The 70346-nt window shown below is 40.7% G+C and overlaps 1 protein-coding gene, 1 long non-coding RNA gene, 1 other non-coding gene and 1 pseudogene across 3 annotated transcripts in view; 1 reads left to right on the top strand and 3 right to left on the bottom strand.

Moving 5' to 3' along the window:
* EPS15 (epidermal growth factor receptor pathway substrate 15) overlaps positions 1–3254 on the bottom strand; it is a 137864-nt gene extending 134610 nt beyond the window's left edge. Inside the window, exon 1 of the mRNA XM_034652457.1 lies at positions 3103–3254. Within this exon, the coding sequence (XP_034508348.1) occupies positions 3103–3150 (48 nt within the window). The 5' untranslated portion in view covers positions 3151–3254. The remainder of the gene's footprint in view (positions 1–3102) is intronic.
* LOC117799933 lies at positions 2391–8344 on the top strand. The gene is made up of 3 exons (XR_004623048.1): positions 2391–2481; positions 7735–7877; positions 8292–8344. It is a non-coding gene; the product is annotated as an uncharacterized LOC117799933 (long non-coding RNA).
* A 10862-nt stretch (positions 8345–19206) lies between these two features.
* Positions 19207–19315, bottom strand: LOC117801249. Its single transcript, XR_004623774.1, has one exon. It is a non-coding gene; the product is annotated as a U6 spliceosomal RNA (small nuclear RNA).
* A 13803-nt stretch (positions 19316–33118) lies between these two features.
* LOC105238622 lies at positions 33119–51287 on the bottom strand (annotated as a pseudogene).
* Positions 51288–70346: the final 19059 nt, after the last annotated feature.

Below are 70346 nucleotides of genomic sequence, written 5' to 3' on the forward strand. Positions count from 1 at the left end.
CAAACTGCCCTACTAGACTATAAGTTCCATGTTTTGTCTCCAAGAATTGTTATTTATTTTGTTCCTTAGTATATCCTCAGTACCTAGCACATAATTACTAGCACACAGTGAATGCTCAACAAATATTTGTTGTTGGGGCGCCTGGGTGGCACAGCGGTTAAGCGTCTGCCTTCTGCCTTCGGCTCAGGGCGTGATCCCGGCGTTATGGGATCGAGCCCCACATCAGGCTCTTCTGCAATGAGCCTGCTTCTTCCTCTCCCACTCCCCTTTGTGTTTCCTCTCTCGCTGGCTGTCTCTCTCTCTGTCGAATAAATAAATAAAATCTTTAAAAAAAAAAAAAACACAAATATTTGTTGAATGAATATTAAAATTAAGAAAACTGTGGCCTTGGAGATCTAACTCAATGCCATAGAGTTAGCTTTGGCAGATCTGGGACTGGAACTAAATTTCATTACTCCAGTATTATCCTCTCTAGAAGCTAGAATATGATAATTTAAATAATTTATCTTGGTGGCTGGGAGTTGGTGGGTTGGTTGTTAGGCAGGGAAAGAGGAAGGAAAGAGTAAATTAAAATATTTTTCACATTTTCCCCTCAAACTGTCAGTTTTACTTAACTGAAAAAGGCAAAAAACTATAAACAAGACAATCCCAGCATAGTGCCTAGCACATAATACGTACATAAACAATATTTCTTGAATGAAAGAACCTACTCCAAAACCATTATTACCTCATGACCAGAGGCAGAAACTAACTTCAGCATTTGTTTAATCTTTTAACTGTCATAAAGCCCTTTAAAATTTTCAGTCATCTGTAAGACAGTTTTTAATCACCGTCTTCCAGATGGTCACTGAGGAAGAGAAATGAATCAAAATATGTCCCTGCCCTGGAGGATTTCTCACTTGAGTATGCCTAAGTGTGTATATTTGGGGGTGGACAGTGGGGTGTAACACAAATAGATAATGAACGTGAAATCAGGTTACGTTGTTACCTTAGTTTATTTGCTTCAAGCAGTTAAAAATTTTTTTAAAAACCCACAAATTAGAAAAATTTTAAAATAACAAGGAGGCACATTAGGGTATATTAATACTTAGTTTCTTTTTCTTGTCCCTTAACATATATCTTATTGCCTCTTAATGTCTTAAAATCAAAATATTCTAAATTGACTTAATTTGAATTATCAATATAAATGAACCATCAGTGTATGTTCTCTCATATGTGAGACACTTAAGGATAATACTCCTGATTCAGTATTTACTGTGTACATGTTAGTATTTAAATACATAACCACAAGAACATATTTAAATTATTTAACTGTCTGTAAAACTGACAGAGCCTAAAGAAAATCTCCAGAGATGAATGACAGTAAACAGAAACTAAAAATATTACCCAGGGAGAGAATAAAGTATGCAAACAACTAAGAAACAAATCTGTAGAAGACTTCAAGAGAACAAAAACTTCAAGAGGGGAAAACTCCTGCCTGAATTGGCCAACACAGCCAAAGAGAAAGAGACTGCCAACAGGACCTTGTATAACGCAAGTCACTAACTAGACTCATAAAAAGTGAACACCCAAAAGTCAACGTTGCCACTCCTCAAATTTAAATCTCAGGAGGACCCTTCCAAAGAGATTCACCACAAAAACTAAACCACCACATTCCAAGGATTCTTCCCTGTTATCTGTTTGTCAAAATAGGATAAGCAACATCAAGAAAACTGGCAAACAAACAGACTTCCCTTATGGAACAGAGAATTCCTATAAACTGAAGTTATTTTACTTGAGGCATATGTTTATATGTGATTCCAGGTTCCTGGGGAGAACATTTCTCACTCAGTTTCTTTATTCCAGAGTGCTAGGTAAAATATCCCAAAGTCTTTTGCTCCAACACAGAAAACTCTATGGCCCAAATGTATAAGCAGTGACAAATCTAGGCCAAGGAGACTACAAGGTGGCAGGGAGATATAAAGCAGGAAGAAAGGCTGTGGTGGTGAGCCCCTACAGGGAAGTATATGGTCACCAGCTTTGGAGAGAACAAGCTGAGAAGTTTATGGTTGGGGTGAGTTTTGGTCAGAGGAGCAGTAAGGGACTGACAGGTGCAAGTCCTCATCATCCTGAATATCATGAGAAGATTACAATTGGCTTTCTTTACAGAGAGGAACGGGGCTCCCAGAGTGAATGATGTCGAAGCACAAGGTTTTCTGGGAAGCACAAGGAGTGGGCTCTGAAGGAAACAGAAAGGCAAGAGGAAAGACCCTAAGAACAGGTTGCCCCATAACGAGCGATCTCTACAGTCTTCCCAGCACCAAGACTGGTGGAACCATCACACCTGTTGAAGGATGTTTCCCTGTTATCCGTGTGGGCAGCGATTAAGAGCAAGCCCCCACCTAATAAGAGTGGAAGCAGAAAGAGACGGAATTGGGGTCTAACCCAGAAGAAAACCTAATCAGGAGGGGAAGAGGGTGAATTCAGGAAGAGGCTCGCAGGGTAAGTACTTGGGGAGTTTAAGACTTATTTGGAAGAGAGGCTGACTATCGGAAACTGCTGGGGAAGGGAGGGCTTTCGCTGGACTCCAGTGGGAAAAGGCCGGTTTAGAGAGGAAAGACTAGCTTAGAGAGGGTCTTGGGCGTCTGAGTCGGGAAGGTGACTTTTAACTACGAGAAGCGCTCTGCATAGCCCAGAGAGCCAAGCTCGTGCGGGGCGAGGGCTGACCTAGGGGTTAGGGTGATCCGCGCGAGCTCAACAGGAGCTCACCTGGAGTACTTCTGGCCTGGAAGGGGGAAACTTCCTCGCTGGGGCCAGGCGACGGCTGAACTGCGGGGACGGTCCACTCAGCAGTGGGACGAAGGGGCCGCGGGAGAGGGCGCGGGGTGGGGGGGAGGCCGTGGGGCGGGGTCACGGCTGCTGCGACGGAGCTGCGGGCTCGGGATGGCGCCCTCCCTCAGTCACACACACTCACACACACACACACACACGCTCTCGCTCTCACCATCGGCCACCCCTCCCGCGGCGAGAGAAACTGCCCGGGTCGGTGAACCACAGGACGGTGGGGGAGGGGGCCGGGCCGGGAACACCGGCCGACCGAGCGGGACGGGCAGGAGGCGTTACCTGTGTCAGGGAGAGCTGGGCCGCCGCAGCCATGGGTGTTTCCATCATGCACGGGAGGGGAAGGAAGGACGGGCGGACTGGGGCTTGGGGCGGGGAGGAGGCGGAGGGAGCGGTCAGAGGCGAGGCCCGGGCAGGCGGGCGGGCGTCTCCCCTAACTTCGACAACTTCCCTCCTCTCGCCCGCCCCGCCCCGCCCCGCCTGGCCCCGCCCGCGGGGCGCCAGCGCGGCGGCACCCAAATCCTGGCGCCGGATTTAGCACTGCCGGACAGGAGCCCCCCCCGCCCGCCCCGGGCCGCCTGCGAAAACCCGGCGCGGACATAAAAGTAAGGTGGACGGGCTGTGTAGGCGGAGGAGAGGACAGATTGTGCTGTAAACTTTAAGCAGGTCGCATACCTACTCTAAGCTTCTGCTTCTGAAAAATGGGGGTAATTCTACCCAAGGTCCAGGTTGCTTGTGAAAACTAAACGAGATCATGATAGAAATAACAGTACTTTTTATATGCTAGATTCTGTGCTAGACACTTTATTTTTCAATTGAAACTAAGGAACTAAGACAAATAAGTTGTATAAATGAAGAAACCGAAACACAAATAAGTATTTTACCTAAGGTCATACAGCTGATTAGAGAGCCAGGTTAGAATCCAGATCTCACTCCATAACCTTTCATTTAACCATCTGCTATTAGGACGTGATACTGAAAAAGAAGACTTTTAAGTCACTCCTTTAAAGAGCCAAAATCCAAGTGGGAGGGACGATAAATAACGTCCCTGCCGGCTTGCTGCCTGCCACACCTACATTGTTTAATAGAAGAGCACTAGGACCTGCTCAGGTGCCTGCAACACTCCTAACTCCTCCCATAGTCTACCTGGCGAACTTCTAGTTTCCGAAGACACGCTCAGGTATTTTCCCCTTTCCAAAGCATCTCCTGACCTCCTGACCTTCTGTCACTCCTGACCAAGTCCGAGTGACACACTCCTCTTTTGACATTTCTTCTGTACCCTATGAAGTCATCATCACTCTAATGACTCTTTACATCTCTCTACCCCTCTCAGTAGCAAGGACTATTTCTGATGTATTTCTATATCCTCAGACCCTAACACGTAGCAGGTACTCAATAAAAAGCTGCAGCTACTGCTTGTGTTAAACATAACACATCCTACACTATCTCATACTGCCATCTTCAGTTGGAATAAACAATAAGTTACTAGAAACCCTGATCTTTGAAGATTTGGCTTATATGCCACCTACTTTAAGAAGCCTTCTAGGAACTCCCACCCCACCTTTAAGTTGTTCTGATATGATCCTTATTATACTCTGCCTTGTTTTTAAGAGTTAATTAAGGGCGTTTTTGTACCCCACCCACTGTAAAATCCTTGAGGACGGGGGACAGACTCATTACAACACCCCACTCACAGTTTAGCCTACCGCAGAGTAGGCCTCAATAAATGTTTTTGCCCAGAATTGGTCTTCCTTTCTCAGTCATGGTGGCTTCCCACACCAACAAACCACAACTCTATCAGGCCCATGACCTTGTCACCATTATCATAGCAGTCCCCATTTAATATGCCAGAAGGGCCAGCTGAACAAGGGCCATGATGGAGTAAGCCTCACCTTTTGAGACCTTTGCCAAAATACACAAACCATCCCAGAAATGCCCCCAGAAACTCCTGACCCTACTCAGACCCCTTTTTACAAGGTCCAGCAACAAAGAGCCAGCCATGCAGGTCTGCTGACCAACCACTTATTCAACAGTCTCCTTGGGTCTCTTTTTGCTGTTATTCTTATCAACTCAAGGGAGAAGGGAGATGCTGTTTTAAATTACTCTACCGTGGTACATTTATCAGCTGTAACCACAGCTGATGTTTCTGTTTGACTTTTCTATTTTACATTATCACATTTGAGCTTCACAACTCTGGAAAGTATAAACCCACTCTATGGATGCAGTAAATGAACATTATAGGGGAAAAAAAAGATGATAGGGGTTAAGTGATTTGCACAGCTAATAATCAGAGCAGTATAGCATAGTGGAATAAACAGGGCTTGGACACCAGAAACATCCAGGTTACAATTCTGGCTCTCCCATTTACTAGCTGTACAACCTTAGAGTTGTTGTGAGGATGAATGAGATAACATATATGAAAATACTTAATGATAGAGGTAGTTGTAGATATAGAGGTAGGTTAAGAAATCTGAATGCCATGGAATAAATTACTGTGGGAAATACAAATTCACTTGCTATTCAAAGAGGTTCCTCCAAACAATATGAAGTAGAAGAAGATATTACTCTTGGGTGAATAGAGTAGAATTTCTGGTGTATAGAGTTTTCCAGAAAGGCAGTATGCAGGTAGCAAGGAGAATAGTGGAATCATGTGGCTTCAGACAAACCATTTAACCTATTTGAGCCTCAGCTTCTCATACGTAAAAATGAGAAGATTAGGGGCTCCTGGGTGGCACAGTCAGATAAGTGTCCCACTCCTAGTTTTAGCCCAGGTCGTGATCTCAGAGTCATGAGATCAAGCCCTGCATTGGGCACCACACTCAGTATGGAGTCTGCTTAAGACTCTCTCTCCCTCTGCCCCTCCTGTTTGTGCTAACTCTCTCTCTCTATCTCTAAAATAAATAAATCTTTTTTTAAAAATGAGCAGATAAGTGTGGAAAATATGGAGGAAACACAAGGAATTATTACTGTTACAATCACTGTGTGATTTATAGAAAATCAAACAGCACATTGTATTTTTTCGGAATTGCTTTTCACGGTTTATAAATGTTTTCACATACAGCATCTAGCACAACTCCTGAAGTCAAATAGGTACATGATAAAGGTTTGTTGAAGTGAATTAAATGCATAATGTCATGTGTAGTTATTATTTGCATCCTTATCTTATCCCCATTTCATAGATAAGAAAAACAAGGAACAAATATTTTGTAAATAATTTGTTTCAGTAAAGATCACTTACACAGGTTTGGGCCTTGGTTAAAATAATAATAATGATAATCAGAGCCCTCAGCAAGGGAAGACAAGCTAAAAATCATTACATGAGAGTTGCCCCAGACCCCTTTCCAGACTACCAAAAATTTGTACTGGCTTCCTTTTCCACTCATTGGTTCTGGTTTAAATTTAAAACTTGACATGTAATGGGTGATGGGAGTGATGGTCCAAACTCCTAAAAAGGCCTAGAACTTCTGGGACTGGATTTCTTTTTAAATGACACACAAATGACAGTTTGCAAATTCCTGTCCCAGATCTCATCAAAGCACTGGGTCATATCCCAAATCTATTTTAGGAGAGTAAAATGTAGCTAATGGAAGATATGTTGTGATCTAATTCATTGTAACAAGAATGAGTTTCATGGAGTAGACAAAAAGGACTTGCCTGTTTTTTCTAGGGCAACTTAATGTCTCTGGTTCTCTAAGCCTCATATTCCTCATGTGTACATTGGAGATAATAATACCTACCTTGTGGGGATGATATAAGGACTACAAATCATACATAAATGTCCTTTCAAAGAGCCTTGACTGGCACAGATGCCTAATTAGTGGTAGCTATAAGAATACCATTCTTCAAGATCACCACTTAAATCTACCTCTCAGACAACTCTGCAATTACTAAGAGAGTTTTGCGATACATTGGCCATAAGAAAGGAGTGCCTTGAACAGCTGACACATGTATCCCTGTTATAGGAAAGGTAGATGTTCCCTCGGTAATAAAGTTATGTCTGATGACTTAAATCTGGGTACTGACAACCAACAAATGCTGATTCATGTACATTTTTTCATTTAATCCTCACAACAACCTTATGGGGATTATTATTAATTTTATTTTACAGAAGAGGAATTTGTCCAAATTCATAGTGACAAAGCTAGAAATTATACATAGGTCGTCTGACTCAAAAGTGCCTTTTACTAGGGCAAGTTGCTGGTGTCCTGTAGACATTGATCAGCTCCACGAAGACTTGATAAAATGGTGCTTTTGACTATGGAAAGCTGAAGATGAGGCTCTGGAGTTATAATAGCCCTAAACCCAAGGTGATCCTGAAGAGGAGAACTTGGATCTTGAACAACTTTGTGATCAGCCTATCTTTCCATCTTTCTATCCTCCTCTAATTCCCACTCCTTCTCCCCAACCAACCCCTCAGGGACACCACAGCTACTTTTATTTCTTTGTATTCCAACTTTAGAGGTGACTGTTATATCAGCTCTGCATGAACACTGCATATCTGTGATGTCAGCATTTAGAAATACAGGATGCTTAATTGAAACTATGGAAAAAAAGAAAAAAACTGAGGAGCTCTCTGAATACACAAAGAACCGGTTTATTTGCATGAGACTTTGAGAAAGGCCTTCCATATAAATGGTGCTAAGCTACAGAAAAAAAAATTAAACTACAATTGTAATGATAATCTGGAACTCATGCTTCCAAGCTGTTCATTGCATAAATATAGCCCATTATTGTTCATGTTTGCCCAGGGCAGAAAGAATATGTGAGGCAGCACAATAATAACAATTGTGCTATACAAATAACTGTCTCTGTGCCAGGAACTGAAAAGAACAAGCAGTAAGAGATTTTTAAATGCCACATACACCCAGGGTGTGATAGGACATTTCAAAACTGTCTTCATCGCTAATTTTTCAGGGCAATGGAGTGTCCTGGGAAGAGTCTGAATTTAGAACTGGGAAGCCCCAGTCTGGTCCAATCTCGGCTCTGCTACTTCCTAATTTTGTGACCTTGGACAACTCAGTGAACTATACCAAGCCATCGTTTCCTATAAACTGAAGGTAAGGATAGCACCTACCTGATTGTGCTGTCATGGTGCTTAAGTGAGGTTTCATGTGAAAGCAGTGAGCCTAATACCTGGCACACAGCGGACACTAGATAAGTATTAGCTCCTTTTTCTTCTTATTAGAGAGTGTTTAGGGTTTAAGAAACCAGAAACAAAAATAGAAATAATTTTAAAGATCACCAGTTTTCCAAAACCTACCTTAATGGTTTTTCTAATAAAATTCATTCATCCATTGGTAATATTTATCGAGTACTAGAGAGTAAGGAAGATTATTACATTTATGTCCCCAAAGTTCCATTGGCTTCCAGTGAGCAAGCAAATGCAGTTTACACTTGTCTTATTTCCTTCCTTTTTCTTTTTTTTTCTTTCGTCTTCTCTTCTTTTCTTTTTCTTTCTTTCTCTTATAAAGGGTCCTGGAAACTATAAGAAACCAAAAGAACACCATGGGAAAGAAAATATTTGCACTCAAGACTGCAGGTCCTTTCATCTGCAGATTTCAAAGCATTGTCTCCATCGCTAATTACTAGCCCTGCTTAACATGTGGGAATGCTGAGACACCATCAAATTAAGAAGCTTGCCCTAAATCACAAGGCAAGTCAGCGGATGGGCTACAGACAGAACAAAGCTGTCCTGTTTGCCAGCCTTGGGCTCTAAAGTAGGACACATGAGAGTCAACAGAGGCTTCAAGAAATGCAGAGAAAAGTTTGGGGAATTCTGATTTTGTACCTTTGAATCATTGCAGTGACAAGAGCACGGACTTTAGAGTCAACTTTGACTTCAAATCTCAGCTCAGTTCCGTATGAAGTGTGTAACCTCAGTCAAACCATAAGTTAAATCTTAGTTTCCTTCTCTAAAATGGGGATATTAAGTCTTCCTTCTAAGGGTTTAGGGGAAGTTAAATGATGCAACTTTGGTGAAAATACCTAGCACAGTGTCCTGCACTTAGCAGGTTCACATAGCTGGAGAAAACTAAGACACTCCACGTGCACACATAATGACAAACAACTATTTCAGCCAAAGATTTCCTAAGCCAAAATCACAGTTGTGTCTCAGTTTAAAATGATGACTGTGTATTGAACATCTTATAACATGAATAGAGGATGCCTTGTTCAGTCTATCGCTTTTCTTCATTCATTCTGTGCTTTCTTTCATAGCCCAAGTCCAACCTATGAGCAAGTTTTATTGGCTCAACCTCCTGTATATATCTGAAATTGCAATTCTGTTTTCGAAATACATTCTAGATCTGATCTTTCCTCACTGTCCTCACTGCAACCATCACTTCTCTCCTGGACCACTGCTAAAACTCCTTAACTAATTTCCCCAGTTACATGTTTGCGCCTACATCTTTCAATTCTCCTTCTCATAGACAATGATCTTTTAAAGTAAAAAAACCCAGATCTTGTCATTTCCCTTTTTAAAACCCTCTGGGACTTCTCAAACTCCTGACCAACACCTCCCATGGGGCCAGGTCTTTCCAGGTAAAGCATGAGTCGGCAAAGCAGAGAAGAGCAAGTGTGTTCTGAGCATGCTGAAATGTTTTGTGGAATGGAGCATGGTGGGAATGGGAGAGGGAGGAACTAGCAGAGAAAGATTGAGGAGATATTAGGACATACTCAGAAGGAATCATGGCTGGGCCAAAAGAGGCTTAGGGAAATGTGTTTGTCTGGAGATTCTCAGACATGCAAAATCACTACTGTACAATTATTGTTTTGTGTTGATGACATTTTTAAATCTAATCACCTCGATTTTTTAAAAGGACAATCTGGAATATATTTTACCCCTTCAAAAGGAAGTCAGAAATCCTGACATGAGGACAGTGGTTAACAGGGTGGGCTGTAGAATCAGACAAATTTGAGATTGGATTGAAGTCCTCCATTTATAAGCTATAACACCATGGACGAGTTATTTAATCTTTGAGCCTCAGTTTTATGCAAACTACATCCGAGTGATAAAGGAAATTCAATGGACGATGCTTATAAAGCACATTACACAGTGTCTGGCACATGGGAACAAATGCTCGACAAATGGGGACTATCACATTATGGTTATGACAATGATAATTAAGGATTTAGTTATCTCTGTAACTGCCCCATGTTCTTTAGCTTTACTAGTAAACACTGTAACAGAGATCTGAAATAAATCTGTCAAATTTTGAAAGTCTAAGGAGACTGTCCTGATTCATAGCAATATTTGGCACTGAAAGCTACCAAGAAAAGGTACATATTTTACTATTAGCACTATCCATTCTATCCTACAGTTCAGAAAACCAAAGTATGTAAAAAGGGGAGTAGCATCATGTTTGCATTTAACTGTATATGAATGTATTATACACCCTCAGTGTTTGGTGTTTAAAGAAAGGGGTTTTTGTTGTTACTTTCAATATTATCTCTATACGCAAGCCAAGGATTTTAGCTGATACTTAACCAAAGAGGCAAGGATTTGATTTAAGCCTGAAGAAAGTAATTGACTGTGTTGAGCTTATGCAGATACAATGTGTCTGTATATTATACTGAATAAGTTCTAGAATTTTTCAGGAATAACTGACAATATACAATTTTGGCTTAGTAAGTGTCAAGCTTAACCTCAAGTAAGACACAGCTGTTCTTTTTGCAAAATTATACATTATAAGTAGGCAAAATGAAGGAAGTAAATGGTTAAAAGTATGGATTTATTGTCAAAAAGGCTTGGGTTCAAATTCTGAATCTCTGCCTAGGAACTTGGGCAAGTTGCTTAACTATTCTGCCCCTCATGGATGAACTGGGAATGGTACTCCCTAACCTCACTACATGTTTTGGGTAGTTTTGTTACATCAAAATGCAGTGGGGCCTAGAAAATCATCAACTTTGAAGACCTGGATTCAAGAAAACCAATTGTTTTTGAAAGGCTATATACATCTGAAATTATATAAAACAAATTATCCCTATAATTAAATGTCCCCCCAAAGGGCACTGTGAAAATTTTTTTTTTACTACTTTGCAGAGATCATGATTGGAACTTCAAGGGAACATTATCTCAAGCCCATAAGGGAACATTGAACAACATCCTGCAAACTCTTAGCCTGGTGCACTCACTTTCAGACCACTGATTAGAACTACCAATGACAGGTTTACTGAAGTATGGAACTTACAAAGAGCAGATAAATAGGATTCTTCCCATTTATTAATTTATTCAACAAGTTAAGGTTTTATTACATGCTGTGCCCAAGCACTCTGCAAGGCAGAGGAGTTACAAAAGTAAGACATATTCTCCACCTTCAAAGAGCACATAGCCTAGAGAGGGACCGACAAGCAAAATGGCAATTATAAATGCAATGTAATAAAGTTAAAAGAATAAGATCCCAGTGATGTTGAAATACACACTACGCTGTGGGACAAGGGAGGGGAGGCTTTCTAGTAGAAGCTGTATATAAGCTGATAACTGCAGCATGAGTAGAAATTGCCCTGGTGAAGCAAGGGATGGATGGAGAAGGGAGTGTATCAGGCAGAGGGAATAATGTGCACAGAGGCCCAGAAGCAAGAAAGAACAAAGAGCTGGGAAAAGTATTGTGATTCAGTTGGGTTGGGTTTTGTTAAGGATGCAAAGCTAAGGTGAGATGCATCATAAGCAAATAGGAAGTGAAATCTTTGTTCTAAGGGCAATGTGGAGTCGTTGAAAGAATCCAAGGGTGGGAAATAAAAATCCAAAATTGTGTTTTAGAAAGGTCATTCTTGGTGAGCCTGGGTGGCTCAGTCAGTTAAGCATCTACCTTCCACTTGGTCATGATCCCAGGGTCGTTGGATCAAGCCCTGCATTGAGCTCCACATCGGGCACCTCTGTTTCTCCCTTTTCTGTTCCCCCGCTTGTGTTTTTTTCCTCTCTCTCTCTGTCAAATAAACAAATAAATAAATCTTAAAAAAAAAAAAAAAGCAAGGTCACTCTCATCAACATTGTACTGGAGGCTCTAGCCATGGCAATTATGCAAGAAAAACAAATAAAAGGCATCCAACTAGGATAGGAAGATATAAACTACATTTATTTACAAATGAGATGATCTTGTATGTTTGGAAAATCCTAAAGAAACAACAACAAAAATTATTAGAATAAACAAGTTCAGCAAGATTGAAAGATTTAAGATCAATATCAGTTGTATTTCTGTATACTAGTAATGAATAATCTAAAAATGAATTAAGATGACAATTTTATTTACGATAGCATCAAAAAGAAAAAGTACTTAAGAATAAATTTAAAAGAAGACATTTTGGGCTCCTTGCTCAGCAGGGAGCTTTCTTCTCCCTCTGCTTGACACTTCCCTGCTTGTGCTCTCTCTTTCTCTCTCTGACAAATAAATAAATAAAGTCTTAAAAAATAATAAAAATAAAAATAAACAAATAAGACGTTTAAGACCTGTAACTGAAAACTCTAAATTATCATTGAAAAAAATTTAAGAACTAAATAAGGGGTGCCTGGGTGGCTCAGTCAGTTAAGCATCTGCCTTTGGCTCAGATCATGATCGCAGGGTTATCCCAGAGTCCTGGGATTGAGCCCCATTTGAGCTCCCTTCTCAGCGGGGAGCCTGCTTCTCCCTCTCCCTTTGCCCCTCCCCCTGCTTATGCTCTCTCTCTCAAATAAAGAAATAAAACGTATATTTTTTAAAAGATCTAAATAAATGGAAAGTCTTCATGTTCATGGATAAGAATTAGAAGACTGGAGGTTGTTGAGATGGCCGTACTTCCCAAATTGATCTACAGATTCAGTGCAATCCCTGTTAGAATCTCAGCTAACGTCTTTGTAGAAATTCACAAGCTTATTCTAAAATTCATTTGGAATTGCAAAAAACTCAGAATAGCCAATCTCAAAAATGAAGAACAAAGTTGAAAGATTCATACTTCCTGATTTCAAACTTACCACCACGGTAGAGTGACCAAGACGGTATGGTACTGGCATAAGGAAAGACATATAAATCAATGGAATGGCATTAAGGCTGCAAAAATAAGCCCATATATTTATAGCCAGTTAGTTTTCTATCTTTTTTTAAGTAGTCTCTACACCCAACGTGGGGTTCAAACTCATGACCCTGAAATCAAGAGTCTCACGCTCTACCGACTGAGCCAGTCAAGTGCCCCTTGATTTTCAACAAGAGTGCCAAGACAATTCGATGGGGGAAAGAGTCGTCTTTTCAACAAGTTGTACTGGGATGACTGGATATCCACATGCAAAAGAATGAAGTGTGGCCCCTACCTCATTCCATATACAAAAACCAACTCAAAATAGGTCATTGATATAAGTGTAAATCCATAAAGCTCTTAGAAGAAAGTAAGTTTCCTAACTCTAAAACTCTAAGAGGAAAACAAAGATGTAAATCTTTATGACTTTGGATTAGATCATTCTATAACACCAGAAGCATAAACAACAAAAGGAAAAATAGATCAATTGAACGCAAAAATTAAAAACTTTTGTGCTTCAAGGGGCACCATCAAGAAAGTGAAGATAATCCAAGGAATGAGAGGGTATATTTGCAAATCATATATCTGATAAATGAATTGTTCAGAATATATAAAAAATCCTCACAGCTCAACAATAAGAAGACATATAACCCAATTTTTAAAATGGCTAAATTATTTGAATAAACATTTCTCCAAAAAATATATACAAGTGGCCAAAAAGTTCACAAAATATGCTCTAACAGCTCAACATCATTAATTGTTAGGGAAATGCAAATCAAAACCACAATGAAATAGCACTTCACACCCACTAAAATGGTTACAATTTTTTAAATGGACAATAACAACTGCATATCTACATGCAAAAGAATGTCGTTGAGATTGTCACAATAATCCAGAATTGGCAAGGATGTGGAAAAATTGGACTCCTCACATATTGTGAGTGGAAATATAAAATGATACAGCCACTTTGGAAAACAATTTGGCAGTTCCTGAAAGAGTTAAACATAGAATTATCATATGCCCCAACAATTCTACTCGTAAGTATGTAGGCTAAAGAATTAAATATATATATCTGCATAAAAACTTGCATATGAATATTCATAGTAGCATTATTTATGATAACCAAAAATGTAAGAACAAATGTCCATCATTGGTGAATAGATAAATACATGTGGTATATCTACACAATGAAGTATTATTTGGCAATAAAAAGGAATGAAGTACTGGAGTGTCTGGGTGGCTCAGTTGGTTAAGCATCTGCCTTTGGCTCAGGTCATGATCTCAGGGTCCCCATATCAGGCTCCCTGCTCAGTGGGGAGTCTGCTTGTCCTTCTCCCTCTCCCTCTGCCCCTCCCCCCTACTCGTGCACACTCTCTCTCCTCTCTCAAATAAATAAATAAAGTCTTTCTAAAAAAATTTTTTTTAAAGGAATGAAGTGCTGATCCATGCTACGACATGGCTAACCCTGAAAACATTATGCTAAGTGAAAGAAGCCGGATGTAAAAGGCTTTTATGCCTCACATTATATGATTCAATTTATACGAAGTCTGTAGAATAGGCAAATCCATGGGGATGAAAATTAGATTAGCAGTTGTCAGAAGCCAAGGGGAAGGGAAATGCGAGTGAGTGCTAATGGCACAGGGTTTCTTCTTGGAGTGGTGAAAATGTTCTGCAAGTAGATAACGATGATGGCTGTGCAATTCTGTGAATATACTAAAAATCACTTAAATGTACATTTAAAAACAAAAAAAGAGATGTCACTCTGGCTCTGTGTAAAAGATGGAGCAGTAGGGTCAAGGATGCTTTAAAGAGATAACAGATAAGAACTGTTCGGGCCAAAACTACAGCACAGTGGTGATACACTTAAGAGGACTGATTCTAGAGATATAGAGAAGGTAGAATACCATAGTGGTTAAAGTTGTGGGCTTTAAAGAAAAATACATCTTGCATCCAACCTCAGCTCTCTACTTGCTAGCCATGTGATTCAAGTTAATTTCCTAAGCCTTTCTGAGCCTCAGTTCCCTCATTTATAAAACAGAAGTGATAAAAAATTGAATCTAGCTCATAAAGTTATCCTGAGGATTTTTTCATTAATTCAAAAATAATTGTTCAGTACCTACTATGGGCTAACCTCTGTTCTAGGTACTGAAGATATAGCAGTAAACAAAACAGACAAAACTCTGCCTTCATGTAGCTTACATAAATTATTTTTAAAAGTATAAATATATAATATATGTAAAATCATAAGTTGATAAGGAGAAAAACATATCAGGAGAGAAAGAAAGATAGATGAAAGAGTATGTAAGAAGGGGGAGGGGGTGAGATTTCAAGGGTGGTCAGAAAAGTCCACATGGATAAGGAAACATTAGAGAAAAGATTTAAAGTAAGAGACTGACGAAGACTATATCCAGTGTGGGGAGCAATCAAGGCAAAAGGAACAGCAGTGAAAGGCAGGGGTGCGCCTAGTGGGTTTGAGAAACATCAAGGACGCCAACATGGCTGGAGCAGAGTGAGAATAAGGGTGAATGATTAAGAAAGGAAGTCAGAGAGGTTATAGTATCCTATATCAAGTGTGGTCTTGTAGGCCATTGTAAAGACTTTGCCTTTTACACTGAATGAAATGGAAAGTTACTGGAGTTTTGAGCAGAGGAAGAACATCGTATGGCTTAGGTTTAAAAAAATTATTTGGTCTACTGTGGGAAAAATAGGTCGCAGATGCCCTCCAAGTGGTCATTATGTAGTACTAAAGATAAGGCAGAAATGGATGCTCAAGATAAGTATATGCAATGCCTGTAGGAACCAAAAGGAATTTTCAAGTAAATGTGAGGGTCAGATCAAGGAAAGCATCCAACGAAGGTGCTATTTGAGGTGAACCCCAAAATGGAGCAAGTGCAGAGCAGAGCTTGATATACCACAGCACTTGAACCATTGCAGCAAGTAGTGGTTGGAGCACAGAATGGGAGCTATGGCAGGACATGAGACTAGAGAACGGGCTGGGGCCAGCTTAGGAGATCTTTGAAATGCCAGCTACTGCGTGAGCATTTTTTGGTAGGTAGTAGTGAGGTTACGGGCTCTTCTGCATAATTGAGCCCACTTACTAGCCTGATAAGTCATATTGGTTTCTGTATTTTAATCAGCCTAAAGTTGCTTTCTTCTCCATTATGTACTTACATCATATTTAGAGTTTTGTGTTTCACTAGGGTTTTCTGGTAAGGTCACCTCCAGTCTACTGCACTGATACTGTTGATTTCTTTCCAAACAATGTACTGCCACGTGCCCATTCACTTTTTTTCCAACTTCATCTTCCAACTCCAACTGCATCCCTCAGTGTTGGTAGGAAAGTCTAACATGTCACCCCTTAGGGCCCTGCCAGAAAGGGGTGGGAAATAGGTTGGCTGTGATCAGAACTAACCTGTCCAGAGTGTTAGGACCAGTTGAAGTGGACAAGAGTTGAAGGTGAAGAGTCATATCCTCCCAGGGTAGAGAAAGACACAAGGGGCACAGTCTCATAACGGAGGTAACAATTTTTTCAGGAACTCAGTATCAATGCCAATGATGGGGTCGGTCGCCTTGCAGACTATATTTATGATGTCATTTGAAAGTATCCACACCTCTGTCTTTATAGACTAACCAGGTAAGTGTTGAGACCATTACCTTCTCTACTACGTTATTGTGGCTTTGGCCAAGTCCCTTCCCTTCTCTGGACCCAAGGTCCCGTCTATAAAGTAAGAGGGCTAAATTCATCCCTCTCTAGGGCAGCTTCCAACTCTGACATGCTCTAATCTTTCTGTTACCTTTTATTCTGTATTAAACTCATAACTTGTGCCAGGCATTTTTCTAAGCGTGAGACCCTCTTTCTCACCCCTTCTCTCCTCACCCCCAAACCCCTGTTATGAATTATGTTGGGCTTTTCTTGTTTAAAACATTTGGGGAAAGTGGTATGTTAGGAGGTTTATTTCACATAACGCATTTGAGAGAAAAATCACATAAAGGGCTTTGTTTTATTCCAGTAGCTGAGAAAGTAAAACCACCAGAATGACGTGTAACATCATTTTGTACTGCCCTCAAGTGGTGACCCAAATGGCTTCCTGGTTGCAGTTTAAGGAATAAAATATTTTCAGAGGAGCCTGAGGCCAGTGTATTTGATCTAATCTCTTATAAAGAATGGGCTGAGGCTCACCGTTGTTCTCATAGGTGTACAAATCAGTTCTAGTTTCTCCTATTCCTAACGAGCTATTTTATAACCTTGACTCCCTCTCCAGTCCTATTTCTCTGCTCCCCTTCACAGACAAATTTCTCAAGAGTTATCTGCATACTGTTTCTATTTCTGCATCTCCAATGGATTTTTAAGCTTTTTACTTCAAAATAATTTCAAACTTTCAGAAGAGTTGCAAGAATATTAAATATAATTCCTATATGCTCTTTACCCCAATGCATCAGACTTTATATTTTGCCACAATCTCTTTATCTGTGTGTGTGCGTATGTGTATGAATGCACGCATATATACAATTTTTTCCCAAACCATTTGATATGTAGTATTAACCCTAATATCCTAAATATTTGAATATTGAGTACTTGCTAAGACCAAGGATGTTCTCTTATATACCTGCATTCCTCCCCCCGCACCCAGTATGATGATCAAATTTAGGAAATTTAGCATTGATATAATCTTTATATTTAGCCCATATTCAAAGTTCACTTATTGGCCTGATACTGTCCTATTTAGTAGTTTTCCCTCTGATCCAGTGCCTGGTCCCTAATCATGCATTGCATTTCATTGTCATAAGCCTTTAGTCTCCTTTAATCTGGAAGAGTTCCCCAGTCTTTCATTGTTACTCAAGATATTGACATTTTTGAAAAGTATAGGTCAGTGTTTTGTAGAATTTCCCTCTGTTTGGTTTTGTTCCATGTTTTCTTATAATTCAGTTTTGTTGTTGTTGTTGTTGTTTTGTTTTGTTTTGTTTTGTTTTTTGAGGGAGCAGGCATACTACCCATGGGATGTTATGTCCTCGGTGCGTAAGATGAGGAAAAACATGGTGTCACTTGGTATCATTATTGATGGTGTTCACTTTGATCCGTTGGTTAAGGTGGCATCTGCAAGGTTTTTTCACTGTAAAGTTATCATTTTTTCCTATGTAAGTAAGGAGCAATCTTTGGAAAGTTACTTTGAGACTGGATAAATATCTTGTTCCTTCTCAAACTTGTGCTCAAAGTTTTCAGCATTCTCTGGTAATTGATCATTTCTACCACTTCTATGTCTTCAAATGCTGGTTATGCTAATGACTTCTAAATTCATATCTTCATCTCAGATCTTTCTTCTGGGCTCCAAACTTACAACCAACTGCCTGATTGATATCTCCTTGGATTTCGCTGACATCTTAAGTTTAACATGTCTAAAATAGAACTCTTAATCAAGGTCTGAATTAATTACTCTAATGGTTGCAAAATGGTGATTTTATAACTCCATTATTCCACCTCCATTTTTTTCATTGGCATTCTACTGTAAACAATATCTTTCCCTTTTCTCTTATTTAATTATATATTTATTATCATTAGTATAGACTCATAGATTCTTATTTTATTTAATAGGTTATAATCTGTTACTCTCATTATTCATTTCAATGTTCAACTTGTCCCAGATTTGGCCAGTGAGAGTCCCTTCATACTGGTTCCTGTATCCTTTTGACACACACCATCTTTTTTTTTTAAAGCACTTTTCTTGCTTTCTGGTATAATATGATGTTTCTGTTTCATTTTGTACTTTTCCTGTCTAGTCTTGGAAATCATCCATCTCTCCAAAGAGCTCCCCTTTTAGTGGGCATTGGTATTTAGAAACCAAGGTCTAGCACCAGATATGCTTACTGTTACTGGGGTGTCATTGCTTTTAGGCCCTTTAGGTAAACAGAGTCACAAGGAAAAATGGCAACTTAATATAGTTCAACGATTTTCAATCATGAATTCATTACTAGTATACTCTAATTCCAATTCAGCACCACAGGGTTCTTTCTCCTATTCCTTATTTGCATCTTCCTTTTCCCACAGTGAGAACTCTGATTCCCAGTAGCATCACTGTCTTTTTTCATTTGCTCAGTGTTATGATACACACAAAATAGTTTCAGAATTGCTACATGTCACTTAAAAAAAATCTATTAAATTGGGTTCAAGATTTGTTTGCAGTTTTGTTTTGTTTTTACACTAAAGGTATACATAAAAAATACTATGTTCAAAAGTAATTTGGATTCGTTTTTATTTTTCTTCAGAATATTTATATTACTTATTTATATACGGTTATGTTTGTTTTCTATTTATACCCAGTTTTAGGATCCCTTCCATTCTTGTAGATTCAATTTTCTTTTTGAATATGTAAAAGTTAACATTGTCCAAAAGTCAAATCTATATGAAGACATATGGAATGCTTCACGAATTTGTATGTCATCTATTTGTAGGAGTCATGCCAATTTTCTCTGTATTATTTTATTTTTAGTATATGTGTTGTCAAAGTAAGAACACCTCTGATTCATTTTCAGCTTAGATGATTCTTAGCACCTACACACACACATACACACACACACTTCACTGAAATTGTTCTTGTCAAGGTCATCAATGACTATTTTTTCTATCCTTATCTTATTTGACCTTTCCACTCTCAGCTGACCTCTCCAATTTTCTTGAAACACTCTAATCTCTTGGTTTTGATTCCACACTCTTCTGGTTTTACTCTCTTTTCACAGGCCTCTCTTCATTCTCCTTGTTTGTTCAACCACCCTAAAATGTGTTGCTCCTTGGGACTCTTCTTGGCTCCCTTTACTTCTCTCTGTATCCTCTCTTCCTAGATGGTCTCAACTACTTCTGTGTCTTCAAATGCTGATACCCGCAAACGAGGCTTTGAATGCTGATTATGCTAATGCATTCTAAATTCATATCTTCATCCCAGACCTCTCTTCTGGGCTCCAAACTTACAACCAACTGCCTGATTGATATCTCCTTGGATCTCACTGACATCTTATGTTTAACACGTCTAAAATAGAACTCCTAATTTCTCTGCCAAACGTGCTTCCTCCAAGCTCCTCCTTCTCAGTAAATGTCACCGCCCTCCCCCTGGTTGCGCTAGCTAGAAACCTAGAAGTCAGTCTTGATTCCTTTATTTTCCTCAACCACAATGTCCAATCCACCTGCAAAGTATGAATATTTTACCTCTAAAAATATGTCAAATTAGTCCATTTATCTCTGTCTCCACTACTACCACTTCACTCATCATCTCTTACGTAGGCTGTTCATCAGCCTCATAACTGGCTTCCCTTTTATCCCTCACACATTCTCTATACAGTAGCTACCATGACCTTTTTGAAAACAAAATAATAATACAAGCTTACATTTATTGGGTGTTTATTATGTGCTGCAAGCACTTTATACATATTTAATCTTCACAATGACCCTATGAGGTAAAACCCAATTCTACATCTAATTTTATAGGGAAGGAAACTGGGGCACAGAGAGATTAAGTCATTTGCCCAAGGCCACACAGCTAACAAATGGTAGAATGTAGGTTTGAACCTGGAGTGACTCTTTAGCCTTCAAGCTTACCCACACATTCTATCGGATCTTGTTACTCAGTCTCAAATAATTTCATGGCTTCTCACTGGGGCTCACTGGAACTAAATTCCCAACTCCATACATAGGCCTGTTGGGTCCTGGGACATGCCTCCTCCTTACCCCTCCAAACTCATCTCATGCTGTTCCCTTTCCTTCACTTTCCTTCAGCAGCCTGGCTTGTTTTGTTTTCTGCTTCTCAGCTTCCTAGAACATGATAAGCCCTTTCCTGCCAGTCAGCTGTACTTAACCTTTCTTCTCAAACTTTCTTCTCCCTGGCTCCTTCTCATTCTCTAGGTCTCACTTTAACGATCTGTTCTGAGAGAACTTCCCTTACCGTGCTATTTCGTAAGTGGCTCCCTTCCTCATAAGTTCTATCTCAGCTTCATATTTTTCTTTTTAGCCCTTAAAACCATTTCTAATTACTTGTTTGTTTACTTGTTTTGTCTCTCTTCCCCACTAAAATTAAGTGTAATGAAGGCAAAGGCTGTCTTAGTCATTTTTGTGTATTGCCTTGTTCAGAGAATTTCTTGAATAAATAAAACTATCGTTTTCTACTTCATAGCTTCTGCTTACTCATAATTTCTGCTTCCTCATCACTTTGGTTTGTCACAGCCCAGACACCATCTCCTCTCACACAGGCCTCTCCTCAACCTCATGGCCTCTCTCTCTGCATCCCTTTAGTCATAGTTTTTATTGTTGCTAATTGCCTCAATCGCCTCATATTTCCCAACTCAAATTCGTGAGAGAGAAATATTGATTTGTCCAACTTATTTTTTAGGAGGCAGACCACATTTGTAGGTCATTGACCAGCTTGTGTGCTGCTTGCCTTTGGGTCAGATTCCCAGTCCTGGTCCAAACAGTTGTGTGGGGCAGGGGTGGGGAAGGGGGAATGTTCTGCACAGTGCTGCCTTTTGGCAGGGCTTAGGATCAGGAGGCATGAGGATTGATATTTGAGCACAAGCGGCAGCCACAACAGCAGCCATGGCAAATTGTTAATCAGGCCTCACTTAAGGGTCAGGTTCCCCAATAGCTCTCTCAGGTCTCAGGTTATCTTGAGTTCTGTTTACTCTCTCTTTCTGAGAATAATAAACACAAATTAAAGCCCTCTTATTTACACAGCATTTCTAAAACTAAAAAGAGTGTGTGCATCCATGTGCATTTTTTACGTCCAGCAACTCTGTGAGGCAAAGAGTACTGTCTCTATTTTACAAATGAGGAAACTGAGGCTCAGTTTCCTTGCCCAGTCAGATACATACTAAATAAGAGCTGGCACCAAATCTCAGGTCTCTAGACTCCCATGCTTGAGCTCCTTTCACTGTATCTCGCTGCCTCATTTAAATGTTCGGTCGAATGTTCTAAAAAAGCTGGATAATGATTGAAGTTTCCTCTAAAATAGCACTATAAGTGGGCTCTATGGGCTCTGGGTTCCCAATACACTTGTCAAGTACCTAAGGATTTATAGAGCACCTACCATGTGCCAGGTACTCTGCTTTACAAACACTATCTCAGTTCAACCTCACGATACTTACGTGCGGAAGATATTCTAATCCCCACTGAAGAAACTGAGATTTAAGAGATTAGGTCACTGTTCCAAGTTCACGACCTTGTATATGGCACTGCTGGGATCCTAACTGAGATCTTTCTGACTCCAAAGCCCATCTTCCTTACATTTCACTAGACTGTCTCCCTTCTCCTTCTCAACTAGTCAAGTTACTTAATTTATGTGACCTTCCATTTCCTTGTCAGAAAACAGGGATATTAGTACCTACTTCATGGGATTATTGTAGGTTTCTGAGCAGTTACGTAGTAGAAGAGCCTAGTCCAGTAAACGTAGCAGGTATACACTTTCGGTCTAGTGTGAATCTAAATCTTCACATGTGAAAAAAATTAGAATTATCAACTTTGGTTGCCTATAACAGACAGGATCTCTTGTGAGACTCTATTTTGCTGGCAAGGATTCCTGGCCCAAATTCTGAAGACATAGGGACTTGAGGGAAACAACAGTTATTTTCCTTTTTTTTTTAAAGGTATTTATTTATTTATCAGAGAGAGTAAGAGAGAGCGTGAGCACAAGCAGGGAAGCGGCAGGTAGAGGGAGAAGCCGACTCCCTGCTGAGCAAGGAGCCAGATGCGGGACTCAAGCCCTGGATCCTGGAATCATGGCCTGAGCCGAAGGCAGACGCTTAACTGACTGAGTCAGTTATTCTCTAAAACAACAGAGCAATTCAATGTACTTCGGAGATGAGAAAGAACCTGCACTCAACCTAGCCATAATGTAGCAGAATGGAAATTAATAAGTGCTCAATAAAGAAATTTGAGTATGTGTCTCATAAGCTTAAGACTTTCTCTAAGGCCAGGGAATTTTACATATAATCCTATCCAATCCTACAACAACTTTAAGAGGTAGGTCTTCTTGTGACCTCCATTTTTCAGGCTCAGAGAGTTTAACTGATCTGCCCAAGGCCACACATCTAATTTGAAGCAGAGAAAGAACTGGAGCCCAATTTAGCGCTATTGCACCAAACTTTCAGCTGTCTACTCGCAAGTTAACCTGCTCTGAAACTTCAGGGCTCTTTGGATGGAAACTTACTCCCAGTCAGACACCATCCTGACATCTTGCCCATTCATTGTTCTCTGGAAAGGAAAAATCAGTTCTTCAGGCATTGGCACAAGTTAGGGAGAATGCTGGCTAGAATGGCACTTTCCCACATAGCAATACAGATAAATACCAACAATAAATACAGATACACAATACAAATACATACAGATACATACAGATAAACAAATGAAACCATGTGAGAAATGCAAGAGCAAGAATCACAACTAATCTTTGTATAGAACTTTCTGATTCACAAGAGATAGGATTCTTATCTATTAGCCAATTTGCTCTTCATATCACCCCTTTGAGATAGGTATTATCATTGCCATTTCACAGATGAAGAAAATGAGGCTTGAAGAGGTTGATTTAATATGAGAAAGTAGACAGACACTCTGGTCTCCCAGCCTCCATTCTTCCTTTTGTAATGATACCCTGTGTTTCCTTTAGAAATCAAATACCTTCCATCTCGGCAACGGTGATTGGATCAACATGAGCACAGGACGCATCAGATCTTTGAATGTCAAGCTTGGAACTTTTGTTTAGGCTTTTGTTCAAGTTGTTAAGATGGAGGAATTCTCTTAAGCCCATGGGTATGAGTCTGAAGTCAGTGGCTACTACCATAAGAAATATAATATTATGAATAAAACTAAACCTGCAGAAGAAAATTCAGCCTTGCCAATGAAAAGTAGAAATGGAAATAAAAAATAAAGAGGAATGCATAGTGAACGGATGGTAGGACTAAATCTTAATATATATTAATTACATTAAATGCAATAAGTTAATCTCACCAACTGAATTTTTAAAAATTACATCCAACAATAGGGGCGCCTGGGTGGCACAGCGGTTAAGCGTCTGCCTTCGGCTCAGGGCGTGATCCCGGCGTTATGGGATCGAGCCCCACATCAGGCTCCTCCACTATGAGCCTGCTTCTTCCTCTCCCACTCTCCCTGCTTGTGTTCCCTCTCTCACTGGCTGTCTCTATCTCTGTCGAATAAATAAATTTACAAAAAAAACTTAAAAAAAATTACATCCAACAATACGTAAAACATAAAAGGATAGAAAGATTAAAAATAAAAAGATGAAAAGAAATACAAGAGGAAAATATGAACTGAGTTGTGATCTTAATTCTGTCAAAAAGAAATTTTAGTCTCAAAAGATAAATAGTGATAAAAAGTAATTATATATTCATAAAAGAAACAACAGGCAAACACATAAATGCACTTAATTATANCTCTCAAAAGATAAATAGTGATAAAAAGTAATTATATATTCATAAAAGAAACAACAGGCAAACACATAAATGCACTTAATTATATAGTCTTAAGATACACAGAACTGCAGAGAGGAATAGATAGATGCATAATTGTAACTGAAGATTTTAATCTCTCCCTCTCAGAAACTGATACATCAAGGCTTGAATCCTGTAATTACCGTATTTTAACAATTCTATGCCTCATACGAGGCAGGACTCTGGGAGAATTAAAGACATAATAAATGTGAAAAAATTACTTTAAAAAATAGGAGACTGTTACAGTTTGTGACCAAGAAGGGAAAGGCAAAACTTTAAAGTCACAGACTATAACACAATCATATTGATGAATAATAAGGATTCCCATGTAACAAAATACACTGTAACTAGATGAAAGACAAAGTAACTATATGAGAGAATGGGAGAAGATATTTGAAATGCTTAGCATACAAAACTCTGGCAAGTAAATAAAACAGCAACCTCTGGAGAAAAATAAGCAAAAGACGTGAACAGAGAAGAACTTCAAAAATCCAAAGGTATGTGAAGAGATGCTCAAAAAAAATCAGAGAAATGTTCATTGAAACAGCAATGTGCTATTGTTTTATACCTATTACACTATAAAAATTAGAATGACAATGCTTGCTGTGCTGTTGTGGGGAAGCTGGAACCCTTACGCATGGTGGCAGGAGTACAGGCTGCTATAACCATTGTGGAAAGCAATCTGATAGAAATTATGAGAATTATGAACTCACATACTCTATGAATCCACAGTTCCTCTCCTGGAATTTATCTCAAAGAAATTCTTATGCAGACTTACAAAAGATTAAAATACTGATCAAAGTGTTATTTATGATGGGGAGGACTTAAAGACAACCTGTTTGGTGGTCTATCACTGGAGAATAGATGACTAAAATGTAGTAAATTTTATATCATGAAGTATTACACAGCAATCAGAAGCAATTATACACAGCAACATGAATGCTTTTGAAAAACATTGTTCAGTGAAAAATCTGAAGAAACAAAGTGAGATTTTAACACTGTGCCATTTGCATAAATTAAAATACATCCATACTGAACAAAACTTACATTTTATTTCATTTTTTTAAAAAATTTTATTTATTTGTCAGAGAGAGAGAGCACAAGCGGGGGAAGCAGCAGGCAGAGGGAGAAGCAGGGCTTCCCGCTGAGCAAGGAGCCAGATGCGGGGCTTGATCCCAGGACCCCAAGATCATGACCCAAGCTGAAGGCAGATGCTTAATCAACTGAGCCATCCAGGCATCCCAAAATTCACATTTTATAAGAACATATACAAATGAAAAGATATACACCAAATAGAACTTAGTTGCCTGTGTGGGGGAAGGGAGGGGACTAAAAGTGAAAAAATAAATAAGAAAACTTAAAAGTATAACACTAACCTAAGATGATAAAATGCCATGTACTGAGGAGTGTGGTTAACTAAACCCTCTACACCTAAAGTCAAACCATCCAATCAACAAATGAACATAACCCTGGGAGGAAAGATGATAGGTATTATATAGTTGTTTCTGGATTTGGGGATAATGAGAAATTTTTATATTCTTCTTAATACACTTATAGACTCCAAATTTTTACATTGAACACCTGTTATTTTCTAAAATAAAATCTATAATCAGAATTTAAAAAAAACAAAACTTCAGGTGTCTGGGTGGCTCAGTTAGTTGAGCATCTGACTCTTGGTTTCAGCTCAGGTCATGATCTTGGGGTCATGAGGTAGAGCCCTATGCCAGGCTCCACGCTCCATGGGGAGTCTGCTTGAGGTTCTCTGCCTCTTCCTCTCCCTCTGTCCCTCCCCCTACTCTTGTGCTCATGCTCTCTCTCTCTCAAATAAATAATAAATCTTAAACAACAACAACAACAACAACAAAAACGTCATCTGGAGGATCATGTTTCAGTGGCAGAATGGTGGTATTCAAAAGACAAGACCTGGAAGGAAATACAAAAAATTTCAAAGTCTGTGCAGAAAGGGTAAAACTATGCATGTATTTTCCTTTGTTAAATTACCTTAGTTTTTGAAATAACGTTTGTACAATCTATCAAAATAAAGACCAGAGAAATTTAACAAAAGTAAAAGCAGCATTTTTTAAATGACTTTTTTTTAAAGTAAGCTCTACGCCCAATGTGAGGCTTGAACTCACAACCCCAAGATCAAGAGTTGCATACTCCAAAGCATCAGCCTTAATTTTTTTTTAGATCTATTTATTTATTTGAGATAGTGGGAGCCGGGGTTGGCAGAGAGAGGAGAGAGACTCCCCACTGAGCATGGAGCCTGCCACAAGGCTCAATCTCATGACTCCGAGATCAAGACCTGAGCCAAAATCGAGAGTCAGATGTTCAATCGACTGAGCTACCCAGGAGCCCCTAATTTTTTTAAGATTCCCAAAGCAGCAGCTTTAAAAAATATTTAAATAGATCCATATTGTTTACTCTTCCCCCCATATTTTGTATGAAAATCAATATCTTTATCTGGTGATATTTGAAAATATGTAATAATTAGTAGAGCATATGCCCAATCAATTAGGGCAGACATTGGTAGTAAACGATGCTCGCGTCAAACTGGAATGCCTAAAATAGAGATTACCCACAAGCCAGCCCTCCAGCCCCAACCCAATGTTCAGACTCAGGCACCAAAAGCCTTGCTCTTGCTCACAATGGGAAGATGCTTATGTTATATAAATAGGTATAAAAATGAAGGGTGCCAAAATATGCCACCCAAAAAATGCCACTTTAGCATAAAGATTATTTTTAGTGAAAAGCACTTGAAAAACAGCAGATACAATAGGGACACCCTGATCTCTTTTCTTCCTGAAAACAGGAGATAAAACTCCCACATGAGAGCTGCCCTCCATCTACTAGGAGAAAAGAAACATTCTTATCATCAAGGACAGAAAGTTGAAACTAAGAGAATTCTGCACAAACAGACCTTGTTAAAATAATTCTTATCTTCCTATAAACTCCCTGTATGTTTTCATTATTTTTCCACAATTGCCTCTGTTTGTTCAACCTAGTTTAAAAGCATTTAAGTTTTGCCCCTTCTTTTGGTCTTCATTTCCTTATGAGGGCTCCTGTGTCACATAAAATTTATATTAAATAAATTTGTGTGATTTTCTCCTATTTATCTGTGTTATGTCAATTAAATTCTGAGGCCCAGCCAAAACCCCCAAAAGGGTAGAGGTAAAGTTTCCCCTCCCCTACAAAGACCAAGTTTCCCAAGCCAGAATATTCCAAAGATTATAAGTCTCAGAAACTACACTAGGCACCAACCTACAGGAAAAAAAGGAGGAGAAATACTTGCTATTCCTCCCTGACTCACCACCCAACTCCTGTTATCTGGGTGCCCTGCTCTTTGACTCTGAAATTTCATCCACAGACGTACTCTTACCCATTCTTCAAGATCTGGCTCAAAAGTCACTTCCTTCATGAAATCTTCCCTGAAAACACCAACCAGAGTTTTGTTCAATCTTTCAATTACTCTTTATCGAGCATCTACTATGTTCCGAACCCATTTTTATAGCCCTGTGCTATCATATGACAGCTGTGCCTGAGCCTGACTCCCCGGCTGGACTGGAATTAGTCCTCGGTGTACTTCTCGTCAAACAAAGACAGGAAGGAGTCAGCATTTAATCCTCACCACTGAGTTTGCGGTAGGTCCTGTTACTAACCCCATCTCACAAATGTGAAAAATGAGGCACAGGAAAGTTAGATCATTTGCCCAAGAAAATACAGCTGATAAATGGCAGACTCAAACAGCTGGCAATCACATTAGCTGTATCACTTCTTAATATGAAAAGGCTGAAAAGGCTGTCACACTTCACTCAATTGCTTGTCTATATGTTTGGTTTTTGGAATAATTTTTAAAAGTGGAAAACTACTTTTTACTTATTTATCTTAAAATGGTATTTCTTCTGTGTCAGTTGATGCCTACGATTTGTGTTCAATATAAGAGATATTCACTCACTCATTCAACCTCCTAGTGCAATAGAAGGAAAAGCTTTGGAACCAGACGAACTTGAGTTCAGATACTGGCCCTGCCCCTTACTGGTGGTTTGACCCTTAGCAAATGACTTGCCTGTTCTAAGCAGTTTCTACATCTGTAAAATGAAGATAATAATGGTATCCTCTACAACTGCTGCTGTGAGAATTAAATGAGCACATCACTAGAACTCAAATTTACGGGAAAGTGCTTTGCAATCTGTAAAGAGCTATGTGAATGCCTATGATAGTGATGTTGTGAGCAGGTGGTAAGAAAAGATAAGTGTAAGGCCAGCAACCTGCAAACAAGTCACAATTATTTAAAAACTAGGGCACAAAACAACAGAGGAGCAAAAGGACTTTCACAAAGTACCTTCTTTATGTAAAGAGAGAGTCTGATTTTGTTAAGTGTTCGATACCTCTGTAGAAAGAAAACATCATCACCCACAAGTACAACCATCAGAACTACTCAGTAAATACTGAGTAATACAGATATTTACACAAAATAAAATTCCCTGGATGTACTGAGATAAGTTGAAAGTGAGGACCAACTTTATAGAGAATCTTATTTACCAATAATTAATTTCCTAAACACTGTAATAATGATGGTAGGAACTGTAACTATTTGTTGACTATATATTTATATCAGGTAGTGTACACACATGGCTCATTTAATCCATACAACAACCTCATGAAATAGGAATTATCACTCCCTTTCCATTGACAAGGAAATAGAAGCCCTAGGAGGCAAGATGTGACTTTCCCAAGGTCATACTCACTAAAGGAGGTGGAGTAGAAATACAAATCCAAATTTGTTCAAAAAGAGCACATAATTTTGTTCCCCAGAGTTAGCCAACTTCATCAACATTTCTCCTTCCAAGCAACATCACTTGCCTCTGAGTGTAGGTTTTTTACCCAGTTAAAGTTCATCCTTCTGGTCAACCCAGACTTCTTCATTTTTTACCCAGAAAGTCTCTTTTGGCATCGTCTTCCTTCCGCTGCCTGTCATTTCCTGGCTCCTCAGCAGAATCCTCTTCACTTCTCCCTTCTTCAGCTCCCCAGATGTCATCTTCTCATTCCTCCTCCTTTTCTTTTTTCTTCTTGGCTTCTCCTGCCTGTTTTCTTTTTCCATTTCTTCATATAGTTCCCTCCATTGCTTCTCGTTGTCCTATTTAGAATGTAGAATTTTAAAATAATTTACAGATGATATAAGCAATGTTAACCCACTTTAGAAATGTCTGGTGTCTTCCCACACTCTTAGAGATTTCTGGGATGGTGTTTGTTTACATACAAATTTTCAGTGTGTGTGAGGTGGAGAGAACTCTGTGTGTAATTTGTTCATAAATAAAATTGGTTCAGATTCAACAACAGTTTACTAAATGCCTATAGCATTGCTAAGCATAGTGCCAGACAATCTGCACACGTTATCTCTATTCCTCACAATGATCTATGGGTTAAATGCTGCTAGTCCCACTTCCTAGATAAGGGATCTGAGGTTCGGACTGATTATATGACTTGCCCGAGCTGTATAGCTAGTGAGTGGTAGAACTAGAATTAGAAACTCAGGTTTTCTGGATCTGAGTCTGTTTCTGTTTCTGCTATATCCAGGAACACAACCTTTATGGAGCTCTTTGAATTTGTTTTTAATCTGTGATCAGCACAAACGTGCGTTAGTTCAGAAATGGGACTCCTTCTATGTTTGTTAATGTGTTCATCTAGGTCCCAGAATTTTTTTTTTTTAAAGATTTTATTTTTATTTATGTGACAGAGACAGCCAGCGAGAGAGGGAACACAGCAGGGGGAGTGGGAGAGGAAGAAGCAGGCTCCCAGCGGATGAGCCCGATGGGGCTCGATCCCGGAACACCGGGATCACGCCCTGAGCCGAAGGCAGACGCTTAACGACTGCGCTACCCAGGCGCCCCTAGGTCCCAGAATTTGACCCCTAGAGCCAACTTCATAGATTTTTCTACCCAAAGGTCATTTAAAAAGGGATACAGTCTAAATTCCTGTAGGGCTTTAATTTTCACCCAGAGCATCTGGTCCAACTGGTCTTTTACCCAGTTTTGAGGGACAAAACTAGAATGAGAACCTATATGCCCAGTAGGCTGGGGCCTTCTAGAATCCTGCTGGGAGCAAATGCTTGACATCTTGTTATGTTTCCCACATTTATTAGAGGGAAAACTTTCTCTTTTAATCAGGCCTTCATTTTCTTATGTCTGGAAAGCACTGGCTACAACTAAGATCTCTATTTCTCTACTTCCCTCTCTTCACTGCTGTACTCGCTCACCAGCTTCCACCCTCCTTTCTTTACCAAAATTGTTCATGCCAAAGGTAACCAGAGACCACCAACTCCACCAACTCCTCAGCTCCACCTGGACCTACAACAATCCATTGAGCCTATCTATTTTTCGTTAGACCTCAACCAGCTCATATCCTCCTTTTCCACCTTTCTTTATTTTTGTGTGATCACTCTCTTGCAAACATCCTCAATTCCCTTGCCTTCCCTTAATTAAGCAAACCCTCAACTCTAATTATATCCAATTCTCCATGCCTGCACCTAGGCAGAGAAAATAGCTAGAGAAAACAATAAAACCAAACCCGTTGTTCTCATTTTAAACTCATTATGACTAAACTCAGGTGAGACCTTAGTGCTAGTCAGTGAGCCCACTGTATTTCTATGGTTGATTCATTCTCCTTCTCCTTGGATAGCTACTTCTCATCTTTTTCTTCTTCTCAAACCTCCAACACATCTTTCTCAATTTCGGGTTAAGTCGTTGGCCTCACTTCCTATTTCACAATCAGTAGAAATTTTCCACATACTCTGTGGCAGCCAGGGAGTTTTGCTGCTTGGATTTCCCTTGAAGAAGAACCTGTCAGTCAGTGGTGAGGAGTGCAGTGAGCTGCTGGCTTGAAGCTGTAGAACCTGGGGGTCTACTGCAGCATTTGAACCCAGGACAGGCTATTCCCAAGCAGCCCCAGCCAGCAGCTGAGCATGGAGGGGTGCTAGGGTCTGGCCATCCCTAACAGAGTACTCCTCTATGGGCAGTCTTTCCACAGAGCCCTGTTGGGTAGGTGAGACTTTCTCAGAGCTGTGCCGCACTCACAGCAATTCTTACCCAATCCTTCTTTCACAGGTGTCAGACTTTTCTACCTATTTCTGTACCCTCTGCCCTTAATCTCTCCCAAACATTATTCCCAATATATATCCTACATTTCTAGCTCCATCCTGGTATCTGCTTCCCAGAGAATTCAACTGACAAATACCCCTCACTACCATATCTACCCACACCCACCTGTTTTTATTCTCATATTGTCGTTCTTTATGACTGCAATTATGGGTGAAATAGCCATACTCCCGTGGAAAGCTAACTCACCTTCTTGGGCACGAAATCTCATCCATTCTCATATTCTCAAGATGTTGCTCCAGAAAGTCTCCTTTGTATCTGCTGTATTGATTGCTCTCTTTATTGGATCATACCCATTAGCATGCATGTAGGCAGGAGGATCTCTCTCTCTCTATGTATTTAAAAAAATCTTGACCAACATTTTCTACTACCTACCACCCCATTCTCTCTACCTTTTTTTCCAGTAAAATTCTCAAAGACTAGTCTATATTTGCAGTTTCTAATTGTTCTTCTTCCTTTCTTGAACCCATTTTTCCTCCCTGTATCTCTCCACTGAAACTGTTCTTGTCAGAGTTACATGAACTCCATGTACTCAAAACAGTGGTCCATTCTCCGTCTTCATCTTTCTTGACCATTTGACATTAGTGATCATTCCTTCTCCCGTTAAAATACTAGACTTGATCTATAGGATACTTCTCTTGGTTTTTTGTTTTTTTTTTTCTACCTTGCTTGCTACTCTCTCTGTCTTCTTTGCTTGTTCCACTTTTTTAATCTTTGGTAATGTTTCACGTCAGACTGTGGCTTTTCTGATACAGTATATAGAGAAACACTGAATTCACTTGATCTGTAAATTTGGCTGGGTTAGCGTTAGTTTCCTTTTATTTTTCAATAAAGAATTTTTTTCTTTAAAAAAATAAAATAAAATTCATGCTTTTAACCGATATGTAATATTGCCTCAACAAAACAATGCTAGATGATAACTCCAAAGTAAAAACAAAACAAAACCAAACTAAAAAGTATAAAAAGGCTTAATAGATTTTTATTTTTCCGTGATGACTACTTCAATGCTTCTTTTGGAATATTAAGTACAAAAGTTCTCTCAAAAAGGTTTTTTTTGGGTGCTTGTGCTTTGCTGGTATTCTAAGCATGAGCTTAATATGCCTACTGGGTAATCAGACCTGCCACTGGCCACAAACCTGCTCGAATGGACCTTCCTGCAGAACCAGGGAGTCGTGAAGCCATTGTCCCAATTATTACTCCACCCACAAAACAGTTCTAGGAGAGCAGGAAAGCTGGTGAACAACACTAACACCTTCCTTCTTTCTCCAAGCCATGCATCAAAAATGGGCTCAGTAGCCACCTTCTAGATCACCACACGTGAGCAGGGAGCATGACACAGGAGTGTGAGTTCTAATCCAATAAGTTTAAGGCTGTGCGTGACCTTGGGCAGTTTATATATACTCTCTGAATCTCAGTTCCTAGATCTGAAAAATGGGAATAATATCTGCTTTGTTAGGTGATTTTGAGGGCTAAGTGGGATAACTTTTGGAAAGTGCTCAAGTACAAAGTACTTGATATCTAATGAATGTGAGTTCTTTCCTTCTCCTCCTCTCAGGAACAAGTGACCAGCAAATGAAATAATGACTATTAGGCTGCTTTTGCAAATGCAAAGAACGCTGTACAACTGAGGAGTCAGACATCTAGAATTCAGGGTGGAAGAGTACATTACTTTTCTTATTTCAGGTCTTATTTCCAACCTTTTCAGCAAACTCTTCATCATTTGTAAGAAGGAAATTGTCAAAGATGCTACCTGATTTTGTCTGTTGAAATGCAAACAGTGGGATTAGAATAAGGTTGAAGGGCTTAAAAATTCACTTGGGGGCCTTGCTAAGTGCAAATCCAAAGGCCGTGGGCCCAGAGATTTTAATCAATAATTGAGTCAGAATGAGGGAATACAAAGGTGATTAATAATACAGAGGGTCCAGAATGTTGTATCACCTTAGCTGATCCACTCTAGAAGGAAGTTAGTTTTCTATTTACCAAGATTTGTGTTCCTCAAACCTCTGACCACTATTATGAAAAAATTTCCATCACTCTGCTAAGCTCCAAATTGCTGCCCAGTGGTTCTTGCCCCAGCTCAGATTGAGGGCACCTACATTTGATGCCACTTAGAGAGGCCCTTTTTAAGATTCTCTCCTTAACATAATCAGAAAAACTAAGAGTACATAAGAAAAAGGTTTGACAAGAAGTGTGAGCAGAATTTAGATTCTCTACCATATTTCTTTATTTTCTTAAAATAACATATTTAGTATTTACAATTAAAGGAAAAGATGAAATAAGTCAATGGCATATATAAGTCCAGTGTTTGTTGATTTATGATAAAGGAACAGAATACAGTGAACACAAGTCATGGAGTCAGACAGACCAGCTAAACCACATACTAGCCGAATGACTTTGGGCAAATTACTCAACTCCCCTGAGCCTCTTCCCTCATAAGTAAAATATTAAAAATAACTCCCTTGCAGTGTTGTCATAAGAATTAGAAATAATATATGTAAAGCACAGTGTCCGGCAGATAATAGTCACTCAATAAATGGCAATAATTATCATAACTTTTCAATATCTGGATCTGTTTCAGAAGGAGCAAAAGGAGGGTCATTCTGTATTTCTTTACTTTAGCAGTATGTTAGTTAATTGCGTGGGAGCAGTTGTGTGACCAAAACAAGGTTTGCAACATGAGTTATGTGTCCTCCTCCAAGGTTTGAAAAAAGTTTTGTTTTGTTTTATTTTAATGAGAAGACTTTTATTTGGCTTATATCATACCGCCAACCCTGTCTCCAACAGAATAAATGACAAAATAGCTGCTTTGAATAGAGATTGTTATTTTGCTCTGAGTCATTTTTTAGTTGGTTTTAATAATTCCTTGTACAATTTTAAGAGATTTTTTTACCTTGGGATTTTTTTTCCTCTTTTGAGTTATCAGCAGTCTTGGTTAGAGAACAGCTCATTTATTGGCTCTTCCATTTTACTCCCACAAAAAATGTTCCTAATCTTCCCTATTCTCTTCAGTGTCCCTTTATTCCCAACCCCCTCACACTAAACTCATGGTTCTGCATTCTAGGACACGAGGGCCAGTTTTGCTTCCTAAAACTTACCAGTGGAGTGATCTTGGTCTACACACATCTTCTCTGTGCCTCCATGTTTTCATTTGATAAATGGAAGAAAATAGACCTTACCTGCTTCCTTCATACAGTTCTCAGAAGAAAAGAATGCATGAGAAAGGACCTGGTTAGACTGTAAAGTCTGAAAAGTTAGCTCACTGAAAGTTACCTGTTTCCTGTGCCATATCCCACTTGAATCATAAAACAGAAAGAGTGTAGGTTTGGGCACTTTATTGGCTATAGCATCTTGACAAGTCAAGTCACCTCTCTGAGCCCTCTGCTTGCTCATCAGTAAAAGGGAGATGGTAAGTCCTCCAGCCTCCACAGACCATATGACTTAAGGAATATCAACATGCTTTGCATTGTGGCTAAGCTATACTCATTGCCTTTTGTATCATTATTCCTTCAAAGATAATAAGGGGTCCCAAAAGTAAGAGAAAGAGTTTTCTTTTCTTTTCTTTTCTTTTCTTTTTTTTAAAGATTTTATTTATTTATTAGACGGAGAGCGAGATCACAAGCAGGGAGGGAGGCATAGAGGAAGAAGCAGACTCCCCACTGAGCAGGGAGCCCAATGCAGGGGCTCAATGCCAGGACCCTGGGATCATTCCCTGAGATGAAGGCAGACAACCAACTGAGCCACCCAGGTGCCCAAGAGAAAGAATTTTCTCTTTGTGGCCATCTCCTCCCAGCCTCTGTCCTGATGAAACTATGCAAAAACTTCTGCTTAAACAACAACAACAACAACAACAACAACAACAACAACAACAACAACAAAAGCAAGGGGATTGTGTACGGAGGCAGCAGAATAGAAGGTGAAAGTGTCAGGGACCAGGCAGGAAAGTTGACCAGCTTTCTAGGCTAGGTCCCACCAGGACGACAGAGCATCTGAAGGCTGGAAACCCCAGTTGGGACAGGACAGGTGAGAGAATTCCCACCTATCTCCATGCTGAGAGTCACCAGGCTTTTCCAATAAGGTGCAGGGACCCAGTGTTAAACTGGATGTATCCAGTTGGTTAAGTATGTTGGGTGAAGTAAGACATGGGAGTATCAGACCTGATTAGAACCTAAAAGGAAGGGATGCCTGCAAGGATAATGTAAGCATGATGTAGAACTGTGTCAGAACAAAAACAACAATCTAAAGAGATAATGCTGGAGTTTTAGAAATGTAGTCTCTCAGGCTTTATCCCAGACCTGCTGGATCAGAATCTGCATTTTAATAAGATCCTCCAGTGATTCATATGCACATTACAGTGTGAGAAGCATTCCTAGAGCGTGTTTTAAATTCTCAAAGGTTTGCCTGCTTGGAGAAGTTGATACAACTCAAAACAATTAGTGTCAAATCATTTAAAAATTTTGTACAAAATTTTTAACAAAAGTATAGTTTTAAATGTATACCTTAATGTTATCAGTGAAAAAAACCACAGTGCATTTTAAGGAAACTATCAGAGTAGGCATATTAACACGACCACATATTTACACAAGATATAGAAAGTTCTTATTATTTATTAAAAAGAGACAACTGGAAAAAAAGAGGTAACAATGGAAACTTGTGCATTGAACTTCCACAGTCTTCAGATAGGTAAGGAAGGAAAGAAGGACAAGCGCTCCTCCCTCCCTTGCTTCCTCCCCTCCCTCTCCTCCTCCTCTCCTGAACCCCTGCATGAGATAATTTATATACATCATCTCCTTGCCCTTCTATGCTGGTCTCACTGATCCAGGAAACCAAGAAAGTGAAAAATAAATAAACCAAGAAAGCTTCATACAGGGGTTGTCTGTCCAAGAGCCATTTGGCAGCCCTGTACTGTAGACTGATTTCCCTGGCTGGTCAGAGACAGGTTTCCCTGGCTATGGAACCTTCCAGGATATACTCAAAGACGAGTAGCTAATTTTCTAGAGGCTCTATTGTACAGTAGGCGTAGTCAACAAAGGCTGATAGACCTTTGTTTGATTCCTGTCTCTACCATGCACTAGCTGTGTGCTCTTGGGTGCATCACTTGACATTTCTGAGTTTCAATTCTGTCAAATGTAAAATGGGATAATAAGAGACAATAGTACTTATTTTATAGAGTTATGAGGATTAAGGGAGGTGATACAGGTAAAGCATTGATTCCAGACCTGTGTTTAACAAAAGTGAATTTCCTTCCTCTCCAGGGGAATTCCAAGACTATGTAGATTGCAGGTTTTTGTTTTTGTTTTTGTTTTTTGTATAGATTGTAGTCTTTCAGAAGCCTCCTGGGCTAAAGCCTTCATTCTAGGGCTGGCATTCAATTGAGGTGCTCTCTTTTCTCCTAAGTTGGGAAAGAAACCTCCCCATCTTCAGTAAAGGTCTCAGGGAAGAGAGAGAGAGAGAGAACAACTCTATGAAGGCCTGAGTATCTGAGCCCACCTCTTTCCCTTCCAACCAGAGCCAGGAAAGATGACTGGAAGAGAAAGAAAGGCTAGGTCAAGAATTGCCATCATGAGGCCCCTGGGTGGCTCAGTCAGTTGAGCATCTGACTCTTGATTTTGGCTTAGGTCATCATCTCAGGGTCATGAGATGGAACCTTGCTTCAGGTTCCACACTCAGCAGAGAGTCTGTTTGAGATTCTTGCTCTTCTTCTCCCTCTGCCCTTCCTCCTACTCTCTCTTGCTCTCTCTAAAAACAATAACTAAAAAAAAAATTTTTTTAAGAAGAATTGCCATCGTGGCTGGGCCAATCACATCTGACATTTGTCTGGGGATTTATTTTTATTTATTTATTTTAAAAAATTTTTTTAATTTTATCACATCTCTGATGATTCTCTTTGCCCAAAATCACCCCCAAGAATCATGCAGGACCAACAGGGCAGTGTACAGTACTGGAAGCCTGAATCTGGCTTTAGAAGACCTACACTCAAATCTCAGCTTTTCTGTTCACCAAATATGTCTCCAGGCAAATTATTTATCATTTCTGAACCTCAGTTTTCACATTTGGAAATAGAAGATTTCATAGTGAGAATTAAGTAGTATTTGCAAAGTCTCTAATGTGGTACTTGGTACATGGTAGGCACTCACTACATTTTAGCTATTGCAGTTATGGAGGACAAGTTATTAGTCCCATTTTAAAGATGAGCAGTTTGAGGCTTAGAAAGATCAAGACTCATTCAAGTCTTGTGATTTCTAGCCTGCAGCTCAACTTTATGAAAACTTTAGAGGGACTATTGATCAGTGGCTCTGAGCCCAGAGAACTTTACCTGCCAAAGGTCCAGGCCAAGAACACTGATGTTCTAATAGTAACAAATGGTGGGGTCAGGCTTACATTTAGGGTTGTCTATTTCTGGATGAATCCACTCCCCCTGGTAATTGGGATTGTCCATGATCTGAGGTTTCCATTATCCCTAAACAAAGAACCAAGGAGTGAACACAGAATTAGTATTTTCTCATTCTTCTCATATAATCAGAAAGACCAATCAATTTATAAGGACATTTGCATACCAGAGCAGGATTCCTGTAGCTTCTTTCTCTCTCTCTTTTTTTTTTTTTTTTTTTTTTTTTGAGCTAATGCGTAAGACTCTTCCAAGTTCTCCTTTCCACCTAGAGGGAGCTGAACAAGGTAACAGATACCCATTCTGAGCCTGGTCCCATCTCTGTGCCAAAGTTAGTTCACGAAGTTAAGAAAATGTAGCTTCACAGGGAACACCATTTAAGGACTTTGGCACTTCGGGCCATTCTCTTCCTGATATGTAACACAGGAAACTGTGGCCAAATAAAATCATGCTTGTGTTAGTTTTTTTGTGTTTTTTTTTTATTTTTTTAAAGATTTTATTTTTATTTATGTGACAGAGAGACAGCCAGCGAGAGAGGGAACACAAGCAGGGGGAGTGGGAGAGGAAGAAGCAGGCTCCCAGCGGAGGAGCCCGATGTGGGGCTCGATCCCGGAACACTGGGATCACGCCCTGAGCTGAAGGCAGACGCTTAACGACTGCACTACCCAGGCGCCCCATGCTTGTGTTAGTTTTATTTCTGGACCATTTGATAGCTGATTCCTTTAGTTTCTTCTCACTTTTGATACGAGGTCAGGAGCTAACCCTTAAGGAGAAGTTCCCCATCCCCACCCTCAATACTTTTGACTCATTCATGTCCCACTTTTCCCTTTTAGGATCAGTGCTAAGATTTCCGTTCCTGACCCCAAACCCATTTCCTGTTTTGACCATGTTCCTTTGGCTGCTTTCCACCACTCTGGACAAACCCCTTGTCTAGAGCTGCCTGGACCTCCCCCTCCCAGCATTGACCTTTACCAGACCACCCTCTGCCAGGTAGGCACAGCCCTGAAAGCAGGGCCCAGATGAGGCTACAGTCTTATAGGCAGTGGGTGGTGGGACGTGGTGAGAAGACAGTAGGATCTTGGAGTTTCTTTTCTATAAATTAAACTTTACATCTCTTCTGTCTTATTTCTTATACCCACTGCAAGAAGAGGCCCTCCTCACCTTATACTTCAGGTTTGGTATCAGAGGTCCTTCACACTCCTCATCTATTATCCTCATTACAGTTGTCTGGCTTCTTGAAGTTTCTGTCTGGGATGTATTCAAAGTCCTCCCAGTCCTAAAACAAAATGTTCCTCCTTGAGGACAGGTGAGTGGGCTGGAATGAAACTGCAGTCCATATAGTCAGGCTAGACATGGCTCCTTAACCCTGCTACCCACCTGTCCTTACCCCCATGAAAGTCCTGCTCAAGATTCTGTAAACAAACCTAATATAGGAGAGAAAAAGCCTTTACGCAACTCTAGCTCCTCCTCAAGTTCACTGTCACTTTGACCTTGAACACTTCAAGCTCAAATAAGACGGGAATTTCCCTTGTGTCAGACCCTCTCCCTCCCTCTATCATGTGCCTTTATTGTCATAACAAGTCTTCTAGCCTGTATCCCTCTTCCTGAAGACCTCTCTTGGTGATCTGCTTTGTACCCAGGTTTCTCCCAGACCTGGTACAGTCCTCGCTTTACTCCAGGCCCCTTCTATTTACCAAGACAAATCTCCAGGTCACAAACAGCCTATTTTCATATGTCTTCTGATTTTCATATGTCTTCTGCTGTGGAGTCTCCAATGTTTTGCTCTATCTACCTAGCAGTTCTCCTAGGTGCTGACCATTTTCCCAGACTGACTGAAAGCTTTGATGCCAAGCCTATAGACTCAAAGTCATTCAGTAGCATTGCAACTGGGAGAGTTCTCTAGTTCCTGAACTGTCTCAGCTGCCTTTTGATTCCTGACATGTGACAGTCAGCATCCCGTCATGGGGACTATAGTCTTGTTAGATCCCTGACTATCTAACTACTTTCCATGTTCTCCAGTTCTACTCAGTGGGGAACATAGAGACCTGTAAACTCTCTCCTCTCTCCCAGGGCTTGAGCCAATCCTGACTACATCAGGTGCATGGTCCTCAACAAGAGTGAGAGTTGCTCTGAGCCTGCCTGCTGGGCCTGGAAGACACCTAGACCCTATTTTTCTTGTTTGTGCTGAAGGCACAGACACAGTCTAATCATCTGTCTTAATTCCCTGACTACACTTCCCTCCCATGGAACTGGAGCCCTTTGCTAAATCACCCTACATGTGGCTGGGCCTCTGCCCACCTCTCTGTAGGCTTCTTCTTAGGGACTTCTTAGGGATTCCAGCTGCTCGGTCCTATTTTGCTCCTTGCTTAACCCCAAACATCTCCTCTGCATGAGGATGAATCTGCTCTGACCTGTGGAGTAGCAACAAAATAAGTGAGGCCCTCCATGGCCTGGCTCCAACAGACCTTCCCAACCTCATCTCCCACCATCTCCACCTCAAACTTGATGCTCCCCAAATACTAAACTGATGCTTTCAGTTCTTTACACAACCATGTTGCTTTCCACTTAACTGTTGTGCCTTTGCTCCTGCTGTTCTCTGGGTCTGGAATATCTTCCCTCCAACCCTTGCCCTCCAAACCCTTCAGTGTTTGAAATTCAGTACATTATTAACATATAAATCCCACATATTAAGGCCTTATTATATACTAGTCACTGTGTTATGTATGTTAGCTCATTTAATCTTCACAACAACCTTCACCCATGGGTATTATAGCAATTCCTGTTTGTGAAATTGACTTTCACAGCAATTATGTTCCTTGCCCAAAATCTAACTGCAAGTAGGTTAGAGTCTCACAGGTAGTAAAGGGTGGAACTCAAATTCAAACCCGTATCTATCTAACTCGAGAGTCTATGTTTCTAGGTTAACCCCAGTCACTCAAGCATTGCCTCCTCCTTCCTAGACCACCACCTGCATCCTAACACAGGCTAGGTTAGGAGTCTCTCTTTTTTTTTTTTTTTAAAGATTTTATTTATTTATTCATGTGAGACAGAGAGAGAGAGAGAGAGAGAGAGAGAGAGCGGCAGAGGGAAAAGCAGATTTCCTGTGGAGCAAGGAGCTCAATGTGGGATTCAATCCCAGGACCCTGGGATCATGACCAGAGCCAAAGGCAGATGCTTAACCAACTGAGCCACCCAGGCACTCATTAGGAGCCTCTTTTGGGCTCCACAGGATTTGGGCTTCCCTGACTGTCAGCACTAATTACATGGTATGATCTTCATCTGTGTATTTACCTGCATCCCACGCTAGATTCTGAATCCCAGGAGGATTCTCAATCCCTGGATTGTCCTTTCCATAGCTATAACCAGTAGAGCCTCCCAGTGTATGATAATAAGTCAGTGAATATACTCCATACACTCCCCATATCAATAACTCTGGAGTCAGAGATCCAGGTTCAAATCCTGGTGCTAACGTATATGTATTTGCCAAGTCACTTCATTTTCTAAGTGTCAGTTTTCTTATTCATAACAGAGATCAGAGCACACTGTTCACAGAGGCTGCCAGAAGGATCAATAATATCTCAACAAATGTGAGTTACTTCCCTCTTTCCTCCACACCTCTTTGGATACCAATATTTAGCTGGACACCTCCTTGAGGGATTAATGCCCCAGTTTTTGCTTCTATTCCCAGCCTTCTTTTCCCATCCCCATAGCTGACATCTCCACTTGTTTCCCAAACACTGTCTAATCTCAGGTTTCTTATCCTTCTGTTTGCAGACATTCATCCCATTTCCTTGGTTTCCAGGCGTAGAGGTCTTTTATCTTCCTGGGAGGCAGGAAGTTCCAGTCATCCTCCAGACCCCCAGCTGCCACTTGCTAGTTGTTGATTTTGACCTCATAAGTAGCATTGGGGCAAATGATCAGAGTGTAAATGTCTTTGATCTAGAAAGGGGATGGGGAATATTTCAACCCCTATTGGACATCTTTGGACCTCAAGCATTATAGGCACCACTGAAAACAGTTCCTGAATGCCACCCCCCCCCCATATACACAAACATACTTCACCATACCCCTCATCCCATTTCTGTGGTTAACCCAATAGAGACTCTAGATCTCATTCTCCTAAGTACACACTCCTTTGGTCTCTCCTAGCCCCCACCCTTCTTCTATCACAGCTCTGGTCATTCTCTGATCTTGTCTGTTTTTCTCTCTGTCCCCCTAGATTGTAAGCTTCTCAATGGGAGAGGTCATGTCTGACTCATTTGTTGTGTCTGGAGCTTCCAACACAAGGCCTACCCCAGAGGAGGACCTCAGGGAGCCTCTGCATGTACAGTCCTGCTAACAAAGGCCTTGAGCCTGAACACGAGTTCTCCAATGATCCAAGTCCTATGGGCTTTTCTAGACCCTGTTCCTGCCCCTCTCTGGTACTCTAGTTGTGCCAAATTTCATGCAAATTTCTCAGCTCTTCTTGACTTTTCTCATGCGATTACCTCTCCCAGAAATTAAATCCTCCCTAAAATTGTCACTCTTTCACAAAACCAATTCATGCTCATCTTTTAAAACTCAGCACAGGGGAGTCCTCTAAGAAGCATTCCCTAAGCCTCCAGGTTATGTAGGGGGCTTCTGTGCCTCCCCAGACCCTCAACATACTAGGTAGTCCTCTCCTTTTTTTTTTTTTAAAGATTTTTTATTTATTTATTCGACAGAGATAGAGACAGCCAGGGAGAGGGAACACAAGCAGGGGGAGTGGGAGAGGAAGAAGCAGGCTCATAGAGGAAGAGCCTGATGTGGGGCTCGATCCCATAACGCCGGGATCACGCCCTGAGCCGAAGGCAGACGCTTAACCGCTGTGCCACCCAGGTGCCCCCTCTCCTTTTTTTGATTCATACCTTCACTGGACTGTGAGTTCTGTGAGGTTAGAGGCCATGTCTGGCTCACTCTATCCCCAGCCCAAGGCCCAGCACAGAGTTGGCATTTGTTGAATGCCGATTGAGTTGTCAATAAAATCCAGCTACTATCCTCCAACCAACCTAGATCTCTCTAACCCGATGTTACTAAGATATAAACACCACCCATATTTAAGGCCAGCACTCCCTACCTCCCCCATCTCTTCAATGTCTAGCAGTGGGCAACTAGACCATGCCAAACATTCTTTCAAGAGGGGACCTTATCTGACTTTTAGAAATTGCTCCTATGTGAACTTCTATAATTTATAGCACATGTCTATATCTATTTTCTGAAAGTATTTAATTTATAGGGTTTTTGTAAGGATTAAGTGAGATAACATATATAAAATGCTTATCCTTCTCCCCCAGGCTGAGGACAAGCCCACATACTCACCCTACATTTGATGGCCTTTTTGTTCTCATCGTATTTCCCTTGGTAGCAAAGGATGACCTGTATTTTGTTGTTGCCAAAGCCACAGATGTCAGGGCCTAGAAATTAAACCCTAATGCATGATTTTATATCATTTTTAAGAAGTTTGCCTGGTCCGAGGCTAAGACAGACACAACCTATGTATTAATCAGGGTCCCAGCAAGAAATAAATAGCATACTCAAATTTAGGATTACTTGAGGGGAATTTAATAAAGGAACTATTTACAAAGAAGGGGGCAGGACATTGAGAGGACATATGGAATAGTGCAGTGCTGTGAGCTAACAACAGTGGGGCTATTCCTACCCCTATTCTTGCAAGGAGCAAGAGTAGTTACCACCAGAGCCTGGAAAAAAAAAAAAAAAGTCCTGTGGGGAGGATGGCCAGGAGGGAAGCTGTGACTTTCAGTTGAGAGACACAGCTCGTTTCCCTGCATCTGATCTCCTGCCAAGGCTTCCATTGACCAAACCCAACCAGAAAGCCCCTCCTGTGCCAGGTACCTTATACCATATCATTTAGTTCTCACGACAAGCAGCTGTTACTATCTCCACTTTTAGCTGGGAAAGTTGTGGCTCAGAAAAGTTAAGTAACTCGCCCAAGGTCAAAGAGCTAATAAGTAGCATTGCTGGGATGCAGCCCAAACTTAGGGAGAAACAGAGCCTGGGGTTCTTTCTGCTTTGTGAAAACTTAAGAGGCAATTGTTGATCAATGGCTCTGAGCCTGGAGAGCTCATTGTGACAAAGGTCCGAGAATAGGTTATAACCTAGTTTTTCAACCTCATTCCCCATGTTATTGCTCTCTGACTATTCTAAACACACACACACACACACACACACACACACACACACACACACACACACGACATGCTCTAGCCACACTGGTCTCATCATTTTTCTACTTGCATTTCAATTTCATGCCTCTGAGGTTTCACACAGCTTCCTCTGTCCTTATTATATTCCCTTCACCTCCTCTGCCTATTAAAATCTAACTCATTCTTCAAAGAACAATTCATACCCCCTCCAAAAAGCCCCCAGTTGGACTGAGTCATGCCATCTCTGGTCTCATAGCTCCTCACCAATATCTTTTTTTAAAGTATGTCTTGCATTCCGCCTTTTAAAAAACAATTCACATGCCTATGTCCCCACCAAATAGAAGACAAAAATGTAGAATAGAAAAAAGCACAGGCTTTAAGCCAGTTGGACTGGGTTCAAATTCTGGCTTCCCACTTACTCACCTTGGGCAAGTTTCTTGCCTCTGTTTCCTTATCTGTAAAATGGAGCTAACAACTGAAACTGGTTTGGTTGTTTGAGCATTGAACAAATAATATCATATGAAAAAAAATCACATTTGAAAAATTATTTTCAATTTCCCTACTACAACCACCTCATACATACACACATATAAACTCCTTGTGAGGAGGGTGGATTCCGAAGAAAATAGAGATAGGCACCGATATAGCACTCTGGGGGCATTTAGGCATTTAGGCCCCCAAAGTGCTATATCATTCAATGCATGGAGGAGATTGAAAGATGAGAGAGAAGGAGTTGGGGGGAGGGGAGGCAGACAGAAAAAGGGAAAGAGGTTGAAGAGGATTTTAGCAAGGGCTTAAAGCAAGAGATCTGAAACTCCCTGGGGAAAAAAAGAAATGTTTAAGGAGAATTTTAAAGAAATTTTGTTGTATGACATGTGGTGCAACACTTTCTCTGACTTTGTATAAAAACATAGCGTAAAATTCACATTATTCATCAGTGCTTTGGGAGTTGGGTTAGTTTTTGTTGTTTGTTAGTTTTTTAATCTCAACCACCGTTCAAGGTTGGAGTGAAGCAAGAGCTAGACTGCCCCAAGGAGGCCTAGTGACATATTGAGGTTATAGATGCAATACTCTGGACTCATTATCAATGCTGGATAAAGGTGATTTCCCTGACCTCTGTGCCTTCTCTCATCGAGGGCAGGAACCTCCTTCAGAGCACAAAGCCTATTGTAGAAAGTCCATTTGAGAGTGTCTACACAGTTTATGGTTTCTTTCTCCCCTTTTGAGAACCGGGGAATGTGTTTCTGTACTGCGGCCTTGTGAACACCATGTGGCTGTCTACCTCTCTGGTTTACTTAACTAACACTTAGGTTTAAAGTTGCTTTTTTCAGGTTGTTGAAGAGTCTTACTGCATAGGAAGGTGGTTAGAAATTTCCTGTTTCAGGTCAGTCGGAGTGTCTTCAACAGTTACAGTGGCTCTCATTAAGACCTTACGGGGCTTACAGTGACCACTGTCAGAGAGCTCATAAGCTTGATGTAATAGTCTGATTCTGAATGCACGTCCTCCTGGGTCAGGGTGTCAGGAAAGAGTTTCACACACCCGCTACCACAATCGATGCCTTGCTCATGTTTTACTGAAAACTGAACCACCAAGGTCTCATTCTTATTGCTGAATGGCTTAAACCTGGTTGAAAGGGCATAAGGCTTGGCATCTTCGCTGGTCTGGAGACCTGGGATCAGAGAACACAGAATCTCTAGACTTAAATACTCAAAGAGCAGCCAGAGAGACCCAGTACTTAGTCTCACCAATCTTTGGTACTTTCTTATACACCTACTATGTGCCAGGTGCTATGCTGGACACATTACCTTATTCAAGCCTCAGAGGAACTCTGCAAAATGGATATTATCTCTACAAATTAGGATTCTGAGTCATAGGGAGGTGGCGTGACATGCCTAGGCTCACATGGCTAATAAGAAACTAAACTGGGATTTTAATCCATGTCTGTCTGATTCCTTCTCCTTACACCATTCTGCCTTTGATTTTCAAGAGATAGTTAAATACTGTTCTGCAGCTTTACAAAACAAGGCCCTGTTTATCCTGAGACTCACAGAACATTTCTAGTCTAAGTACATTATCTTATAGATGAGGAAACTAAGCCCCAGAGAAGGAAAATTACCCAAGATCGCATAGTCACAAATGACAGACATAGAAGCCAAGTCTCCTGACTTCCAAGTCAGTGGTCCTTCCATTACTCCGTGCTGCTGCCTAGCTTACTTGTTATGACTCTGCCTGTCACTTTAATTCTCTGAGCCTCAGTTGCCTCATCAGAAAATGTGGACAATTATTCCTACCTCATAGGGATCCCATGAAAGTCAAATGGGAAAGAGCTGTAAAAAGCACTTTGTAAACTGCCAACATAAAATACAAGGGGCTGTCATTATTCATGCTTAGAGAGGATCCTTCTTCCATGATTCCATAGCTCTCTCTACTTCCCTGGGTCACGCTAGGTTGCAAGAAGGTTTATTTCAGTCTCTTTGAATAGTTTTTAAGCTTCTGAAGCGCAGGGACATCTTTATATTCCTAGCATCTAGGCCAAGGCCTAGCATAGAAGAAATGTTCAATAAATAGGTGTTAAATTGCACAGAAGAAGCACAGCTCCTGATTCAGCCATCTCTTAGCAGTGCTAAGTGCTAAGGGCTTTCATGCCTGATACTGCATTAGGAACTGTCTGTAGTTCAAAAAGTATGCTTACTTCCCCGAAGACTTCATGTGAGGCTAGAGCAGCCAGAGAAGACTTTGGGGAAAGGGAGTGGACCCAAGGGAAAGAGCCCTGAACCCATAAGCAGAAGACCAAGCTTTGAATCTTGGCTCTGCCAGATCCTGTTGTGTAGTCCAACCCAATCCCCCCGCCCGCCGCCTTACTGAGCCTCATTTGTACCCAAGAGCCCTTCTAGATAACCAAGGGAAACCTAATGAACCTCAGCAGGATGAGACGTGAGAAGCCACACACAAGAAATCGAATTGAGAGGAAAGGGGTGGCTGTGCAGACTGCCCCCAGAGCCATGAGTCACTCAGTCTTCAATTCTTTCTCCTTTGGAAACAATATTCCAGAGTGGATTTAAATGAGATTTTAAATGCTCATTCCAGTTTGTAATTCTCTCCTTTAATAAACATGAAAATGAGATTCATAACAGTAGCCAGGACAGAGAAGATGGGAAGTTACTCCAGGGGACAATCAATGGATTCTATTTATAGAATAAAAGCTTTCTCAGGCAAAAACACCCTTGCCTGTAGACCTTGTCTTCAGACCTCCCCCTCCTCTCATGATATTATTTGGCTCTTACAGCAGCCCAGTCTGATGAGCACGGCAGTTGATGACTATCATCTCCATCTAAGAGCAAGGCCCAGAGAAGTGAAGACTTGCCCAAATTATGCAGCTAGTGAGTCATGGGAGTTAGCCTCAGGTCTGTCTGCTCCACTCTCCTTTGTATCAAGCTGCTCTAGAGGAAAGCAACATTTGGAGGTTATACAGTACTTTTTCCTGTTTCAAGTATAGTGTTATACAAAAAATCCCAAGGTGGAGAAAAAGCAGGGTAGTCCAGCAATAATGAACATAGTCCTGGAGTCAGACCTAAAATCCAATCTCAGCCCTGCCTCTCACCAGCTGTGTATAGCTATGGGCAAATTACCCATCCTTTCTGGGGCCCCTCTGCAAAATTGGGAATCATCTCACGAAGTTATTAGGAAGATTAATGGGGATAATGTGTCTAAGAGCTTAGTTTTGAATACCTGTTATTTAAAGATTTTATTTATTTACTTGACAAAGAGAGAGAGAGCACAAGCAGGGGGAGGAGCAGTCTCCCTGCTGAGCAGGACTCTGGGATCAAGACCTGAGCCGATGGCAGACACTTAACCAACTGCCAGCTTAACCAACCACCCAGGTGTCCCTGAATACCTGTTATTTAGTAAATGGGCATTATTATTTTTGTGGACAGTTCATTCTTCTCCATCGACTACTTTTTTTTAAATTCTAATGAAGAGAAATGAAATGATAATACGTGTAAAAACAATCATATAAAAGTCAGGACTTTTTTCTAGTCAATTAGTATATTCCTGAATTCCAGCATTTACCTTTATCCTTTCCTTTGTCTCCATAAAATTTTCCTGCAGTAAGCTGAAATTACCATAATCCAGCCTAAGTCACTTTTTCCATCCATCAATAGGGTAAAGAAGAAAAGCAGAATATAGAAATGATTGGTGTTTTCTTAAAGACTATAAGCCTCAGCTAAGGCTGACCGAGACTGCAGGAACAATAAGGGAATATCATGGGATAACTCTAATATTTCTGAAATCCCCTTCACTCTCTGATGCCTAGACTCTACCATTTGTGCCCTACCACGTGAATTGGCTTGACTACCAAATATTTGAGCCACTTACACATTAATGCTCCATCCTACCCTCCTCTGTGGGAGTGAAGTCCTAAAAACCACCATGGCAATGTATGGTTGAAAGGCTTGAGGCATTCTCTTAAAAACAGAAAAAATTTGGTTAGGGGAACAAAGCCCTTATACATATTTATGTCTAGTAAGATAAAATAATAAAATCACCTCACCAAGTAAAGAGATTAGTAATACCATTTTATACTTCTTGAATTAGTAATGATGATATTAAATAATCAATTTCCATTTGCCCTTTTTTATTGCTTAAACTTTTTAGACTCTCCCTTGCAGTTTTGAGGAGATGCTGATAAATTTGTTTGGCTTCGGCATAGAGGGCATACAGACAAAGAGGCATTCTTTTTGGGATCTGGCACTCCATCCAAACTTTCAGTGCCTTTCTGATTTTATGCCTCAGAGTTGCTGACTCCCACTTCCTGGTCCCACGGGTGTCCCAGAGTCACAGGGCAATTTGGCAGCTCGAAATGGAAGAGGCCTTGGGTGTAGACTTCATTTCATCTCCTCTGCACAGCTGAATGAATATTTCTCAAATTCCACTACCCAATATCTAGGGTTATGGCCTTATCTCTGCCCATGAAAACCCCACTTCAACCCACATCCAGTAAGACCACACTAAACTGGTTCTGTCAGCTCAACTACCTCCCCCCATGAGGCCCAGGGGATGGGTTTGCTTTCCACAGTCTTCCCCTGTCTCTCCCAAGATCTCAGTGTTAGACAGGCCAAGACATCTTAGTGGCTGCCACCTCACCTACCACTCCTGATGATGGGGCCCCAGGAGCTTCTTTCCATCTGATGTTGCTGTGGTTAGACTGGAATAATTACCACTTCCCCGACCACAGTTTGTCCAGTGGAGAATAAGGATTAATACCATAGTCGAAAGATTTGTTATGTGTTTGACCTTTGTGTGGGTCCCTAAACATTTCGCTTCATTTACTCTGATGGATAATGCTATGAAAAGGTACTATTAGTTTCATTTTGTATCTAGTAAGTGGTGGACCTGAGATGTGAACCCTGATTTCAGACCCGGCCTTTCTTCTGGAATAAGAGGGAGATACAGGGAAAATTGCTATGAAGAACAAAAAATTGTATAATCATACTAACAACTACTGTTCAGGAACCATATGTTAAGCATTGTGCTGAGTGCTTCCCATGCATTATATCATGCATTCTCATAATAGCTCTGTGACGAATGTGTGATTTTCCCCCATTCAAAAGATGAGAAAAGTAAAGCTTAGAAAATTGTCCAAGAGCCCAGTTTGTAAGTAAGTGGGGAAGCCAGATTCAGACCAGGCCTATACAACACTGAAATCTTTACTTTTAACCTTTATACTATATGGCTTCCCATGAAGTGGTGTGTGTGAAAAGCCCTTTATAATCTAAAGAGTGCACAGCAAACGTAAGAGACATAGTCCTTTACAGTTTGTAATTAATAAAATTATTTGTGTATAATTTGAGTAATATCTGTCTTCCCCAGACAACACCAGACTGGTGAGTTTTGTAACTATTTTATGTATCATTGCGTCCCAGTATCTTACACAGAGTTAACTGCCAAAACATCTATTGAATGAATGGATGTATGTATGACCTTGTCTTTTGCCTATGCCATAAGATTCTCAGCTTTACAAATGGGTCGATTCATTTATTAATCCATTTGACAAATGTTAATTGAATTTAACAAGTATGTAGAAACAGTCGTACAACTTTAATCTCGAACTTTATGGTAAGAGAGGTTAGAACAGAACTAAGAACTTCTTCTGGGTAATTCTTTTTCTGGGTGAACAGTATTGATACAAATCAAACCTGACACAATTTAAGATGTCCCAAAATAAGGAGCCTTTCTCGTTGGGAGAATAGTGTCACATGGTTAATAAAGTCCTACTTTAATGTTTTAGACTTTTCTTCTTAACATCATAGAAGGTTCAAGCCAGAGTGACTCTTAGTGGTTATTTCCTCTGACCTCCTCATATTACAGGCAGGGAAAGTGAAGGAATACTGTACACATACTAGTTGCTCAATGTTTGTTGCATGGCAGATTGGTATGAAGTATCTTATTACATAAGATAATAATTACGATTATTGTAATAATTAATAATTATTAAAAATAATTAGTTTTGCTGTCACTGAATGGGAACCTCTAGTAGGTCCTCCATTCATTTTATAGGTTGTCATTTCTAATCCACTGTACCCTAGGAAGCACATAGCCAAGTCTGTTAAGAAAGTGGACACTGAATAAGAGCCTAAATGCTTGAAGAGAAGACGATATAAATCATTCACTCAAATATTTGCAGAGCTCCAGTACTCTTCCAGTGTGAATGCTGGACATCAAAGTACTAGTAAGACATAATTCCTTGAGCACTCAAGACCTCTAGGAGCTCACAGTCTAATGAGAAAGACAGGCAACTAGTGTCTGTTTTTCTTATTTCATATTTCTTGATTTTTCAGAGCAAAATAATTTATTGTAGAAAAAGCACAAAGCCCAGAGGCAGCAGATAAGCAGTAAAAGCACCTATAATCTACCTCACAGAGATGACCATTGTCAAGATTCTGATATACTTCTTTCCAGCATTTTTGTAGTTGTTTTGGCCCCTGCTCCCACCTCCACATCCCTGTGGCCTATGCAGAGACCCTTTCCATCAGTTTGCACTTGAGACCTGGAAAGCCAGCTGGATCCGGCCTCTTCGGTTTGGGCATCTGTCCAGGTTGATTCTTCCTCCGGCCAAGCATGTCCAAGTACCCACACTTGGCAGACGGTCCCAATCGCGTATCAGTTGGAGGCCTGAGCAGCAGGCTGCTCCTCAGCCCTCTGTGCTGTCCTCCGTGGGCCTGAGCCAGCTGGGCACAGAGGCCCTTTGTCTCAGAATGTCTCTTTGGCCAAGTTTTCATGGTCAAGTCTGAGAGTTGACACAATTACCATTCACTCACACACACACACACACACACACACACACACACTCTCTCCTTGTGACTTCTGCATCACTTAGATCCTCACCTGAATTCCAGTGTCTTTCTGCCTGATTTTGTACTTTTACAAATGGCACTGCCATTGCCTGAGCCCTCCCCTCACACTTATTTATATCACTAATTCAGTGATTCTCCAGTTCAATCAACCAACATTCCCACATATTTTAATGTGCCAGTCCCTATGCAAATTCTCAGATTCCAAAAGCTCGTTTTGCCCCTGAAGTCAGTGGTATTACTTCCTGCTGGCCAATGACACTTGGCAGCTTGTAGCAGTGGCCAATACTTCATTTAAGGAAGCAAGAGCCTGGGTTGAACAAGCACCTCTGCCGCCATCTCACTGTGTGGCTTTGGGAAAACCACCTCTCCTCTCTGGGGCTGTTTCATCTGTCCAGTGAGAGGCCTGACATGCCCTTGGGTTGCTGAGCTGCCCTGTGGCCTGGAATCGTCCAGGAAAACAGCAGAAAGAAAGGAGACTGAATCAAACTCTGGAGCAAACCCTTCAAATGGCCCTGCCATGTCAGATCCTCTCTCTGGACCTCAGTTTTCTCATCTATATATGGGAAGAAGGAGGCCATTTGGGGCTAGATGAACTCTCAGGGCCCTTTTAGTTCTGACATAAAAAAATCTAAGATTTATCTTCTTTGAGGTTGCTGAATACTTCTTAAAATGTGAGCTAGAAGGACTTCATCTTACTGGACTCCTGGGAGGCAGTGAGGTGGGAAGCAGGGGTAACCCAAGAAAGATCAATTTTTGTATCATATGGCCTCGGTTCAAATTCTGGCTTTGCCTTTTAATAACTGTGTAACATCAGACAAATTATTCAACTCCTCTAGGCTTCAGTTCAACCATGTATAGACTGGGAAAAAGAATAACTGTTTTGCAGAATTGAGGTGAGGATTGGAGTGTGTAAAGCATCGTGCCTACTGACTAATACTGTGCTTAATAAAGGTTACGTAAGCTTTCTGGTACAATTTTGCTGTAAAAACTAGAGTTTAAAAGGAGGAAATTCAGTTCCAAGCAGAAATGGATCAGCAAAACACTTCTCTTAATTTTTTAATAGTTTTTTTAATTAAAAGACTAATGCCAGTTCATGGTAGGAAATAAAGAGAACGTTAAAGTCATCTGGAATTCCATCATCAACCTTTTACATTTTGGTATATTCTATTCCTTTTTCCACACACAAATGTATTTTATAGTAGTGACAATGTGTATCTTAGATACAATCTTGTACATTTTACATCTAAGCTTATATCATAGAGATCTCTCTACGACATTAAAGCCTTCCCAAACATTCTATGGATGTATCATATTTTACTTGACTGGGTCCTACCATTGGACATTTAGGTTCATCTCCAAATGTTCCCAATTATTAATAATGCACCCCCAACCCCACTGACCTTCCCTCCACACCACTTTAGCCGTCTTCCCCTACATTCACACATTGGGCCTTATCATCACCAGGAACTCTTCCACTTCTGAAATTTCAAACTCAAACTTCTCCTCTATCTCATAGCTTCCTGTCCTCCAGTTTTCATACTCCGTTATGTGAATGAAATACACCTATTCTTTGATCCTCTCCATTTTTTTTTTCAGTCGGCTGGCTCCTTCCTATCTAAATTTCACAGCGTTTCCTTCTTCCCTCCCTCTTCCTTCTTTCCATAAACTTTTAATTGAGCATTTTCTATGTGCCAGGCACTGCACCAAATGCAAATTTGTAATTTTGAAAGAGATGTGGATTTATCACCTTACTCCTCTCAACTCCCTTGCCCATTTGCCTTTCATCCAAACCTTCCAGTCTCACTTTGCATTCCAAATTCCTTAACTGAGCTCTCTACTTCTCTCTGTTCTCCAAAACACAGCCCATACCTGTTCTATTCATTTTCTAGGTCCTCATCTACCCTTAAACCTACTGTAGTCAGCCTTCTGCCTCCACCACTCCACTGAGTCATCAAGTGGTCTTCTAACTATAAAGTGCAATGAATGTTTTCCAGACATTGCCTTACTTGGCCTCCAAACCACTTTTGACACTAGCTATGCAACCTTGGGAAAGTCATTCAACTTCTCCGAATCTCAGTTTTCTCATCAGTGAAAGAGAGATAATAGCTTCTTTCTGATAAAACTGTTGAGAGATTCTATAAAATAACGTATATAAAAAAAATCCACTGTCACACAATAGGCATTCAACAGAAATTAAGTTCTGATTCACTGAATTTGGTTTCCTGGGTCCCTGACAATCAGGAAGGGTTTATCTTGGCTATTAGGAGCATTCTTATCTCTAGAAAGAGTCATTTTCCAGGGCAATTTTTTCATTCATTCAAAAAAAAAATTAAACACCTACTACGTGTCATTCTAGGGGCCACAGATACAACAACGAACACGACAGAGAAGCACTCTGTTATCAGAAAGCTAAACAGTGACAAAAGAGAGAGAGACAATGTATAAATGCACAAATAAGAAACTTATAGTGAAAAGTGTTCTAAAAAATTAATCATGCAGAGGCTCACAAGGGAACTTTTAGGGGGGATGGAAATGTTCTACATATTAATTGTGGTGGTGGTCACATAGTTTCAAAATTCAATGAATGATACACTTCATACACTTCAAATGGGTGCATTTTATTGTATATAAATTATATCTCAAATGGGGCACTTAGGTGGTATGGTTGATTAAGTGTCCCACTCTTGAGTTCAGGTCATGATCCTAGGTCATGATCCCATGATCAGGTCGTGAGATTGAGCTGGTGTGAGGCTCTGTGCTCAGTACACAGTCTGCTTAAGACTCACTCTCCTTCTCCTTCTGCCCCTACCCCCTGCACATACTCTCTCTCTAAAATAAATAAATAAATCTTTAATAAATAAATAAACAATATCTCAAAAAAAGTTGAGTTAAAAAAAACTGTCACTTAAAGGAGGAGAACATAACTGTATATGGCAGAGTGATGTTTACTAGGATGAAGAAGGAAGGCCCATCAAGAGACACTTAAGCAGAAACCCGAATGATGGGAAGGAATAAACCATGTGAAGACCTAAAAGAAGAAGATCTAGACAGAAGTCACAGCAAGTATGAAGGCCTTGAAATGGAGATGAGCTTGGAGTGTCTGAGAAACAGCAAGAAAGACAATCTGTATGGAATATAATACAGAAGAAGGAGATAAGACTGTAGAGGTAGGGAGGGGCCCCCAGATCATGGAGGTTCTTGTAGGTTATGGTGAGAAGAAGGCTGGATTTTTTTTTTAAGATTTTATTTATTTATTTAACATAGACAGAGCACAAGCAGGGGGAGTGGCAGGCAGAGGGAGAAGGAGAGGGAAAAGCAGTCTCCCCGCTGAGCAGGGAGCCCAATGTGGGGCTTGATCCCAGGACCCTGGCATCATGACCTGAGCCAAAGGCATACGTTTAACCAACTGAGCCACCCAGGTGCCTCTAGATTTTATTTTAAATCTAACAGGAAGGCAGTGGAGGTTTTTAAGATCCAGAATGGTACCATTTGATTTACATTTCCAAAGGATGATTCTGATGAGAAGAGACTAGGGAGAAGCAGAAACAGAAGCAAAGAAGCCATTCAAATTACTGCAATAGGCCAAATGAGAGATGATGGTGGCCTGGACTAGGGTAGGTAGCAATATGGGAGGTAGAAATATCATGTTCAAAATATACTTTGAAGGTGGAGTCAATTAGAGTTGCTGACAGATTTGGTAAAGGAGAAGAAAATAAAAGAATCAAAGATGACTCTTAGATTTTTGACCTAAACAACCAGATGAATGTTTGGGCCATTTACTAATGTGGAGAAGATCAGGAGAGAGCAAGTCTAGAGTTTATTTTGCAAAAACAAGAGCTTGTTTTTAGACATGTTAAATCTGAGATGCTCATGAATTTATGGACATGTTTGATACACCAGCCACCCATGAGTTTCATAGAACAAGTCGTTGCCTAGATCTTCCTAGCTCTGAGTACCCCAACAGTACTGGATTTCTGGATTTACTAAATCTAGGCTACGCCTTAGAACCCTGATGACCCACCAGCTAAACCTGCACCACCAGTAAACAGCATCAGCTCCTCAGCATATTCCTCTGACCTCTCTCTCCCTTTGGCCTAATTATCACATTTTGAGTTGATTCCTTTAAAGCAGGCATTTGACCTCAACAACTACATGTCTCTAAATCCTACTGCAGGAAGATTTCTTGGAACACCAATTCTCTTCACTGGGTGTGATTTTTTTGGTTGTGTGTGCGGGTCAAAATGTTCAACATTCAACAATCCTTCACTGGGGACCTCTCTATGCCAAGCACTAACATTGATGCTGGCAACACAGAGGAGAATCAGGTAGATAAACAACCACAGTGTGAGCAGGGCTGACACCCAAGAAGCACAGAAGTGGAGGGAACTAGGGGAAGTCTAGGCAAGGCTTCCTGGAGAAGGTGGGTTCATGTAGAGTAACCTTTCCTAAGCATAAGGCGCTGGGTTTTATTGATGATTTTGGCCTCATCAACTGTCTTGGGACTTCGGACTTCTTCCTTTGATTCCAAGAATTTCAGAAATATTTGTCAGTAACACCCTTGGGCATTTCACTCCTGCCACATTGGGAAAGGGGAGTTCAGTCCTTGGGGAAGTGACTGCAGGTCTGTACATGCTTGCTGTCTGCCTTCTGACAAGAGGAATTACAATGTGAGTAAAGCGGCCCCGTGCAGTGGGGCGGGCCCAGCAGTTAGTCAGAAGCTTAGCCTCACAGAGCTTACTGCAAAGGATAGCTGAGGTCAATCAGGAAATGGGGGAACACCAACCTACGGTTTGGTGAGGCTTGTGCCTTGTCAGAAGATTCCCCCACAACCAGTGAAACTGTGAGCTTCTGGCATCCCACGCTTCAGCCAACTCCTAAACATTTCTCCTGGTTGCTCCTCCCCTAACGTTCCCTGGCCCTCCCATGACCCCATGTAGGCCTCTCCACTTTTCACTCAGAAGGTTGCCTCTCCAATCTGAACTTTGGTCAGCTTCACAATATATCCTACACATTTTTGCTAAAGTGCTCTATCTAATACCCAGGCCAGATCTGGGTTCCCCCCCCCCTCTGTTTATTGCCTTCACTAGCTCCCCACTGCTCAGAGAAAGGCCAGGCTCCTTAGCCCCCTTGATCTAGGTCCTGCCTCCTCTCTAGCCTCACCTTAACTACCTTCCCCTTCATACTTTCCAGTTCCCTGAAGATGCCAGTGCTATCTGCATCATAACTTGGAACCTTTGTACATGCTGTTCTTCTTGACTGGAATGCCTTTTTTCTCCAACCCTGTTCATCTGATAAATTCTTCATCCTTCAAAGTGCTGCTCTGGTTTCTCTTTCTCCCTGAAGTCTTCCCATCCAGTCCGCTTGCCTGGCCTTATTCATTCCTATCTCTGCACCAGCTCTGCACCTTGTTCTCAACACAGTGTTACTTGTATCATGGACTGAGAAATTGAGTCTTGGGAAAGGGAAAGGGCTTATCCAGGCTTTCAAGGTAAATATGGACTCAACTCCAAAAAATCCTGACTCCTAGGCAAGTGCCCTATTCACCTCACTCTCAAAGAATCAGTCAGATTTTATACACACATACACAGAGTATTTTATGGGATGCAACAGTACCATTAAACATCTGTCCTTCAGTAAGTAAACTCTGCCATAATTCCCTGAAGCTCCTGACACGTTCCAGGGAGAGGGTTAGACAAGGCAACCTTCAAGATCTTCTGAGCTGATATTTTATGAAATACAAAAAAATTCACTATCACAAGTAGTGCTCACATTTTCCCTCTAGAGTTCATTTGTTTGTGTTTTTAAGATGAAGGGGAGGGAACAAGCATTTATTGCACACCTACTATATACTGGGGCAATGCTTTGCATACCTTATTTCATTTCATTCTCAGAACAATTTCGTAAGATCCGTATTGTTGTCCTCATTTCATAGAAAAGGAAACTGAAATACAGGCAGGATAAACTCCTCACCCAGGGTCCCACAGTAAGGAAGGAACCAGCAGGGCTTTGAACTGCAGACTGGAGGGGCAGGTAATTGATGAACAGCAGGTAGGGTCTGGTCTCACGTCTCCTTTCCACATCCTCCCCTACCATGCCACCCCTGACCTGGCGCAGGCCTCTCACCCTGGTCTTCACACTCCTTGCACAAGTAGACCCAGCTCTGTGTCCACACACCCAGCATACAGGCGGCCAGTAGCAGCTGCAGCTGCAGCCTCTTCATCCCTTGGGCTGGCGTCCCAGTGCCCAGCCTTGGAGAGCTGCTACCCTGCCAGGTGCTCTGCCAATGTCACCACCTCTGCCTAGACACTGGGGCAGGGGCTGAGATCACCTGCACCTTGCACCTGACTGCCTCTCATTTGCGACGTTAGAGGTAATAAGCACCGCAGCCAATGGTTGATGACCATGCACTGGGAGTGCAGACCAAGGTGGAGGAGGCCAGCTAAGTGTTGAGGGAACAGGGCAGAGTTCCTAGGGAGTGGGCGTATGGCAGGGCCAGCTAAGGGTGGTCTCTGGGGTCCCATAAGCCTGCTTAATGTTGGCGTGGTCAGTTTCAGAGTGCTGTCACATTGTTCCTTCCATCACCCCCTGGCACTCACTCTCTCTCTCTCTACTTCCCTCTATCCCTCTATCCTACCTTCTATCTATCCATCCGTCCTCTGGGCCTATGAGGAACAATAATAGTATGGTATCTGTTAGTTTAATAGGAACACCTAAGGCCTGAGAGGGACCCAAAGAGGCCCTAATCCAGTATGATCTCAGGAAAGTCTTCCTGGATGAGGTGACTCTTAGTTAACCAGGCAGGAAGAAACAAGCAGAGGGGAGAAAGGAGCAAAAGGAATACTATGTGGAAAGGCCCAGAGGAGGGAAGGTTTTATAAGTTAATATCATTTCTACAACTTAATACTATGCGATCAGTGGAATTTCCCTCATTGTCAGGAAACTGAGGATCTAAGAGAGAAAAAAGCACTAATATTTGTTGATCATCATACTGTATGCTAAGCCCTGCACCAGACAAGCAACATGCATGATATCATTTGATTCTCACACCAATTTCATGCGGTTGCTATTATGCACACTTTCCTGATGAACAAACAGGCTCTGAGATGCAAATTGATTTGCCAAGGTCACAGAGAGATGGAATAGGGACTAGAACCAAGGTCTTCTCATTCCAGTGCTTTCACTGGACCTTGATTCCACTATTCACCACCTCGATATTTATTTATTGAGTTTCCATTATGTGCCAGGGACTGGGCTAGGTGCTGAAGATACAGTGGAGAACAAGATTGACACGTCTCCTGCTATTACAAGGACCACCTTCTAGTGGGACAGAAAATCATCAAGAAACCAAATAAATATCAATTAATGATATGCGTGCTGAAAAACTAAAGCAAGGTTATGACTTAGCAAGTTAGAAGGAGATGGGGGAAGTCTGATTGGCTGGGAGACGGCAGGGAAGCCCTCCTCGAGATGACACTGCTTGAGCTCGGAATGAGAAGTCATGTATTTATCTGGAGGTGAGTATTCCAGGCAGAGACAACATCAAGTGCAGAGGCTCTGAGAAGGGGTATAAGTTTGTCTCTTTTGAACATTGGAAACATGGCCAGTGTGGCTTAAGCACTGTGAACAAGGTGGACAATGTCTGGAGGTGAGAAATCAAGATCTCAAACAGGCCTACAGGCCCTGGGAAGGATTTATACTTGGTTCAATGGGAAGCCTTTCATAGGGGAGCCATCATCAGATTTCCATTTTAAAAAGTTCACTTTGATTGCTCTGTGCTAGGTTGATGATCTCAATATATAACCAATTGCGAATATCAAGTAGACAGTTAAAATATATAAATCCAGAGTTCATGAAAAAGGTCCTGATTATACATACAAATTTTGGGGTGTATAAGTAGCAGTTTTGGTGACATAGCTAGACGAGATCTTTTTAAAAGGGAGGGCAGATTGGCCAAGAATTATGCCAAGTACCCCATGTCTGGAGAACCCCAACTCTGAAAGGTGACCAGAGAAAGTGGAGGCAGCAAAGGAAACCAAGATTAGCCACCAAAGAAAGAGCTTCCTTTAGAATTCTAAGTTTCTACCCATTGGCAGGATGTTCTTCTCTTAAAGGGAGTGTCAAAACTGCAATTCAACTGATATTTACTGATCACCTGCTGTGGGCAGAATGCTGTGCCAAGTTCTGAGGAGACAAAAGCAGATTAGGACAGCATAGGCAGGTAGGATGCAGTCCTCACAATAATAGCAACTAGAGTTATCCCCATTTTATAGAAGTTACTGAATCTCGGAGATGGTGTGTAACTTACCCAAGGATACATGGGTGACTGGGTATACAGCCAGGTCTGACTGACTTCATGAGCCCCTTCCTTATAAGAAAAAGTGGTTAAATACGTATTTATGACTGCATAGCATAAAGACAAACATAATGCAGGTTATATTCATTATTTCTTCGGTTTTAAAATAAATTAATGTTAAAAGATTTTCTTGGACTCGAGGTGCTAGGCCTTTGAGCCGAATGGCAAGTTGGCTCTGCGGCCAATTACTGACCTCGCCTAGTTCTCATTTTCTTCTCCTTAAAATTCCAGTTTTGAAGGATTGTTATAGGATTATTTGTGATACGTGGAAGCTGCATGAGGGCAGAAACAAAGTCTAATTTATTTTCAACTGTGTACCTAGAGCACTCGGCACAGAGTAAGCACTCAGTAATATGAATGTGAAATTATCTGCACAGTGCTAGAATACAGTAAACACGACAACTGTCAGATTTCTTTCACCGGAAGTCCTAGAGAACAGTTTAGGTCATACATGATATCTATCAGAAAGCTGGAGTGTATGTACAGACTCTGAATGTAACAGGAATTTAGGTCAGGAGGGATTGTGTGGGTCAATCAGTTCACATCCTTTGTAATTTTTTTTCAGTGCATCCATGCCTTGGGTCCCTTAACTGCATTCGTAACACGATCCATTGTGCAGTGTTGGTGGTATAGTATAACGCAATCTATCGTTAGCTATGTAGGTAGGAAAGGGGAGTTTTGAAAACCATCAGTTTTATAGTCCTGTATGGTATGTTTACACATGCAAGGAGTTGTACCAGTATTGCTGCATTGCTCCAAATCCTCTGCAGATTTCATTACAAAGCTACAAAGTGACTGCATAAATTATGTACCGCGGCCCCGTGTCCTGGAAATCACTGTGTAGTCTTGGGAATTAGATAGGAAGTTAGATCTTTGTAATTGATATGCTCCCACTTAGGGTGGAAACCCTGTGGATCCGTGAGAACTTTTTTCTGTCCACACACAGTGTGTAAAGTTCTGCAGTTAGCTGGGCAAGTAAATTCCAAACAATAGATAGCAGAAGTAAAAGAGTTTTGCAAAGTTACCCAATCCTGCCCTGCTCTCCTTCTCTAGCCTTGTCTCCCACCATGGGTGCACTGGTTCCCCTAACCTCACTGCATCCGGAAGGATATGCCATTTTCCAAATGCATAATACATACTTCCAAAATGTCGTGTCTTTACCTATACTGTTCTCTTTGTTTGAAATCTTCTTCCCCTCTTCATTCTGGGAAACCCTAAAGAGAGTGCCTCTTCCTAGTAGCTACTCTGAGAGTATTAGTTTCTCCTCCTGAGTAAGAATGCGAACTTTTCACGTTGGTAAGCTCAGTTCAAATGCTATTTCCTTTGGAAGCCTTTTTTCCCTTCCCTTTCTAGAAGGGAAGAAAAGGAATGCACTTGTGCTGGACACAATTATATAGAAACACTATGCTGGATCCTTTGCATTTATCAGCTTATTTAATCCTCAGAGCAATTTGGTGTGGAAGGTATGCTTATTCTCAGTTCCCAGGTTAGCATCCTGAGATCTAAAGGCTAAGGGTCTTAGCTAAGATTGCATGCTAGCAAACGTGGAAGCGGCACTGGAACCTGGTTTTGCCTGGCTCTCCCCGGAAAATCAGTTCTATTAGTGGTGCTCTCATAGCCTTTCCATTATACCCTTACCCTAACACAGCTCACCTTGTGGTAATTTATTTATATACCAGTATAAGCTGTCTCCTTCGCTAAACTCTTGAATCAGGGACCAGTTCTTTTTTTTTTTTTTTAAGATTTTATTTATTTATTTGAGTGAGAGAGAGAGTATGAGCCAGGGGAGGGGCAAGCAGACTCCCCACTTGGTGAGGAGCCCAAAGTGGAGCTCAATTCCAGGACCCTGAGATCATGACCTGGGCCGAAGTCAGATACTTAACTGACTGAGCCACCCAGGCGCCTCCAAAGACCAATTCTTATTTCTCTCTGTATCCTTAATGTAGGGCACAATGATTGCATACAGTGGGTGCTCAAAACATCTTGATGGAATGAGGTGAATAATAACAAAGCACTTCACAGTCTGTAAACCATTTTCAAATATATGAGTTCATTTAATTATAAATAAGCATAAGATAAAGTCCCTGCCCTTGGAAGCTAACAATGTAAATGAGAACACAAGCTATATGCAGGTGAAAAAGATAATGAACAAAATAGTATTAGGAATAACAACATGGCATACCCATATAATAAATCAACTGAGGCCAAGGAGAATGAGGACTGAGAAAAAGATTTTTAGACTTGGAGATAAAACCATCTTAGAGTTCCATTTGGGGAACCCGATGGGACACTTTTAATACGTTAGCTTATTTCATCTTCACAAAAACACAGTGAAGTGAGTGATATTGACTCTATTTCCCAGAAAGGGAACAAAATCTCTTTGAGAAGCTGGTTTATAGCAGAGCCTATTCTGGGTTCCAGTCTCTAAGAGCCCTGTTTGTTTGTTTTCTTTTTAAAAAAATGATAGTTGGATATTCTGTGTCAACATTTATTTATTTTTTAACACAATAATAAGACTTTATTCATAAGAAAAAAAAAGGTTTGCAAATTTTTTTGGCCAAATATATATATATAATATACATAAATTTTTTAAGTAGACTCCATGCCCAGTGTGGAGTCCAAAGTGGGGCTTGAACTCATGACCCCGAGATCAAGACCTAAGCTGAGATCAAGAAGCAGATGCTTAGGGGCACCTTGGTGGCTCAGTTGGTTAAACATCTGCTTTCTGCTCAGGTCATGATTCCCCGTGTCCTGGGATCAAGCCGCAGGAAACTGCTTCTCCCTCTCCCTCTGCCACTCCCACTGCTTGAGCTCTCTCTCTCTCTCAAATAAATAAACAAGATCTTTAAAAAAAAAATAGAAAGGAACATGCTCAGCTGCCTTTTTAAAAAAAAGAAAAGTCAGACGCTTAACCAACTGAGTCATCCAGGCATCCTGCCAAATACCATATTAATACAAGTTTGAAATTTGATCTTCTTTTTGTTTAAATACCAAATTGGTTTTAACATAATCTACTCTTTTTTTAAAATTCCGGTATAATTAATGTACAGTGTTATAGTAGTTTCAGGCAATATAGTGATTCAACAATTCTGTACATTACTCAGTGCTCATCATTTTTTTTTTTTANAATCTACTCTTTTTTTAAAATTCCGGTATAATTAATGTACAGTGTTATAGTAGTTTCAGGCAATATAGTGATCCAACAATTCTGTACATTACTCAGTGCTCATCATTTTTTTTTTTAAAGATTTTATTTATCCATTTGACAGAGAGAGAGACAGCCAGCGAGAGAGGGAACACAGGCAGGGGGAGTGGGAGAGGAAGAGGCAGGTTCCCAGCAGAGGAGCCTGATGTGGCTCGATCCCAGAACGCTGGGATCACGCCCTGAGCCGAAGGCAGACGCTTAATGACTGAGCCACCCAGGCGCCCCTACTCAGTGCTCATCATGATAAGTGTACTCTTTAATCCCCTTCACCTATTTCACTCATCCCCCCACCTTTCTCCCCTCTGGAAACCATCAGTTTGTTCTCTGTAGTTAAGAGTCTTGTTTTTTTGGTTTGTCTCTTTTTTACTTTGTTTTGTTTCTTAAATTCCACATTTGAATGAAATTGCATGGCATTTGTCTTTCTCTTATTTCACTTAGCATTATACCCTCTAGATACATCCATGTTGTTGCAAATGGCAAGATTTTGTTCGTTTGTATGGCTGAGTAATGTTCCATGAGATAGATCTATCTATCTATGTCTATATCTATGTCTATATATCTATATCTATATCTATATCTATACCATATCATCTTTATTCATTCATCTGTCAATGGACATTTGAGCTGCTTCCATATCTTAGCTATTGCAAATAATGCTGCAATAAACATAGATGTGTATATATCTATATATTTTTTCAAATTAGTCTTTTTATATTCTTTGGGTAAATACCTGGTAGTGGAATTACTGGATCATTTGGTAATTCTATTTTCTATTTATTTATTTATGTTTTAGAGAGGGAGAAGAGGGAGGGGCAGAGGGAGAGGCAGAGGGAGAGACAGAGAGAGACAGAGAGATTTTTTTTTAAAAGATTTATTTATTTTAGAGAGAGAGAGAGCAGGAGGGAAGGGCAGAGGGAGAGAGAGTCCCAAGCAGACTCCACACCCAACACAGAGCCTGACGTGAGGCTCAATCCCGTGACCCTGAGATCACGACTAGAGCCAAAACCAAGAGTCTGACACTTAACCGACTGGGCCACCCTGACACCCCTCTATTTTTAATTTTTTGAGAACCTCCATACTGTTTTCCAGAGTGGTTGCACCAGTTTGCATTCCCACCAACAGTGCACAAGGGTTCCTTTTACTCCACATTGTCGCAACACTTGCTGTTTCTTGTGTTTTTTATTTTAGCCATTCTGACAGGTGTGAGGGGCATTGCTATTTTAATTTGCATTTCTCTGATGATTAGTGATGTTGAGGGATACTAATAATTTATATGTTATTTTTCAGGCACCAAAAACATTCTAGCTGGGGTCTTCTGGCTAAACACTGTGGTGTACTAGAATGAATGGTGTCTTGGTTTGGGTTAGAATACAAGTAACTTACTTAGGATGTCAGAAAACCTGGGCAGGAGTAGGGTCCTGAGAAAGGAGAGTGAAGGCCAAAAATGTATACATTACCAAGCTAGTTACCATGGTAGCCAACGGAAGCTCAGTTATGCAGGGGAGCTCCAGGTGACAGTATAGGTTACATTAAGGGTATCCTAATGGGGGGGATGAGGAAGTTGGGGTAATATTCACCAACTCAGACTATCCTACTGAGTTCAGGGCTATTCCTGGTGGCCTTAAATCTCTGAAATTCCCAGTTTGCTCTCAGCACAAGCCAAGTATGTTCTCTGGCCACAAAACTAAAATACAAACAAACAACCAAACTTCAAAGCAAAGAGCTGTAGATGTTCTTTGTAAGTGGCCTTCAGTGTATAGAAGTGAATGCCAAGAAAATATGGACAAGGAACCATTAACATCTGCTACAGAATGTAATGTGATACAAATACTGCCTCTACAACTTCATTCTACGTTGAAAAGAAGTTCATTAGGTACTTCTTGTAAGTCCATCATATACTAGGTCAGGGTTGGGCAAACTATGGGTGGAAGACAAATCTGGACTGCTGCTTGTCTTTATAAAATAACAGTGGCCGTGCCTGTTCACTTATGCTTTTGTCCTACAATGAGGCAGAATTAAGTAGTTGTAGTACAGAATGTCTGGCCTGCAAAACCTAAAATATTTACTATCTGGCACTTTACAGAAAATATTTGCCAGCTTCTGAGGTAGGTGCTTGGGATATCGAGATGAGTAAGATTATTCTCCTGTCTTTAAAGAGTTTATAATCAAATGAAAAAGATAGTGTGTAAACCAATAAGTACCAAAAAAATTGTTACAAGTGCTATAGTAGCAATTTAAATGAGGGAGTGGTGATTTCTAATTAGTTGGGAGAGAACTCAAGAACAACTTCATAGAAGATATAACAGACCCTTTAGCAGAACCCTAAAAGATGAATAGTATTCTCCTAGACAAACACAGAGGAGGGAAGGTATTCCACCTAGAGTGAGCAGAAATACCAGAGATGTAACATAGATCATCAATACGATGAATTTAGGAAACTGGTGTCATATTTGGATGTGGGGAGAGGAGTGACACAAAAAGTAAAATTGGAAAGTAATGAGTTAAATTTTGTTGCTTTTTTTTTTTTAAAGAAATATGAACGTCTTTTACAATCAGTATGGAAACCAAGTTGAAGAGGGTGAATAGTGGAGTTCATAATTCTAAGCTACTATTGCAATCCAAGCATGAAATGGTACAGGCTTGAGCCAAGATGCTAACACTGGGCATGAAAAGGAAAGGTTACTTATTTCCTTAGCACACCGATAAACTCCACCCTGTCACTAGGCTGGCTGACAGACACTAGACTGGCTGTCACTAGGTGCCTCCTTGGGCTCCCCTAACAGCCTTGCTCACCGCTGGTTCAGCATAAATCACCTTGTGCAGCAACACACTGTATTTCCCTACAGATCTCAAACCCCCTCGAGGACAAGAACCATGCATGACTAATCTCTATCCTTAGCACCTGATCCAGGGCTCGATGAAGAACTGCTGCTCAGTGAAGGATAGTTACCTGAAAAAAGGAGCGAATGAATACACTGCAAATTCATAGCTGCGCTGACTTGTCTCTAACTTTGCAGAGGTGACGTATTGCAGTGTCAGCTCACATGGAGACTTAGATGGATACAGAATGAGGAAGAGGGCATAGGAATTCTGCAGACATCCTGATTAGGACAGAGGCTCTTGGGATCTGACAGGATAATACTGTTTGAACTGTGATGCTTGCTTGTTCCAGCTCCTTAAGAAGGCAGGCGTATTATGACTATAAATGGCAAATACTGGACAAATTCAGAGCTGATGTAATTACCTGGTGTTATTTTTTATTATATTATTTTTAAAATTCCTTCACAAAATGGCATTTTTCCCTCATTATAAATACAATTATCTGTTTCTTGTAGAAAATTTGGAGAATACAATAGAAGGAAAAAGAAAAAAATTAAGTTAACCAGAATCCTACAAACTGACTTTGGATGTTTTTCTATATATCCTTAGAGTCTTCCAGGAAGATATAAACATTTTTATAAAATTAGACTCATACTCTTCATATAATTTTTAACCATTTTCTACCTATTGATATATATACATCCTTAATTTTGTGTCATAACTTTTTTCATTTATCATTCTATCTTAAACAATTTTTAATGGCTATACCTTAGCTCATCCTATGGATCTATTATATCTTATTTAACCTTTTCCATATTATTGTGCATTTAGGTTGTTTCCAGGGTTTCATTATTATTATTATAAATCTCAGATTACTTCCTTATTGATAAATTCCTAGAAGTTCTTAATGTTATTTTGCTGCAGCAACTGGAGAATGTCCATGCTGGTCACGTGAAAGGATACCATGGATAATTGATGGCCACAAATAATTTATGAAACTCAAATAATTTACAAAACTCAGCCTTCTTGAGTCTTCTGCTTAGGCCCCTGTGAAAGTTGGGCAATCACAGAGGAGTCCTTTTGCCATTGTCATTTAGCAACTCCCTTCGTTAAGGTTGTGGCACTTGTCCCACAGCTTTCTTCTCAACTCCACTCCTGCGATCAAATGGGTCATTTCAACTTCCATGTGAATGAATTGTCCAGTATAGTGGCCTCACAATTCCTTGACTTCTGGGTCTCCTGTAGTCTATACCTCCCAACACACTTCAGCTCTCCACTCCTATGGCTATTTCCTCAACCTTCCATCACATGAAACTGTTCTGCTAGTGAAATCTGAAACTCCTCTCTCTGATTATTTAACCTTCTTTTCCTCCAAGCTCTCTTAATCCTACTAAAACTTCGAACCTCACAGGAGATCTCGTCCAGTCTCTTGACTCCTTTCTCCTAATCTGTTTTCCTTTTCTGCCATAGTCAGCCTAAATCTCATGATCTCTCACCTCAACCAATACACTCAACTCCTTTATTCCTAGCTGTTTCGCCATGCCTACCCTCTAAATCCCACTAACTTGGATAATTCCAATTATGCACCTCTTCTGTGCCTACAGTCAAGCTGCTAAGAATTGCTGGGGGAAAAATAATCCTACAATCAGATAAGCCAGTGCTGCTAATAGTTTGTATCCTTAAACTCAGCTAGGCCCCCATTGCTACTTGGAAATCCTTTTTCATTTCACAGGGCCCCTCCCACCTGCCTTTCACACTTCATCCTCTTTTAAAGTTCACTATCCAGTCTACTCCCTGTCTCCCTACCCTACCCCACCCCATAGTTCCCCTCTAATTATCTACCAATGACCTTCTAATTCACACAGAAAGGGACCCCTGAGGAGGAGACCTCTTAATTTCCTGCATATGACCTTGAAATATTTTCCTTCAGCCTTGGTTTCCCCAAGTGCTCTCATTTTTCTTTATTCTAATTGTTCATTCTCAGTCTTTTTTCTTGGCTTTTCTTCCCTCCCCTCCTTTTTTAAATGTTGCTGTCCTCCAGGGTTCCATCCTAACCCATATACTCCGTCCACATTCCCTGGGTGATTTCAATACCTCCCATGACTTCAGCTACCACCTATGGATTAAAACTATCACATTTATAATTTCAGTTCAGGTTCTCTCCTGAGCTCCAGATTAGTATTTCCTCTTGCCTGCTGAACATCTACTTCCGTCTATATGTGCCACATCCTTCAAATTCAACATGTCCATCATTACATTTATCAGCGTTTTCCCAAATCCATACCTTTTCCAGAGTTCCCAAGCTAGAAATTTGGAGTTCACATGATTCCTCCCTTTTCCTAATCCCTGAACATTTCTCCTCTCCATTGTCTTCCTTCCTTTTCATCCCTTCTGTTCCTGCTTTAATCCAGTCTTTATCCTCTCTCCCCCAGACTCCTCTTACAGACTGTGGTCTTCTTGACTACAGCATGGCATCCATCTGTCACAGTAGATAGAGTTGTTCTAAAATATATCCTGATGATGTCATATGCGCTGTCACAATACATTGTGGATGAACTCATTCAAGACATTATAAGGTATATTGCTATCTGTATTAGAGGAGTGTGTAATCTGCTGTGAGACAAAGTAAAGGGTAAGATTAATTCTATCTGGCTGTTGGCATAGAGTGGGTGTCCAAAGAAGGCCTCAAAGAGAAATAGTCATTTGAATTGGGGGAACTGAATGATGAGGAAAATGTTTCCGAAGCGAAGAAGGAAGGAAAGGATGATCCAGGAAAAAAAAAAAAACAAGAAAAAGGCAAGCACTCAAGTCAGATCAGTTTCACAGACATTCAGTGTGGGCTGCTATGACCCAGGCAGTATTCTAACATTGAACATATAGAGGTGAGTAAGTCACCGACCTCAAGAAGATTATAGTCTAGAGGAGCAACTTAAAAAAAATTTATTTATTTATTTATTTTTATTTATTTCAGAGAGAGAGAGCAGAAGGAGGGGCAGAGGGAGAGAATGCTCTAGCAGACTCCCCACTGAGTGCGGACCCTGACACAGGGTTCGACTCAGGGCTCGATCCCAGAACCGTGAGATCAATGAACTTAGCTGAAATCAAGAGCCAGCCCCTTAACTGACTAAGCCACCCAGGTGCCCCTGGAAGAGCTACTTTTTGACTACCATTTATTGAGGAGCGTGGCTCAGGAGATTTAGTTCTTTTATCTCTATTAGTTCCCCTCCGCCAACCCAAATAAATATCAAATACAAGTAAAAATTGTGTTTCCAGCAAACCAACTTCCCCTCACCTTTCATCCAGATTGCCTAGTGCTGCTAAATTGCTTCCACTGTCCTGTCACTGTCCATATCAGGCACTGTGCCAAATTTGAGGAGGTACATACAACCAAGTCCTCGAAGAACCCACTGTCGAGGAGACACTCAGACTGCGAGTCAGTAGGCGCAGTAGGGTGACCCGACCCTCTACTAGAAGTCTGCTCAGGGTACAGGTGGAGTACAAGGGAATGAGGGGTCAATTCCATCTGAGAGAGGGAGGATGTTTCTGAAATGTTTAAAGCCCCAGGTAAGTGGGATGTGGCTCTCCAAGGGGACATTAGGTGAGGGGGCAGAAGATGAGTGCATTCTTCTTTTCTCCTGTTAGAACATTTACAGAGCCTAGACCGAAAATATTTTTTCTCCCTTCTCCAGCTCCCTTCTGTCTCAAAATTATTGCCACATTTTTCTAAACTTGACATTTCACTTTCTTACTCCCTAGTTAGAGGACGGAATGGGAAAGAACTAGGACTTGTTTGTGGACAAAATAGGCTATGTCTTATTTTGTTTTTTCCGTATTTACACTTGATCTTCGGTTTCCTCTACACTCAGCAAAGGACAGTAAGTTTGGATAGGTTTCTGTGTTTTCCCTTAAGAAGGCAGCATTTTATAAATGTTGTTTTATTTGATTCCCAACAACTGCCAATTAAGAAACATGACAACAATAACAGCAACAACAAAAAGCAGTTGGTGGGAAGTTTAAGAGAAGGCAGCAAACCAGCAACAACAGAATGCATTACGAAGCAATTTGCACCTACAATCTTGGCTGTGGAAAAGTTGGAAGTCATCTTTGCTAGAAACTAAAAAAAATCACATTTTTAAACAGCTGTGTAGAGGAAGGAAACTTCATATTGAGAAACACAAGCCATTTTTGTTCTTCCTTAAAAAAAAAAAAACCAACAAAAAACCAAACTTGATCACTTAAAAACTCATTCATTTATACACAAGTTAGAAACCTTAGTATTGTCTCTGACTCCTCTTATTCCCTCTTCATTTAATTCCATTGTTTAGTGAGGTTTAAAAAATCTCATCTCCAAAATATTTCTCAGTAACTATACAGTGTAGTATCTTTCCCAGTCTCCGTGCCTGTTGTCACTAACCAAGTTTAGACTCTTTCTACTGCTTTGTTGGCTTTTTAGAAGTCAGTTTGTCTTCCTGCCTCTAGTCTTACCCCTCTCCAATTTGTTTTCAATTTTGCTGAGAGTGATCTTTTTTTTTTTTTAAAGATTTTATTTATTTATTTGACAGAGATAGAGACAGCCAGCGAGAGAGGGAACACAAGCAGGGGGGAG

Source organism: Ailuropoda melanoleuca, chromosome 2, assembly GCF_002007445.2.
Source record: "Ailuropoda melanoleuca isolate Jingjing chromosome 2, ASM200744v2, whole genome shotgun sequence".
Taxonomy (NCBI): Eukaryota; Metazoa; Chordata; class Mammalia; order Carnivora; family Ursidae; genus Ailuropoda; species Ailuropoda melanoleuca.